General features: G+C 35.4%; 3 protein-coding genes and 1 long non-coding RNA gene across 5 annotated transcripts in view; 1 reads left to right on the forward strand and 3 right to left on the reverse strand.

The window, feature by feature from the left end:
• The window catches only part of LOC133803875 (uncharacterized), a 5,314-nt gene extending 3,071 nt beyond the window's left edge, over nucleotides 1–2,243 (forward strand). The window contains exons 2-6 of the mRNA XM_062242018.1: nucleotides 1–314; nucleotides 399–474; nucleotides 962–1,353; nucleotides 1,666–1,764; nucleotides 1,876–2,243. The exon at nucleotides 1–314 is cut by the window's left edge and continues 1,665 nt beyond it. Of these exons, the coding sequence (XP_062098002.1) occupies nucleotides 1–314; nucleotides 399–474; nucleotides 962–1,353; nucleotides 1,666–1,764; nucleotides 1,876–2,043 (1,049 nt within the window). The 3' untranslated portion in view covers nucleotides 2,044–2,243. The remainder of the gene's footprint in view (nucleotides 315–398; nucleotides 475–961; nucleotides 1,354–1,665; nucleotides 1,765–1,875) is intronic.
• A 1,741-nt stretch (nucleotides 2,244–3,984) lies between these two features.
• LOC133804923 (transcription repressor OFP7-like) lies at nucleotides 3,985–5,049 on the reverse strand. The gene has a single exon (XM_062243025.1). It carries the CDS (start codon nucleotides 4,996–4,998, stop codon nucleotides 4,081–4,083), a length of 918 nt encoding a protein of 305 aa, XP_062099009.1. The 5' UTR covers nucleotides 4,999–5,049; the 3' UTR covers nucleotides 3,985–4,080.
• A 9,098-nt stretch (nucleotides 5,050–14,147) lies between these two features.
• On the reverse strand, nucleotides 14,148–20,965 carry LOC133804472 (uncharacterized). The gene is made up of 2 exons (XR_009878501.1): nucleotides 19,884–20,965; nucleotides 14,148–15,251 (listed from the first exon to the last, which is right to left on the reverse strand). It is a non-coding gene; the product is annotated as an uncharacterized LOC133804472 (long non-coding RNA).
• A 29,465-nt stretch (nucleotides 20,966–50,430) lies between these two features.
• On the reverse strand, nucleotides 50,431–53,407 carry LOC133804728 (uncharacterized). Of its 2 annotated transcripts, XM_062242866.1 has the most exons (3): nucleotides 53,051–53,407; nucleotides 50,726–51,565; nucleotides 50,431–50,618 (listed from the first exon to the last, which is right to left on the reverse strand). In XM_062242866.1, the coding sequence occupies exons 1-3, from the start codon at nucleotides 53,073–53,075 to the stop codon at nucleotides 50,590–50,592; spliced, it is 894 nt and encodes a 297-aa protein (XP_062098850.1). In that variant the 5' UTR covers nucleotides 53,076–53,407; the 3' UTR covers nucleotides 50,431–50,589. The 2 variants fall into 2 exon arrangements, with proteins under 2 accessions (XP_062098850.1, XP_062098849.1); XM_062242865.1 differs by lacking the exon at nucleotides 53,051–53,407 and having other exon boundaries at nucleotides 50,726–51,729.
• Nucleotides 53,408–60,948: the final 7,541 nt, after the last annotated feature.

Below are 60,948 nucleotides of genomic sequence, written 5' to 3' on the forward strand. Positions count from 1 at the left end.
GTGAAGCTAATGTACAAAATGAAGACAACATAGATGATTCAATTCATAATCTTCAAACCAGTCCTGATAGCTGGGTTGCTCCGTCTGTTGATGATTCACCTACAAATGACGACAAGCAATCTGAGGACACCATAGATGATTCAATTCATAATCTTAAAACAAGTCCTGATAGCTGGGTTGCTCCATCTATTGATGATTCACCTACAAATGACGAAAAGCAATCTGAGGAGCTTGTGATTTCAGAAGGTGGTGAGCCCTACTACCAAGATTCAAAGTTGAATTGCCCTCCTCAAAGGCTCCTGTCAACAAGAAAGGTAAGTCATCTATACTGGATGGTTGTTTGGCTTAATTCATGCTGTGGAGGTTGTTCTCACATACATTCTTTTTATTTGTTTTAGGTTATTTCTCCTGATTCTCAAGAAAAATTGTGTCAGGCTGTGGAGTCAATTGAGTTGCGTGTGGAAGAACATTACAGTAAGTGAACAGTCTTAATTGGACTTGTGGACCTTCATGTTGAACTTACATTGGTATATTATTTGAACTATTATTTTTGTTTTAACCAGCCAAACTTGCTCTAACTGTAGAGTACATCTTTTAAAAAAAAGGTGTAATAATGTACTGTACACTATATGCTTATGGAGTTTGAATTTATTTTGATTACTATTTTCTTCTGTCACCGAAATCTTGCTTACACATGGAATGCTGTTTTGTGCCCATCAGAATCCAGTAGGGAGCTGGTACATGGTAATAGACCATTCTTTTAAATCTATACTTTATAGAAACTTTTGATCCATAAAGTGCTTGGGAATTTTTTTGATCTAGTGGAAAAGAGTTTTTATTGATTTGAAACCATATGTTATGATTTCTTTTTCTCCTGTGCATCCAATTGAGAGGTTTAAAAGAGTTTTGAATTGTTGGTCTTCTGTTTCATTGATTTCTGTTGCTTCCTTCGTAATTTCAGGACCTAAGAAGAAACTGTGCTTTACACAACAGACTGAGAAGAAAACCAAAATCTCTAAAGCTGAAAGGTCTGGTCAGGTTGCTAGAGTTAGATTTTCAGCGAACCATAAGCAAAGCGCTGTGAAACCAAAGAACGAGGGGAGACTCACCCAACCTGAAGGTGACCATAAGGGTCCTCATCATTCTAATGTATCCCCACGCTTTAGTACTGGGTGCACTTCCATAGAAACTTGTTCACAAAATGCAATTGCTTTTTCACAACGCCAGATGCAAGACATGGAATGTCTTGCAACTAAGCTCACAAATGAGTTAAAGACCATGAAGAATTTTGTAGAAGATAGATTGCTTCCTGAAGCCTGTCCAGCTACGTCCTTGAAGTATAAGCCCAGTGAGGTATGTTTATTATTCGTTACAGCTATACAAACTTTGCAGAGAAATACCGTTCTCTTTTTCTTTTTTTAATGAATTTTTAAGTAGATTTACATTCGCTTATTATTGTCTCTTTCTCAAACAAGTTATAAGCTATGAGCATAGAACTTATTCTTCTAGGATTTCAACTTTCTTAAATTTGAGTTTTATATGTTTTTCTTAATCAGAATTTATGTTCCAGCGTTTTGTTAGCTTTATTGTTATTATTTCTATACCCGTATCCAATTCCATGTGATTGCTTCCTGATCAAGTGTTTTTTATTATCTATGATTACAGTTGAGAATGGCCATAAAGAATGCAAATAGAGCTGAACAATTAGCTCAAAGATGGCTATCTATAATGGCTAGGGACTGCAACCGTTTCTGTAAAATCATGGTAGCTTACTTTTATTATTATTAAAAAAGGAAAAAAAAAAAGAAATAGCCGTTACTCAGATATAATGTGTTATGCCTTTGTTCTTGTCTCACTCTTGTTCATATTCTACAGAGATTGACTGAAAATGAATCTGGTGCTCCTGAACGTGAAACTGTTGTAAACAAAGAGAAGAAAAAGATAACGTTTGCTGATGAAGCTGGCGAAGAGCTTTGTCATATCAGGCATTTTGAGAATGAGTCATCGTTGGAACCGAATACCCACGATTTGGTAAATAAATGAAACGTTAATACCCATTCTTGTTGTACATTTGCCCTGGAGCAAATAAGTTCCATTTTTCTTCTGATGCTACTTTTCATATGAACTATTCACTATCCTTGTCCATCTAATGCTTTGATTTGTTATCTCTACTGTTTTTCATCGAGATAGGAAAAACCTGTAACGCTGTACCAAAGAAAAATAATACACTGAAGCTTCTTAACCGTTGTGCTGTCAATATTTATTTATCTGCTTATTTTTAACATTTATTACTATAGGCATGTCCTTGTGCATTTTGAATCCATCTCTCTGGCCTTATTTTAAAAGGGAAATTTGAGTTGTTCCGCTTACTAATATCCCATATTTATTTAACTTTAATATATTAATATAATAGTTATCACAAAAATATTCCTTCCAACTAATTTGTCATTTTTGCCCTTCACAATTTTTATCATTTTCCCCCTCTTCTCACTCTTACTAAAACCCCATAAATTCATCTTTAAACATTCATTTCATCTAAAACAACACCGAAAATAAATGTACTACCACTATTAAGGAACTCATCAAGGTAATCTAATCCGAAACTTAAACCATGGAAATATTTAATTAAAATACTAATTTATGAATTTTGTATAAGAATTTTGTTTCTCTAGATCTACACTTTGAAAATTGCAGATTTTCTAATTAAATTGATGTATTTGGGTGGTGTCATGAAAACTTGATTTTTTTTTAACAAAAATTGATGTTTAATGATGCTTTTGTAATGCATTTGCGATGATGTCATGAAAACTTATTTTTTGACGTAAAAATGTTGTTTAACGATGCATTTGCAATGATTTACGATAAAATTTGGTGAGAATAATTTTTCAATCGGACGTGAATTTGAGGTGATTTTTAAATTTGGCATAAAACACAATTTTAATTATTTAGTGTATAGAACCATAATTATGCTTGAGACTTGAATAATTAAAAGCACACTTCAAATTTGGACCAAATGTGTAGATCTCGAAATATACCAAAATTGAAAAATTAAAAAACTTCTGACATTTGAAAAGTTATGCATCGTTAAATTTTTAATTAAATTTCATCACAAATGCATCATTAAGCATTTATTTTGCGTCAAAATTTAAATTTTCATGGCACCATCGTCAATGTATCGTTAAACATCATTTCTGCATCAAAAATTAAGATTTTATGATACCATCGTATATGTATCATTAAGCATCGCAAATGTGTTGATTTTAATTGAAATCTGCAATTTTCAGAGTCTAAATTTAGACAAAAAAAAAAAATGCAAATATTTTTGTGGATTTTTATTGGATTTTAAATCATTAAAACATTTTAAAAAAAATTGATAAGTGCTTCAATAGTAATGGCCTGAGTGCTTTCATGGTGATAGGACATTTATTGTATGTATTATTTTATATGAAAAGTATAAAAAAGTAATGAAATAAGTATTTAAAGACAATTTATGGTCTGGGTATTTTTATTTTAGTGAGAGAGAAAGAGAAGAGAGGGAAAATGGTTGAAATTGTGTGTGACGCAAAATTGGCAAAAAAAAAATTGGTTGGTTAGCATATTTTTGTGATAAATTATTAAAGTTGGTATAGAAAATAAATATGGGTATTATTTCCCCTTCAAATAACAAAATTTGAATCGTTCCATCTTCAATTAATATGTGCACTTATTTATTTGTCTCTCACTCTCTCTCATCGCCTACACCCCACAAGACTGTCAAAGACTCAAGTGATGTCGTTTTTTTTAAAGCTCTACTGAATTGCACTTTTTCGGCCACACTTCAAACAATTGGGCCTACGAGCCAGAAGCCAGTATTAAATCAAAACAAAATTCGAATTTGTAAAGTTTGAGAAGCCACAATTAGGGTATTTTGCAATACAGACTATTAATCAAAGAATAATTTCTTAAATTTTTTTTAAACAAATTAAATTAAAAAATAGAAAGAAAAAAGACGAATTGACTTAATCTATTAATATATATGCAATAGACACAACACCCCCAACAAGAAAGAAAAAGAAAAAAACAGAGAGCTCAACCGTGAATTTAAAAGGAGAGTCGGTGTTGTTTGACAGGAGAATCACAGAACAAGATGTCCCAAATCTCAGAGAAGGCTTCGACTATAACACCATGATACTGGCGCGAGTTCAGAGTCAAGAAGCATTGGAGAAGCTCCTCCAAATCACTGGCCTCGAACATCTGCTTCTCCATTATCATCTCCAACATCGACCTCTTGAAATCTTCGTATGGATCATCCGATTTCTTCACCACTGCTACGCTTTCCCTCACCTTGGTCCCCTCCGCCTCGCACCCGTCTGTTTCCTGCCACGCCACCGTTTTCACCGATGATCCTTTCCGATTCTTAGAACTGCTACTACAACCGTTACTCTGGCGCTTCAGTCTCCGAATTCTCGAATCTTCGACGACCTTCTCCTTTGATCGAACTCTCGGAATATCGTTCGGTATATCCATTACAATCGGCTCATCAGCAAGCTCATTCGAGAAGCTTCTTGAAGAATCGAGAAGGACTACGCTGTCCTCGTCTTCATCATAATCGTTGCTGCTAAACAAAACATTTCTACGGTAATCACTCGCAGCTTTCGATCTCTTCTTCTTCTTAGCGAAGTGCTTTTCCGCCACCGCGAACGACGACGTCTTGACCTTGCAACAAGGCAATCCGGTGCTGCAGTCAGAGAAAAAGTATTGAGCGCACGTCGACCCGCATCCGTCCGATTTAATCCTCGATGAAGCGGGGGCGCGTCGCATCACGAACGAGTACTCCGGCGTTGAAGGGGGAGGAGCCGGCAGTGTGGACGGGTAGCCGATGTCAAAGACCTTCGGATTTACCGGTGATGGCCGGTAAATTGCCGGTTTAGGATTTTCCGGTAAAGAAGAAGGGTCTTTGGAACGGCAGAATTGGAAAGAAGTAACATTAGGAAATTTAAGTTTAAAGCGCTTAGACATTTTACTCTTTTGGAAAAACGATAGACACACGAGAGAGAAAGGGTTTGGTAATTGGCAGGAGCGTGGTGAATATTTTTAGTTAACGTATATATATACTAAGATAAGATACCAAGCCGGCCGTATTGTGTGGAGTGGGACCCGAAATTTGATGTAATATACTAGCTGAGCTGACGAGGACTGAATCCAAGTCACTTTGGATGTATATCTGTGTATTTTGTTTTGGAGACTTGACCAAAAAGGTTTGCTAGATGGAATTCTTTAGCGATTGTAAGGTTCGAAAATGTGCATTATGAAGGTCCCAAAATTTATCAGCTACGTAATTGGAAACTACTTACTTAATTACATGAAAGGATTTAATTTAAGAGAACTGGTCGTGGTTATTAATTGTGTTGTGCGTCTCTTATCGAAAACTTCAGCAAATTATCGAAAGCTGTATGCATAGTTAATCAGCGCCATGGGGAAAAAAAGAAGATGAAAAGAAAAAAACTCGTTTGATACAGAGTGAGTGGTGCTGAAAAGCTGTTAGAGCAAAGAAAAATTAGTACCTTAAGCTATAGCTAATATTAAATGTTTAGTCGACACTATATTCTATTAAATGATCCGGCACCCTTTGAAAAAAGACATATAAATTCAAATGATAGTGCCATTTTTCCAGGTGGGAGTTTGACAAATTCTATTCCATTCCACTGTAGCCGTAGTAATCGGTCCTGGCCCCCAATCTGTGTTCTTTCTTAATTTGTCCTTTGCTACATTACTTTACTTCTTTAAAACACAGTTGTCTTTCATATTCGATTGTAGCTTCGTGAGTGGCACAAGACGAATAATTAGTTTTTTAAAAAATAAATAAAAATTCGGCTACTGCTAGTTACTACTATGCACACGCGTTTTCATGATGATTTTTTTTTTTAAAACGTTTTTTTTTTCATACTATAAAAGATTCGAGCTGTAGTAGTTGAAATAAACTAAAATTACTTTAAAAGATGTATATGTTAACTTCTTGATTAATTGAGGTGTGGTGCGAATAAGGAATCTAATATTTTCTGTGCTTAACCAATATATATATATCCCATTATTTAAAATATTCAAATAGAAATATTAAAGTCAGTGTTGTAACTTAATTTGCGCATGACAACTTATGGGAAGAATGGCACCAGTAATGGAAGATTGGATTATTACTGTTATAAAAGTACACCACAAGTAATTCAATTATTTTATAAAATATAAATAACAGAGAATTACTTCGCCGAATATAAAACTTTTAACTAAAATCATAATATAAATATAATTAATATATTTATAATACCTTAAAATAAATGATTTTGATGTAGAATATACTAAGCTAAGAGGCTTTCGTATATAGGCTAAGAAGGAGGACAAAATCCTCTCATTACCCAATGTGGGACTAATTCCCATTATGTTTTTCAATTAAAAAAATTATAATAATCCCTCGCATAAATGAAAAACTGACTCAAGAAAAAAACAACAAAAGAATTAGACCTAGGTGATAGAGTTTAACGTTAGAAACCCGTATAGGATAGGTAGGTGTTACTCTTTGAACTTTCCATTATGTAAGTACATTTACTTTACTCGTTGATCAGTAGACGCGGTGTCTTTGAGCTGTTCTGCCATTCGTGTAAATGATGATATACCACACAAGAATCTTTCCTGACATATTTTGGTTCTCAATATTATGTTCGTTTTGGCCCTGAATATTTCCCTAGTTCTGCAAGCGATATTACAGGAATTGAGGCCTATTCAATTCCTATAGAAGTGGCCCATCTTCTCTCTCACATAGGTGATTTTCTTAATTAAGAGTAACCCGTATTACTCTGTTCGGCATTTCGACGCATAAGAATCATTGAAAGCATAACTTAACATTTTCCTTACCGTTATCACTATTACATCATAGGAATGGACAATGAGGATAACCCCCATAGTGATCCAACATATTCTTTACAGTTTTAGTTATCTCTTTGAACCTAGATCTTGGGATCTCCAATCAACTAGGTTGGGTGTCTACTATATTGACTTTTCATTCATGGGCTTTAGTACTATTCCCCTTGATGATTTTTCAACAAACTCTCTATTTAGCCATTTGGTTAGCGGATCCGCAATATTTTCCTTTGACTTCACATAGTCAACAAAGATAACTCCAGTTGAGAGTAGTTGTCTAATGGTATTGTGTCTATGACGTATATGTCTAGACTTACCATTATACAAATTATTATGTGCCCTACCAATTGCAGATTGACTATCGCAATGTATACCATTAGTTGGCACTGGTTTAGGCCATTTTAGAATATCTTCTAATAATTGACGAAGCCATTTAGCTTCTTCGCCACACTTGTCTAAGACAATATACTCAGATTCCATTGTGGATCTAGCTATTATCGTTAGTTTAGAAGATTTCCATGATACAGCTGCACCACCGAGTGTGAACATATATCCACTCGTAGACTTTGAGTCTTTCATATCAGATATCCAATTGGCATCACAATACCCTTCAAGTGTTGCTGGATATTTAGTATAGTGCAGCCCATAGCTACGAGTAAATTGCAAGTACCTAAGTACTCTTGTTATTCCTTTCCAATGGTCAGACCCTGGATTACTCGTGTATCTACTCAGTTTACTAACTGCGTAGGCTATATCAAGTCTTATACAACTCATTAAGTACATTAGACTTCCAATAAATCTAGAGTACTCTATGTAATGCCCTACTACCCAGGGACCGTTACGCTGTGCATTTTAAACAGTGCTAAACTAGCTAACCGAGTCATTTGGCCATAATTGTGTAACTAAGTGTGATTAACAGTTTAGGGTTAAAAATTTTGGTCAAAGGTACAACGTTTCACTAAAAGATTTACTATATACATTGGGATCCCAAAATACATTTTAAAGGTTAATTACAATAAAAGATTTATAACCAGCCGACCTAACTGACAAAATAGGGTTTAACCCTAGTTCCTCTTTAAACCCTCGACCGTGGTGGTCGAGCAGCCGCATATGTACACATTGTCACCTAGACTCTCCAACTCAAGGATGATCCAGCTTTCTTTTGCCTTTACCTCCACCACATAGTACCCATGAGCTGAGACTCAGCAAGAAAACTTGTTCCTGCATGTATATAGGATAAATAAATCATTCTGGGGCTTGCAGCCCTAATCAAATGGTGACTAATGAGTCACTTTCTGGATAGGTGACTAATGAGTCATACTCTGGATATGTGACTAATGAGTCACTCTCGGGGGCTTTGCACTCTAAGCCATGTGACGTTTCAGTCACCTGAGCCTGTTGACCCTAGCTCTAATTAACTAGCCTTTAGACTAGACTAGCGCTTTTAGTTTTCTTTGACCTTAGGGCAGGTCAAGCATTTAATGCTCATGTTGATTAGATCTAATCATTTTGCCCTGCATTAAACATGCTAATACCACTCTTGATCATAAGCCAATACCATACGACCAGTGCTCAGTACTACTGCCGATCTTGACTGATAAGTCACAGCTTCACAACTAATACTAAACACCAATGTCGTTCCCTGACTAATAAGTCAGTGCCATTCACAAGCTGCCAGACATATGTAATGAAATCAATGTCTATATATAGAGCACTTAACATGCCTCATTAACATTCACCAGCATAATTATAATCATGCACATTCAAACATCCTGATATAAGGCATTAAGGATGCTTAACCAATAATCATAAGCATAATCATAATCATGCACAATTATAGAGACTCAAGCTCTGATCAATTCCATATTCAATATTTATGCCATGCCATAATCACATGTATCATATGCATCACATGCATTACGTACTAGGTGCAGTTTTCTTACCTTAGACTTGAGCGTAAAATAAATGAAGAACGACCCTTGAGAACAATCCTGTCCTTAGGTCCCTTAGCGGTCACCTAATCATAACCAAATATAAAATCCCATCAATAAAATGAGTAATAAAAGGTTCATGGCTTAAAACCTAGCTCCCGGGACCTCGAATCCTACTAAAATGGTTAGTAGATTTGATCACGAGCCTTGAGAATTGGAAAGCCGTGCTTAAAACCCATTAAAACCCAACCTGACAAAAGGAAGACAGGCGGGCCGCGACTTGCCCCCAAGGGCCGCGGCGCGCCCCCAAGTCAAAGAGGTCCCCTGCCTGGGTGCCAGGGGCGGGCTGCGACTTGACCTTATAGGTCGCGGCGCGCCTGCTTAATAGAGCCCAGGGGAGGCTCTGGAATACCTTCAAGTCGCGACTTGCATGAACTCGGTCGCAACTTGACCCCATGAACCCAGCTCCCTTGCATTTTTCTCAATCTAAATCTCAACCAAAACTCATTAAACCAATCCCAATATCATAATTATTCATCACCACAACCTCACCACCATTCAAACAATAAAACCCAAGCTTTAAAACACTCAAATCATCATCAAACACCCAAACCTAAGATCAAAATCTCAAGCTTATAAACTATCTTCAAAAACAGAGTAAAACCTCATAAATTTCAAGCTAAAAACCTTACCTCAATTACGAATTGAACCCCCTTCAGCTGCTGATCACTAGCCTAAACTCTCAAGCTTTAATCCTTAAGCCTCAAATCTCTTGCTTGCTTCAAAATCCCAACCGAGAGAGAAGAGGAAATAATCGAGAGAGGGAGGAAGAGAACCCTCTGTTTTTCAGCCTTAAACCCTCTACATCCTTCTAACGTTAAGCATATCCATTGGTCAAAATGGCCAAAATGCCCCTAGGGCCAAATTAAAACCTTCAAAGTCACTAAGGGCAAAACAGTCATTTCCCACCTATCCTATTAATCATAATTAACATCCTCCAATTCCCATTATTCCCAATATCCTCAAATTATTATAAATCATATCCCATTACCCGCTCATTCCCGGTAATGTACTAAACACAAATTTACCCCTAGGCTCACCCCGAGCTCGGTAATTAATCCCATTATGACCAAACCGCTAACTTGCATCCTAGGGTCGTCTCATGCCGAATAGGTCAAACATATACACATAATAATGTGGTCTCATCCATATATCACATACATGCACATAAATATACAATTACGCTCTCAATGGCCAAAATTACAAAAATGCCCTTTTAATAAGAAGTGGGCCCACATGCATGCAATTATCATCATATAATAAGATAACTCACATAATCATGCATGCAATTATATAAAATCACATAATTCCATAATTTGCCATCCTGGCCCCCTCCCCCCCTAATCAAGGCCCTAAGCCTTATTAGAAAATTTGGGACGTTACACTCTTCCTGAGAGACACTCTCCCCTTTGTTCTTGAACAAATGTAGACTCGAATCTACAGGGGTTCTAGATACACCAGAATCTTCTTTGTTGAATTTCTCAAGAATGTTGTCCACATAATGTGACTGGCTTAGAATGATCTTATCAGGTGTCCTTGAGATTTGAATCCCCAAAATGACATCTGCTAGACCCATATCTTTCATGTCAAATTTTGAGTTCAACATACTCTTGATAGATTTGATCATCTTATCACTACTTCCAACAATGAGCATGTCATCTACGTAAAGACACAAAATGACACAGTCATTATCTGTTTCTTTAACATAAATACATTTATCGCATTCATTGTTTTTGAAGTCATTTGCCAATATTGTTTGGTCAAATTTCTTATACCGTTGTTTTGGTGCTTGCTTTAGACCATATAAAGATTTCACCAATTTACAAACTTTTCTTTCTTGTCTTGGGGAGGAAAAACCCTCGGGTTGTTCCGTGTAAATTTCTTCATTTAAATCCCCATTTAGAAAAGCAGTTTTCACATCCATTTGATGTACTTCAAGATTGCGCAACACAACAATAGCAAGTATCATCCTAATGGAATTTATTCTCGTCACATGAGACTAAGTGTCAAAGTAATCAAGGCCTTCACATTGCTTATAACCTTTAATTACAAGTCGTGCCTTATACTTATCAATTGAACCATCAGCTTTCATTTTCCTCTTAAAAATCCATTTGGCCCCTAAAGGCTTACATCTTGGAGGAAGATCTACTAATTCCCTGGTGTGATTTTGAAGTATGGATTCAATCTCACTATCAATAGCTTATTTCCATAAAGAGCCTTCAGTGGAGTTCACAGCTTCATCAAAGCTTTGAGGTTCACCTTCTAGCAAATAGGTCAGAAAATCTGGACCAAAAGACTTTTCTGTTCTAATTCTTTTGCTACGTCTAGGTTCATCCTCAGACTCTTAATTTTGATCCTAACTATTTTCAGCAATAGTCTCATGTGTACGTTTTAACGAACTTGAATCCTCTTTTGATCTACATGGAAATACGTGTTCAAAGAACGGCGCATTTCTGGATTCCATTATCGTGTTTTTGTGTATGTCAGATATTTTAGACTCATGCACCAGAAACCGATACACGCTACTATTATGTGCATAACCAATAAAAATGCAATCAATAGTTTAAGATGCCACATTGAAAAACCTATTGCATGTAATCATAACATTGTAAGTTACACAAAAACCTACATTGCATGCAATCATACCACCTTTTACCACTATTTTCATGGTTGAAAAACCTATATGAGATAGTCTAAGATGCCACAAAAATAAAGAATCACACTCAACAATATAGGCTGAATTAACATCTTTATTGATAACATATTGAAATTTACATCATTGGTGCACAACTTAACCATACCCTCACAAGAGTATCCATTTTCCAAAAATACATTGGACTTGGTAAGAATAAGTTTATCAGACTCAAAAACAGCCTTAATGCCGGGCTTGCCAAGAAAATCATCACTTACCAAGTTTTTACTCATTTCGGGAACATAAAGCACATTAACTAATGTGACTTTCTTGCCGGAGGTGAAAAAGAATTCAATGGCACATTTTCCAAGTACCTTGGATTTGCCCTCATTGCCCATTTGAATCTCATGGTTGCCCTTTGACTCTTCAAAGGTCTCAAAAAATGATTTTTCATAGGTGACATGGACGGTGGCACATGTGTCATACCACCATCCCTTCATCTTGCCTTGGACCGCATTCACCTCACGCAGGGTAGCAGCTATATTCTCCTCTTAAGTTGCATTCACCTTAGGTCCTTGTTGGTATTTCTATGCCTACACTCTCTAGCATAGTGATCATTTTTCCCACACACAAAGCAAGGGACTTTATCACCCTTAAACTTGTTTGTGTTGGTTTTGGACCCAAGGGTCTCTCATTACCCTTCTTGCATTTCCCGTTGTTTTTGGGATGTTTTGGTTGTGACACCGCATTTGCTTTGAAAGTCTCAACATTAGACCCCTCCACAAGTTTGTCTCTACATATTGATTCCTCCTCGATTTGAATATGCTTTTGGATTTCCTCCAAAGAATAATCCTCATTTTTATGAAAGATTATTTTCCTATAGCTCCTCCAAGTTGGTGGTAATTTTGCCACTATAGCACCAACTTGAAAGGCCCCGAGAAGCTCAATCTTTAAAACTTTCAATTTGTTAACAATTATTTGTAGCTCATGTATTGAGGAAGAATAGGTTTATCACCAAAAAATATGAAATCAATATATTGAGAAATCAAAACTTTTTGGTACCTTCCTCTTCCTCCTTGAACTTTGTCTCAAGTGCAGCCCAAACCTCCTTTGTCGACTTGGCCTCGGTGTAGAGGTCATAGGGCCTATCAGATAGGGCATTGAGGATATGACCCCTACTGTAACGTCCTGAATTCGCTATTAAAGCTGAGTGCCTTGATTACTTTGCTAGGAGGGCATAATCAGATTTATATATGGATTTAATTGAATATATGTGAGATTATGTGAAATATATGAGTTATATTAAGATATGACTATTTATGCATGTTTATGTGTATTAAATATGCATGTGGGCCCACTTTTGTGAAAAAGGGCATTTTTGTAATTTTAACCCGTTAAGGGTATAATTGTAATCACATGTGTTATGTGATTAAAACCATGTTATTATGTGGATATATTTATGATAATTGGCTTAAGTCGATCCTTTAGAGCGATTTGGCAGAAAAGTCACAACAATGATTTATACCCGGCTCGGGGTGAGCCAAGGAGTATTTTGGTAATTTTGTGTATTTATGAAATCTATGGAATATGAGATATTTTTGGGGGAAAATAACTATGAGTGGAAGATTAGTGAACTGACTTGAGGTACAATTGATGTTTAGTGGGATTAATGGCAAAATGACCATTTTGCCCTTGAGGTTTACTAAGGATAGGCATGAGGAGGGGTAAATGGGTCATTTGGCCCTAAAAATAGAAAAAAATGGCTAAGGCAATTGGAAGCCAACACTCCCACATTTGGCCTGCTCTTCTCTTGCGTTGCCTTGCACTTCAAGGCCAAGAAGTATTCAAGCTTGGGACCATTGCTTTGGGAGTTTTGTGAGGAATTCAGGCTGCCAAAAGGATTAGCAGCTATTGGAGACTCCAAAACCAATCAAGGATTTCAAATTCAGTAAGTTAACTCTCATTTTCCTAAGTTTTATGTCTTTTTGAGTGTGTGTTGCGATTTTGAAGCTTTGGTTTTGAATTCTGATTTAGAGTAACTTTGGAATGAATAGCATGATTTTTTGAGGATTATAAATCATTTATAATCTGGTCGTGGGTTCAATTGTCGTTGGTATTTTGGAGTTAATTGTGGGTTTTAGATTTTTGGGGTCTAAGTTGATATTGAAGTGCAATAATGGCAATATAGGAATCTTGGTGTTTTAGTGCGTTTTTGAGGTCTTTTATTGTTGTTTGAGGTGATTTGTGCTCAAAATTTGCTAGAAGTGCATGGTTGGGGTTGATTTTGGGTTTGGTTATACTGGGGAAATTGTAACTGTAACGTCCCTAAGGTAGGGTACGTCTGCCACATACTCGTAATTCTAGGGTTTACGAGTATGTAAGGCACTTGACCAAAAGAATTAAATAAAATGATACGAAGAAATACAGAAAAATTTAAAACTTTTATATAAACTTATTAGTAGAAATTATTACACGCATGAATACTTTAAATTTAAGGCAGCCATATGAAAACTCTAAACCATTATTGCATTGCTACTGAGTCCGTGCTCCACAAGTTGCTCAACAGCTAAAGCCACACCTGGAAAAATGTTGGAAAATAACATAATGAGCTAACGCTCAGTAAGCAAATCTCATGCATACACATACACATGAATGTCGTGAGTTTGTAGTGCACATATACTAATATGCTGACTTATATACTTATGAATTTCATTTATTGCTCATGCACTTTCAAACTTTACTTTTATGCTCTTTCTTTTAGTTTCACATTTTTATGGGCCCAATATCACTTGTGCACACTGTTTGATTCAGCCAATGCCTGCAGGGCTTGTTACACATATCATATAGAATCCCATGGGTTCTCCTCCGGCTAGCCATCATCTCAGCTAGGCTCATCATAACACTCATTTCATCGTTGCCATAGCTGCCATACTTATTACACATATGGAGGAGAAAGACGGAAACATGGCAAACATATCTGAATGGTCAACTCTGACCTAGCCCACACTAGTGGGCAGCCACTATAAGTCTTATAGACTTCCGTCTTCTTTACTGAACTTACTTGATTGCTTCATCGAAACAGTGGCACCCTTTTTAACATCTTATTATCACTTTGCTTAAGCCTTGTGTCATTAAAATGTTTAACTTTACATAAAACTTTTCAAGGCATTTCATAACTTTTTTCATATTCATATGCATGGTCTTATATCACATAATAATGTATCACATAACTGTACATGCCATGCATACATGCTGATGCTGAAATGCCAATGTTCATGTTCATGATTCATGTTGATGGTATTCAATCAAGGCATTGTATCACATCTCATATAACTCAAAACATCTTTAGTCATAATACATGAAGCTTTGGGTTGGTGGCGTTGTTATACCTTAACGTAGAGCTATGGCTCAGGTCTAAGGTTTCCAGCCTAAAAACTTAAACGCTTCATATATCATAACATATAACAAATCATGAACATAGAGTAATCCACATATCCATCAACATAAGAACACATACTTGCACATAATTCATATCATTCTTAACCAAGTAAGACATCTTTCACATATCACAGAATTCATCAATTACATATCACACAACACCCTTATGGTGTTCATATAACCATTCTTCACATACTTATCATATGCATCATCATCATACCATACTTAACTCATCAGATGTACACAATCAATGTAGTCATGCATCTTACACTTAAGCACAAAAGGTGAGATTTACTTACCTTAGGTCCTTAGCTTATTTTAAAATTCCTCACCAAGAGTCAATCAATCAAATCCATACAAATCCTATTCAAGGCACATCATTTATTAAATTCTATCAAAATCATAAATATACACTATTGATAGTGTATATTAATAATACCAGAAACTATATAAATGATAATAATAAATTATTATCAACGTAATGCAAATAACTCTTCATATAAAACCATGCTTTAAACCTTGCTCATAAGATAATGTACCCTTATGATAATAATAATAATAATCCCAACAAAAATAATAATTATCGTCTATAATTAAACTTATTTCGATATTAATAACAAAATACTTCAATAGCAATACGTATATGGATGTATATATTCAAATAGTCATTTTATAAAAGAAATCATATTTTTAACATAAAGTTGTAATAATCAATATAATGATAATAATATAAATATAAATATTTATATTATTATTAATTAGTCATAATATCAATTCCAGTGATATAATAAATATACTTTCTCCAAACTTCACTGGTCTTACAAATATCAATAACTGTAAGAAACTAATATTTGATATTATTTTAATATTCAAATATTAATATACAATAATAATGGTTAGATAATAGGTTTACTATAAATCATACTTTTCATATATATATATATATATATGAATCTGTATTCTTGATTTACTTAACAAAATAATAACAATAATAATTAAAATTACTTAATCATAATAATTTCCATATTAATATAAAATCAATTAAATATGTATTTTTATACTTTATTTAATATCTAATATTTTCTAGAAAATTAGACAGCACAACGGCTATAAAGTGGACAATTCCAAAATCAAAACCTGTATCAAAAATATATATAATCCCAGACAGCCAGTAAATTACAGAAAATATTCCATATATCAATAATATATAATTATATACTATAAATACACATAATAACAATTACTCTAATCAATCACAATTAAATCACAATATATAGGTTAAAGAAATTATACCAAAATGATCGGGTTCCACAATAAGTCAAACGATGATTTTCTGAGACTCAAAACGTACTTCGGAACCTCGAACACTAAGTTTCGACCGTCGATCTACGGTGGATCGCGGTGGCTCGTGGTGGGCCCACCACCCAACTATGGTAGATGTAGGAACAAGTTATTGGGTTTTGAAGCCCACAACACGAGGAACACGATGGTGGTGACGGATCGGCAAACGGATGCCCGAGGTGGCCGAATCGCAACTTTAAAGTCGCGGGGTGGCCGAACTTAAATCGAGTGGTTGAGGCGTTTAATCGGCGAGTGAGCTCTAGATTCCCGCGTGGGTCGATAGTTCGGAGGCCTCTGAATCCAACGGTCCAGCGCGTGGCTAAAAATGGTGGCCGGAAAGTACTCCTGCGTCGTCGGCAACAGTGATACGTAGAGGAGAGAGAGAGAGAGAGAGAGAGAGAGAGAGAGAGAGAGAGAGAGAGAGAGAGAGAGGGGTTTTCTGAGGAGAGAGAGAGAGGGGCTCGGGTAAAATGAAAGGCTGAAGCCTTTTATTTTATTTTATTTTATTTATTTATTATTATTTTTTTTAAAATTACACTTGGACCCAAAATATTAAAATTCTTTTCAAATAAGTCCTTTAGCAAAACTTTCTTAATTTTATAAAAATCCCCAATTAAAATTATATGACATTCGGGTCCTATACTTGACTACTCAAGTTTCTCTCTCTTTAATCTCATTAAAAACATAAAATGATATTTTAAACACTATTTTTCCATTACTATTTCTTAAATTTGTAAACTTGTACATTTTATGTATTAAAACTCTGATTTATAATAAAAAAATGTATAATGAAAATGTTGGATATTACAATCCTTCCCTCGTTAAAATAATTTCGTCCTCGAAATTTCAAACTAAATTTGATAATCGGAGACAAGAACTACCATTACAAATAAACAGAACAACATTTCACAGCATAAGATTTCATACACAACACTTACTTTCATCCCGAAAACAAAACTTATTCCTGACTTGTAATCCTTATCATATATAAAAAGGCGAGGATGTGTAAACACCTCACATGAGGACTACAATATAGAAAGAAAGGAAATAAGCTATAACAATAGTATAAATTACAATGAATGTATACGAAAATACAAACGAATCCTCCTCATCCATACTTTTGAACACAAACCACATAACGTAAGAAGAGAAGATGACCATCATCATGAAAACATCCTTGATATTCATCTTTTACAGTCAATTTTTTTTTTTTTTTTTGGCATAAAATTAGATAACTAGAAAACAATTATATAGCCGATGAAGATTATTCTTTAAAACCAAGTCTTTATGAAACCCTTTCGTTGTCAAAACCGACCGCTTGCCCTGAATGAGAAATAGTGAGATAGGCCATTCATTAGGTACCATTTCAGAAAAGCCTGACTCTCATTATTTCTCTAAGAAAACATTTAAAAATCAATTTTTTTTTTTTTCCAAATGTATAAAATAATAAAGGGCATATTGATACTATGCTAGAATGCAAATAACCGTGGCCACTCGGAAATTCACACACTTAGCTTAGTATCCCTTCATTGAATAAAACATGGGATAAGTCTTGACTGACCAATCCACCACTTCATCTACGAAAACGAATAATTCTCACATGTCTAATAAGTTAGACATGTCTCATTTCAACACCTATACCAATAATACTCAGTCATCACTTCACACAAGTAATACATTATCTTACTTTCGGGATAAAACAGCTAATATACTATAATTTAATCGCCGAAAGTAATTCACACTACAGAGTAATTCAGTAAATAACATTTATCACCTCGATTCATTCAACAATTTACAAATTGTTTCCATGTTCAAATCAGGATCGCAAAATCAATAGAAGTGATTTCCATGTCGACAACATCTAATAAGTTTGACTTTCATCATCAGAGAGGATAGCGTAACACATTGAACAAGATAAAATCTGTGATATCTATCTTGAAAACAAACAAATTCAAGGATCCAATGACCCAACAGTTCAACAAATTTTTCTATAAATAAAATTCATCACATACACACTAAAACACAATCAATCTCAAGCTTTTGAAAACCAAATCATTATTACTTCCGTCCATTACTCAAGCTAAGCAACCCATGGCATCCTCATCATCTCAGCTGAACTTAGACCTAACTTTAGCTTTACCTGAGCCAAATCTTCCCACTATCGAATCTTCACCACAAATTTCTGCACCCCTACCACAGCTAATGGTGTATCCTCCAGTACACATCCCAGAACGAAATACTCAATTTCCCAGAGTTTGGCTTCCCAAATTTTATTCTGATACTGGCCTTGTCACAGTGGAGGATTCAGCTATGCTCGATAAAAAGGTGGCCATTAGTATAGGTCAAAGCATACTCACCCCTAAAGACCAAATAATTTTATCCCATAGGTCAGACCTACAAGCTGTAAAAGATTCCTTAGTTCTTACCACTCAGGCGGCAGCATCGGTCTCAAACCTAGGCCAACGGGTTCTTGCAAGAGAACAAGAGGTTGACCACTTGAAAAGGTATATAGAAACACAAAAACAAGAGATGATAACCATTAGAAATGCCAACAAGGCATTGACTCGAGAGAAGGAGAAGTTGGTTAAGGAGAATGGGACTTTAACTACACTTCTTGCTAACTACTCAGTCGATATGAAGGAAAAATTTCAGACACTGCAAACTACTGGGGAGACCCTTAGAGTTGAACAACAAAAGTTGATTGACGAGGTAGAACGTGTCCAAAACCCCAATCCTTAATAGATTATGTATTTTTTATTTTTTTTTATCTATATATTACTACTGTTTCACTAAAGTCTCTTATTGTGTGTGCTCTCAGCAACAACCTAAAACTTTGCTCTCCAAAACACTAACCTGACATATTAACCCTTAACACACTAACTGAACTGATAGATCACTTTCAAAGCTTGAGAATATCAATTAATAATCCAAACATCGACATCGATAAATCATCAATTATTTATCACATCAATAATAAAGGCATGCATTCAGATAAATAACAAACTTCAATTTCTCTACCGTGCATGAGAATATTCATTTAATCCAAACTCATACTTATATCATGGAAACTCAAACACACAATGAGTTTCTAATACAATTATACAACATCATTAACATACATTAACTAAAATATGGATAAATTATACTAACCATTAACGTGTGGCTTGTCTTGTGGCGGAACTCAGTAGCATTTCAGATCCCAAAATCTAATAACATAACGAGTACACGACATCTACAAACTCAAAGCTCTGATACCATTTGTAACGTCCCTAAGGTAGGGTACGTCTGCCACATACTCGTAATTCTAGGGTTTACGAGTATGTAAGGCACTTGACCAAAAGAATTAAATAAAATGATACGAAGAAATACAGAAAAATTTAAAACTTTTATATAAACTTATTAGTAGAAATTATTACACGCATGAATACTTTAAATTTAAGGCAGCCATATGAAAACTCTAAACCATTATTGCATTGCTACTGAGTCCGTGCTCCACAAGTTGCTCAACAGCTAAAGCCACACCTGGAAAAATGTTGGAAAATAACATAATGAGCTAACGCTCAGTAAGCAAATCTCATGCATACACATACACATGAATGTCGTGAGTTTGTAGTGCACATATACTAATATGCTGACTTATATACTTATGAATTTCATTTATTGCTCATGCACTTTCAAACTTTACTTTTATGCTCTTTCTTTTAGTTTCACATTTTTATGGGCCCAATATCACTTGTGCACACTGTTTGATTCAGCCAATGCCTGCAGGGCTTGTTACACATATCATATAGAATCCCATGGGTTCTCCTCCGGCTAGCCATCATCTCAGCTAGGCTCATCATAACACTCATTTCATCGTTGCCATAGCTGCCATACTTATTACACATATGGAGGAGAAAGACGGAAACATGGCAAACATATCTGAATGGTCAACTCTGACCTAGCCCACACTAGTGGGCAGCCACTATAAGTCTTATAGACTTCCGTCTTCTTTACTGAACTTACTTGATTGCTTCATCGAAACAGTGGCACCCTTTTTAACATCTTATTATCACTTTGCTTAAGCCTTGTGTCATTAAAATGTTTAACTTTACATAAAACTTTTCAAGGCATTTCATAACTTTTTTCATATTCATATGCATGGTCTTATATCACATAATAATGTATCACATAACTGTACATGCCATGCATACATGCTGATGCTGAAATGCCAATGTTCATGTTCATGATTCATGTTGATGGTATTCAATCAAGGCATTGTATCACATCTCATATAACTCAAAACATCTTTAGTCATAATACATGAAGCTTTGGGTTGGTGGCGTTGTTATACCTTAACGTAGAGCTATGGCTCAGGTCTAAGGTTTCCAGCCTAAAAACTTAAACGCTTCATATATCATAACATATAACAAATCATGAACATAGAGTAATCCACATATCCATCAACATAAGAACACATACTTGCACATAATTCATATCATTCTTAACCAAGTAAGACATCTTTCACATATCACAGAATTCATCAATTACATATCACACAACACCCTTATGGTGTTCATATAACCATTCTTCACATACTTATCATATGCATCATCATCATACCATACTTAACTCATCAGATGTACACAATCAATGTAGTCATGCATCTTACACTTAAGCACAAAAGGTGAGATTTACTTACCTTAGGTCCTTAGCTTATTTTAAAATTCCTCACCAAGAGTCAATCAATCAAATCCATACAAATCCTATTCAAGGCACATCATTTATTAAATTCTATCAAAATCATAAATATACACTATTGATAGTGTATATTAATAATACCAGAAACTATATAAATGATAATAATAAATTATTATCAACGTAATGCAAATAACTCTTCATATAAAACCATGCTTTAAACCTTGCTCATAAGATAATGTACCCTTATGATAATAATAATAATAATCCCAACAAAAATAATAATTATCGTCTATAATTAAACTTATTTCGATATTAATAACAAAATACTTCAATAGCAATACGTATATGGATGTATATATTCAAATAGTCATTTTATAAAAGAAATCATATTTTTAACATAAAGTTGTAATAATCAATATAATGATAATAATATAAATATAAATATTTATATTATTATTAATTAGTCATAATATCAATTCCAGTGATATAATAAATATACTTTCTCCAAACTTCACTGGTCTTACAAATATCAATAACTGTAAGAAACTAATATTTGATATTATTTTAATATTCAAATATTAATATACAATAATAATGGTTAGATAATAGGTTTACTATAAATCATACTTTTCATATATATATATATATATATGAATCTGTATTCTTGCTTTACTTAACAAAATAATAACAATAATAATTAAAATTACTTAATCATAATAATTTCCATATTAATATAAAATCAATTAAATATGTATTTTTATACTTTATTTAATATCTAATATTTTCTAGAAAATTAGACAGCACAACGGCTATAAAGTGGACAATTCCAAAATCAAAACCTGTATCAAAAATATATATAATCCCAGACAGCCAGTAAATTACAGAAAATATTCCATATATCAATAATATATAATTATATACTATAAATACACATAATAACAATTACTCTAATCAATCACAATTAAATCACAATATATAGGTTAAAGAAATTATACCAAAATGATCGGGTTCCACAATAAGTCAAACGATGATTTTCTGAGACTCAAAACGTACTTCGGAACCTCGAACACTAAGTTTCGACCGTCGATCTACGGTGGATCGCGGTGGCTCGTGGTGGGCCCACCACCCAACTATGGTAGATGTAGGAACAAGTTATTGGGTTTTGAAGCCCACAACACGAGGAACACGATGGTGGTGACGGATCGGCAAACGGATGCCCGAGGTGGCCGAATCGCAACTTTAAAGTCGCGGGGTGGCCGAACTTAAATCGAGTGGTTGAGGCGTTTAATCGGCGAGTGAGCTCTAGATTCCCGCGTGGGTCGATAGTTCGGAGGCCTCTGAATCCAACGGTCCGGCGCGTGGCTAAAAATGGTGGCCGGAAAGTACTCCTGCGTCGTCGGCAACAGTGATACGTAGAGGAGAGAGAGAGAGAGAGAGAGAGAGAGAGAGAGAGAGAGAGAGGGGTTTTCTGAGGAGAGAGAGAGAGGGGCTCGGGTAAAATGAAAGGCTGAAGCCTTTTATTTTATTTTATTTTATTTATTTATTATTATTTTTTTAAAAATTACACTTGGACCCAAAATATTAAAATTCTTTTCAAATAAGTCCTTTAGCAAAACTTTCTTAATTTTATAAAAATCCCCAATTAAAATTATATGACATTCGGGTCCTATACTTGACTACTCAAGTTTCTCTCTCTTTAATCTCATTAAAAACATAAAATGATATTTTAAACACTATTTTTCCATTACTATTTCTTAAATTTGTAAACTTGTACATTTTATGTATTAAAACTCTGATTTATAATAAAAAAATGTATAATGAAAATGTTGGATATTACAGTAACTCTCAAATTGGGGAAGAACAAGAACTTTCTAGGATCGTTTTGTGTTTCTGGCGACCTAGTGCGACTGTGCTAGTGTCCCAGAAACCAAAGAATTTTGGTTGGGATTAAGGTACCGAGCCTACGGGTGCGACCGCGCCAGTACCCCATAAAGTCCAAACTTTATGCAGACGCGACCGTGCCAGGGGTAGGCATGACCGCGCTAGGTGTGGCGTGCTGCCCCTTTGGCACACCCACATGGGGCCATTTTTTAATGAGCATGCCTTGGTGCTTGATCATTAGTCAAGTCTTGCACCAAGCAACCTCATGGGATAGGGTAGTGGCAGTTTTGTAATATTGCATATGTCTCCCAGACAAAAATCATATATGTTCCTGGGAAGCCTTTATTTCCCTAGAAGGCTCCTTAGGGGGAGGTGACCTGGTGACTTAGGGAAGCACCATGGCCATCAGCAGATAGGGGCCAAAGCTGTGTACTCCCTTGCCCTATCAAGGCTATATATTAATGAAATAACATTTATCCATACTTGTCCCTGTGTGCGTCCCTGTTGCTTATGTGTTACTTGTTTGTTACCTTCGTTGGGCCATTGTGTGCCACTTGCCTTGTTGTGTGCTTTGTGTTGTGTGGACGTTCCTAGGAATGACTTGCTTTGTGCTTGCTCATACTTCGTTATCGCCCGTTGCATGTCTGAGATGTGTATGTGGCTAACCGCTGAGTTTGTTTGCCTGTAGGTGTGTGTTGTAGGCTGACTTGCTAGCTTGAAGAGTCTGCAAGTGCCGCACGTTCCGTCTAGTTGGAATACCCAAATAGCCGGCCCGTGACAGTTGGTATCAGAGCCAAGTTAGAAAGCGCTTGGCAAAAACACACTATGGTGAGCAACACTCAGAGGATCGAAGCTCTTGAGAAGCGAGTAGGGGAACTAGATGGCCTGGACGAGAGGGTCAGGGATCTTTCCTCTGCAAGTCAGGACTCGGGTTCGTCTGATGCAAATAATCGCATAGCTGCGTTGGAGAAGGAGAATGATGTTCTTCTATCCAGAATTATCGCGTTGGAGAGAAGAAACACTCCAACAAGTACTTCTGTTTCCCCTCGGTGGGAAGAGCGCATCGCGACAGTGGAGCGCATGCTAAAGGAACAAGAAGTTTCAATAAATGACACGACGGAAGATTGCAGGGAGGCAGTCGGTGTGCTCAGAGAAGAAATGGCTGAGCTATCTGCCAAGGTAAACCTGACCATGCGAGCGGTTGGGAATGCCCCTGCAACAGGGCCGATAGGTATGGAATATGGCCGAGCCAAAGTACCCGAGCCGAGGCCCTATAATGGGGCCAGAGATGCAAAGGATTTGGAGAATTTCCTCTTTGACATGGAACATTACTTTAGAGTCGTGCGGGCCGATTCGGAAGATGGAAAGGTCGCCATGGCTACCATGTATTTGTCGGGGGATGCCAAGGTGTGGTGGAGGACCAAGTATGATGATATAGAGAATGGCAGGTGTACTATCACATCTTGGGCGGACCTAAAGAGGGAATTAAAGACGCAGTTTCTGCCAGAAAATGTAGCTTACATAGCTCGTCGCCAGTTGCGAGAGCTTAAACAAGTCAGGACAGTCCGAGAGTATGTAAAGAGATTTTCGGGACTGATGCTCGATATTAAAGACATGTCCGAAGTGGACAGGTTCTTCTGCTTCCTCGAGGGATTGAAACCGTGGGCCAAGCAAGAACTTCAAAGACAGCGGGTGACCGATCTGGCCACCGCTCAAGCTGCTGCCGAACGCTTAACAGACTACACTCCGGAGAGTAGCCTGCCGAAAAGGGCTACCCCTCCAGCCAGCTCAAGTAGCGCCGGGAGTAAGAAGTCTGGGAAGTCCTGACAGGGTAAGAGTGGGGGAGAGAAGAGGACAGCTGAGTCCAATTCTTCCAGTGGGACAGATGCTGCTGTAGGGAAGAAGCCGCTAGCTTGTTGGATTTGCAAAGGCCCACACAAGTCGGCAGTTTGCCAATTCCGGGGCAAGCTGAATGCCCTCATCGGCCAAGAACAACAGGGTGAAGGAGAAGAGGAAGAAGAAGAGTACGCGCACATGGGCGCTGTCCGCCTGTTGAATGCTCTCAAGAAGCATGGCGAGAAAGGGAAGAAGACCCTGGGGAAAGGGCTAATGTTCGTGGATGCCGCTATCAATGGCAAGCCTGCCAAAAGCGTGATGATTGATACTAGCGCCACCCACAACTTCATCTCTGAACTCGAAGCAAAGCGACTGGGACTAAAGTTGGAGAAAGATGCAGGCCGCATGAAGGCGGTCAACTCCAAAGCCTTGGCCACAACTGGTGTGGCTAAAGGGGTAAAAGTGAAAATCGACACGTGGGAAGGGCAGACTGATTTGGTGGTCGTCCATATGGATGACTTCGATGTAGTTTTGGGAATGGACTTTCTAACCGAGAAAGGTGCCATTCCAATTCCTGCCACTGGAAGCTTACTCATAATGGGAGAGACTCCTTCAATGGTACCTGCAAAGGTGAAACCACCCCCTGCTGTGAAGCTTCTATCAGCTTTACAGTTCAAGAAGGGTGTGAGGAAGCAGGAGCCCACTTATGTAGCTATACCCACCGTGTTCGAAGAAGTAATGGAAGAAATTGTTCCACTAGAAATTACGAGGGTCTTAAAGGTGTATGGGGATGTGATGCCAGATAAACTCCCCAAAGCCTTGCCACCAAAGAGGGGGATTGATCACCAGATAGAGCTGGTGCCCGGGGCGAAACCTCCAACAAAAGCGCCATACAGAATGGCACCCCTTGAGCTAGAAGAATTGAGGAAGCAATTAAAAGAGCTATTGGAGGCAGGCTTCATCAGACCGTCGAAGGCGCCATATGGCGCACCGGTGCTATTCCAGAAGAAGCACGATGGGAGCTTGAGACTGTGCATCGACTATAGGGCTCTCAATAAGGTGACAGTTCGCAACACATACCCCATTCCTCTAATCGCTGATTTGTTCGACCAGCTAAGTGGAGCCAAATACTTCACGAAGTTGGACTTGAGATCGGGCTATTATCAGGTGAGGATTGCAGATGGGGATGAACCAAAGACTACGTGTGTTACTCGATACGGAGCATTTGAGTTTCGAGTAATGCCGTTTGGGTTGACAAATGCACCTGCTGTTGGGTTTTATGCCCTTAATAAAACCATATTTCTTATGTAACACGTTATTATTATCAATAAAAGAAGTAGAAATCGTTTTGTTTATTCAATTGCATTGTTCGCTTGTTTTATTACATGTTTATTCAATTAATACAAACATTCCTAAAATCCTGAACATATGGATAGTTACAATTATGATGACTAGGTCACAGTGGATTATAGTTGTAATTATATGTTCAAAAGAACAAGTCCTAGATTAGATCAGTGCATTGGATTTTCACTGATTAGGAAATCTACGATATGATCTACTTACACATTAGGAGTGTGATGTCTTGTCCAAGGCATTGACCAAGTAGATATGATCGGATGTATTTGGTTACATCGGACTAGGACCGATATTGATTATTGATTGATAAATAAGTATCGTTGTTATCGAATCTAATCAATATCACAACGTTGACCATAGGTTAAGTCGATCTTAATTCTGAGTGATAATATTCTGCTAATTATATTATTTAAATCTTTTGACTTGTTCGTTACCAGCTTACCCTACGGTCTAGCCCATACTTACATCTTGGAGATTTAGTAATGAAATTCAGTGGGAGTATTATTCATAGATATGAAATCTATAACTTCTGTATGAGAAGTGAAAAGATGATTTCCTTAATTGCTTTGTTCAAAAGGTTAAATGATTGAGATCTCATTTCTGTGATTAAGTTCACGGAAATATCATTTATAAGGAACTTAGTGGGAGTTAAGGATAAAATACTGATGAGGGGTAAAACGGTAATTTTCACCCAGCTTGTTAGTAAGTCATTGATAGAGGATTGACTAACTGTAATGGTTATAACAATGGATAACATATTTATGCTTTGGAAAATACGTTCTATGAATTCAAGAGTTCAATTCCAAGTCTATAGTGGAGTCACGAGGAATTAATAAGGTAGTGAAATTATTCGTAAATAAATTCACGGTAACTTATTGGAGCTTGATTTCATGGATCCATGGTCCCCGCATCACCTTTGAGTAAATCATCTAGAATGTCTCAATTAATTGATTTAATTATCAATTAGGATTTTTTTTTAAAAGTTGACTAGGTCAATTTTGGAAAATTTATAGAGATATGAGATTTAGAGAATAAAAGAGAATCTTTGGGTAAATTTATTAATATTGATAAATTGGTGTCAATATAAATAAATAAAAATTAAATCAAGTTTCAAATTATAATTAGTTAATTTGAATAAGGATTTAGTTAATTAATTAAAATAAATAAAAGGTTTTGAATTTAGGCCCAATTGAGATTTAAATTCAAAATAAAAGTATTGGGCCCAAGTCCATTTGTGGGAGCCCAAGGCTTTTATCTTTTTGTTTATTAGTTTAATTAATTCAAAATTTAAATTTAAATTTAAATTTAAATAAAGCCCATTAAGTTGTCTATATAAGGAATATGATATCTAGGGTTTTCATAAGTCAGTATCAGTTGATTCATTGGGTAAGTGAAAACCTAGACACTCTAATCCTTTCTTAGCCACTTTCTCTTCTTCTTTTCTAGATCTCTCTCTCATGTGTTGAGAATCAGCCCACACTAGTTCTAGATTGATCAAAGGTTTGGTGAGGAAGACTGTGTTGCTGATCTAGTTCAATCTCTTGATAATACTCTGCTACAGAAAGGAATCAAGAGTTAGAGAGATTGAAGGAAGGAGTTGTTCCAGTTCCGCTGCGTATTCGTAAGTTTCTACATCATTGTGTTTATGTTAATTTACGAATATAATGTTCATATGTATGTCATGTTATTCTATGTTTCTATTATGTGTTTGGAAAAATAATAGGAAGCATGCATCTAGATTTAAATTTTAAGATCCTACACCTGCTACCTTCTGCACACTAATGAACCAAGTATTCCACGAGTATCTAGATAAGTTCGTGGTGGTGTACTTGGATGACATCGTGGTTTATAGCGCCTCGATTGAAGAGCATCAAGAACACTTGGCTCAAGTGTTTCAGAAGTTGAGAGAGAACCAGCTATATGTGAAGCGAGAGAAATGCTCGTTCGCATAGGAGAGCATCAAGTTCTTAGGCCATGTGGTGGAACGTGGCCGTATTCGTATGGATCTGGAGAAGGTGAGGGCAATCCAGGAATGGAAAGCCCCCACAAATGTGAAAGAACTCCGCTCCTTCTTGGGCCTAGCCAACTACTATAGACGATTTGTGGACGGCTACTCAAGAAGGGCGACACCCTTGACCGAGCTTCTGAAAAAGGGTGTGATTTGGGCGTGGACTGACAAGTGTGCTGAAGCGTTCAGGAGTTTGAAAGAAGCCATGATGAAGGATCCTGTTCTTGTCTTGCCAACTATTAGCAAGCCCTTCGAAGTACAGACAGATGCATCAGATTATGCTCTGGGAGGGGTACTAGTACAAGAGGACCACCCGGTTGCATACGAAAGTCGCAAGCTATCTGAAGCTGAGAGGAGGTATACTGCCCAGGAGAAGGAGCTCCTCGCAGTTATACATTGCTTGCGAGTGTGGAGGCATTACTTGCTGGGGTCAAAGTTTGTGGTGAAGACGGATAATGCAGCTGTGAGTCATTTCCTTACTCAGCCGAAGCTGACCCCTAAGCAGGCTCGATGGCAGGAGTTTGTGGCGGAATTCGACTTCCGTTTTGAGCACAGGGCAGGACGCTTGAACCAGGCAGCTGAAGCCTTGAGTCGCAAAGCGGAGTTGGCGACTCTAAAGATCATGGCTAGTTTATCGGCTAGCGTGGTGAACACTCCACTCAAGGAACGCATTAAAGAAAACCTAGAGAAAGACCCAGTTGTCAGGACCATCCTGAAGCTCGTAAAAGAAGGCAAGACTCGCCAGTTCTGGGTGGAGGATGACCTTCTGTGGGCTAAAGGGGGGCGCTTGTATGTTCCAAAAGCTGGAGATTTGCGAAGGACATTACTAAGCGAGTGTCATGACACTCTGTGGGCAGGCCATCCAGGGTGGCAGAGAACCCATGCCCTCTTGAAGCAGGGATACTACTGGCCACAAATGCGGGACGATGTAGTGGAGTACACCAAGACCTGTCTGGTCTGCCAGCAAGACAAGGTCGATAGGAACAAGACACCTGGGTTGTTGGAGCCCTTGCGAGTCCCAAGCCGACCGTGGGAGAGCGTGTCGCTTGAATTTATCACCAGTCTTCCGAAGACAGGAGATTTAAGTGCGATCTTGGTGGTCGTGGATAGATTCTCGAAGTATGCAACATTCATCCCAGTGTCGAAGTACTGTTCGGCAGAAGAGACAGCCAGACAATTTTTCAAACATATTGTCAAATATTGGGGAGTGCCCCATAACATAGTCAGTGACCGAGATGGAAGATTCACGGGGACGTTTTGGTCCGAATTATTCAATCTCTTGGGGTCACAACTGAATATTTCCTCGAGCTACCATCCGCAGACAGATGGGCAGACAGAAAGATTCAACGGGATGTTGGAAGAGTACTTGCGCCACTTTGTCAATGCCAATCAGAAGAATTGGCCGCAACTACTCGATGTAGCTCAATTTTGTTTCAACTCTCAAAAGAGTTCTTCGTCGAATAAGAGCCCTTTTGAAGTTGTTAATGGACAGCAACCACTGTTACCCCACACAGTGGACGAATATCGCGGTCGGAACCCACGAGCCTTTCACTTCACCAAAGACTGGAAGAAGACAACAGAGATTGCCCGAGCTTATCTAGAGAAAGCCTCAAGAAGAATGAAGAAGTGGGCAGATCAGAAGCGCAGACCACTGGAGTTCAAAGCAGGTGACTTAGTGTTAATCAAGCTGCGGCCCGAACAGTTGAGATTCCGAGGGGACAAAGACATCAGACTCGTCCGCAAGTACGAGGGTCCAGTCTCAGTCATCTCAAAAGTTGGCCTAACTTCATACAAAGTCGACCTACTCGCTTGGATGAAGATACACCCGGTCCTTCACGTCAGCAACTTGAAGCCGTATCATGAAGATCCAGCCAATCCAGAACGCAACCAGTCAACCAGAGGAGGAGTCAGTGTTCAGCCAAGGAGCAAGCGTCAACCTGAAGAAATCCTGGTGGAAAGAACGGTCACCACTGACCGTAAAAAGCATAAGGAATATCTGGTAAAATGGAAGGGGCTCGCTGATGACGAAATCAGTTGGGAAAGGGCGGAAGACTTGAAGAAGCTCACGCAGAAGATTGAAGATCTACAAGCTACTTCGTCGAGGGCGTCGAAAGATTAAGTGGGGGAGAGTGTGGCGTGCTGCCCCTTTGGCACACCCACATGGGGCCATTTTGTAATGAGCATGCCTTGGTGCTTGATCATTAGTCAAGTCTTGCACCAAGCAACCTCATGGGATAGGGTAGTGGCAGTTTTGTAATATTGCATATGTCTCCCAGACAAAAATCATATATGTTCCTGGGAAGACTTTATTTCCCTAGAAGGCTCCTTAGGGGGAGGTGACTTGGTGACTTAGGGAAGCACCATGGCCATCAGCAGATAGGGGCCAAAGCTGTGTACTCCCTTGCCCTATCAAGGCTATATATTAATGAAATAACATTTATCCATACTTGTCCCTGTGTGCGTCCCTGTTGCTTATGTGTTACTTGTTTGTTACCTTCGTTGGGCCATTGTGTGCCACTTGCCTTGTTGTGTGCTTTGTGTTGTGTGGACGTTCCTAGGAATGACTTGCTTTGTGCTTGCTCATACTTCGTTATCGCCCGTTGCATGTCCGAGATGTGTATGTGGCTAACCGCTGAGTTTGTTTGCCTGTAGGTGTGTGTTGTAGGCTGACTTGCTAGCTTGAAGAGTCTGCAAGTGCCGCACGTTCCGTCTAGTTGGAATACCCAAATAGCCGGCCCGTGACACTAGGTGCCCCGAAATGTGGCTTCACTAATTTTTTCTAATTAGGGTTCAAGGAGTTCGGGAATCCTTTTTGGTGGCCCACTTGGGGGCTTAGGGGACGTTTCTAACGTCCCGACAACTGGGAAAAGTAATCTTAAGTATAAGATCTAGGGTGAGGCTCGGGATTTGGAGTTAATCCCTAATCAGAGTGTGTTTATGTTGTGACTAGATTATCGCAAGGCTCGGGATCAGGATCGTACTTGAGGCTGTATCGTCTATCGCACGGAACTCAAGGTAAGAAAACTACATCCGGGTTGTGATCAGGGCTTGGACCCCTGTTAATGAATATGATTATAAGTGAGATTACGATTTTAACTGTATTTGAGGATAGTGAATACCCGATAGGGCATGCTTTTATATGCTACATCTGATTGCGTGTTGCGCAATATATATGTGATTATATCTATTCTTAAGGCTGGCCTAAGGGTGCTGGGGCCAATAGCAAGCGTGCAAAACGCAGCCCAGCCTAAGCGTGCCAGGGTCAGTTATAAGACCAGAGGACTCGGCCTAAGGGTGCCGGGCCTAGACGTCATACAAATAAACAAAAGTGGTGATTGCACTTAACTAACTGTATTGATTGTTGAGATTGGTTTATGTGTTTGATTGAGCAGATTATTACTGCTAAGCTTATTGCTTATGTCTTATTGCTTATTGAACTTATTGATCTAAGTTTACTGTTATATATACTGTTTCTCATTTGTATTTGTTGATTTAAGTTTTCTTGTTGAGCCTTGGCTCACAGGTGCTATATGGTGCAGGTAAGGGCAAGGATAAGTTGGACCAGCCATGAGTTGGAGAGCTTCAGGGGCATTGTGTACATATGCAGCCTACTTGACCGCCACGACTGGGATAGCTTGGGAGGAACTAGGGTTGAACCATGTTTTGCCGCTTAGGACGACTAATTTGTATTTATCTGTCTTTTTTAGTCTGTAACCACTTTTTGGGATCCCGTGTATAAACTTAATATTTTTAATGAAGAGTCATTACTTCGTTGACCAAAATTTTCAATACCTAATCTTGATTTAGTCTTAATTACTCATTTAAGTCCAAATGACTTGCTTAGCGAGTTAAGCACTATTTTAAACACACAGTGTAATAGTCTTGGATAACCAGGGCGTTACACCTACAAAGGGGATTGTCTTCCTCCCTCTTCCTTCTTTTCTCCACCACCTTGGGAGTGTCCTTGTCGGATGGCGTTGGGAGAGGTTCAAGTGTGGACTCTAGGATGCAGGCGATCTTGAGAGTGGTCAAGAGAAACCTCACCTTGTCTTGCCACCTAGTGAAACTGGATCAATCAAACCTATCCAACCTCACTAGGTCTTGGTTCATGATTTTGATAGTCTCACCTTCCATTGAAACAAACAAAGGGGTAAGCGTTTGAATGTTAGAAAATAATATGTTGCCTCAATGGAAAATATGTGAATTATTACAACTCTAGACAAAATAGTACAAATAAAGCAAAGATTGATTAAATAAGATTACAACTCTATGACTGAAAATTATAAATAAAATAAGAGAAGAAGTAGTTGAAGAGAATAGAGAAATAAAACGCTAAACAAAATATACAAATAAAGTAATAATGCTGAAACAAAAGAAATAAAAGATTACAACTCTAAACAAAAAATACAAGTAAATAGAAAAAGAAGAATAAGATGAAAAACAACTGTAGAAAAAGAAATAACAAGAACAAGAAAGTAAGTTCACTCTTACTCACACACCAAAGTGAAGAGCATTGGGATCACCAACTTGAACAAGGTTTACAACCTTTGTCCAAAAGCTTATTCCCCCTATCTTAAGCTCTAAGGGAACTCTTACAATTTGGAAATAGCTCTCTGGAATAACCAAACCTCTAGGTGTTTTCTAGCCAAGTGCTATAGTGGATAGAAAATGTTGTGTCTTACAAGTAAGCAATATGCTTCTATTTATAGAGTTTTGAGACACCATTTGAATTTCAAATTCCACCAACCCCCATGGTGTTACCAATGTTTAGTTGCATGTTTATGGAATTAAAAAGGAGTTTTGGGGGGTTACATGAGCTGTTGGAACCATTCAAAAAGGAAATGGAAAAATGCCTTGGTTGCCAGTCTCACTGGCCACGGTCGTGAGCCTCTGTTCCACAGGCTGTAGCCAGGAACACTAGTGGTCGCGGCCACAACCCATTCTCAGCACATATTTTTTGTGCAATTTTCCAAATGTTTCCAAACAACTCCCAATTGATTTTGTAACTCCCAAACACATTATTAGGATTAAAATCAAGTCTCGAACAACCATTTTACTTATGGCTTTGAGAAATTCAAATCAAAATTGTGTAACAACAAATCTACACAATAATGGGAAATATTTGGCCGTTAAAAATTTGTTACTGAAATTGTAACTCTCAAATATATTACACATTTGAATACTACATACTAACCAAATGTTGTAACTCTCATTTGTATGTTACAACATATGACACCATTTGTCATATTTATTTAATCTAAACATTATACTATAAAATAATACAACATTTCATAAGCTAATTATTGACAAAAAATACAATCAATAGTTTGGTGTTTTCACTAGGAGAATTCACAGTCTTCCCATTCTAAACTAGAACCAACCTAACATTAAGATGTTTTCACATAGGGCCAACCACAATGCTTCTGAGAAGTCCGTTGCCCCTATGGCCATAACCGCTGATTCCGAGGTGTCTCGATGAGCAGGGAAGTAGCCTGTCATCGAGAAGGATTGTGCTTCCACATGGTCTATGCCAATGCTGCCATTTGGCATTGAACACGTACAACATACCCTGACCGAGGCCCAAGAACAACAATAGAGAGTGAAGCCCCAATAGGATGAGACTGTGGCCGATCTAAAGGAGGCCCTCCAATGTGCTCTTGCCGACAGAGCAACCCCTAGCAAGAGGAGCTGCCATTCACGTTGATCTATTTCTGTGCTGAAGAAGCAACAAAGCATGACCAGGTGGGGAGAAAGTTCCTTAAAGGATAGTGTTTTAGCGAGCACCTGTAACAGTTCCCCGAAACAAAACTTGGTAAAAGTAGTCGTGATTCCTAAAGTTATTTATAAGTGCAATTGAATCGCCAAAGTGCTCGTGACACTTGTAAGTGCAATTGAAACGCTTAGTACTTATAGTTCATGAAAAGTTGCTTGTAAGTGCGATTGAATTTCCGGGGTGCCATTTGTAAGTATGATTAAAGCTGTGATGCCCCTTCAACCCGAGAAAGACATTTGCACCCAACAAGTTCATGTTGTAAACTAGTTCTTGATTTCACTATTTAAAAAGAGTTATTTGTTTAAACCCCAAAATATTGAAAATCCGACATAGTAAGTGGTTGCTATTTTTTTTTTAATTTTAAAATGATAATTGGAAACTTGTCTGCTACACAACTAAAAAATAAAAGTGCTAGTGCTTAGGTTACATTTTAACTAGTTACCCATAACCACAGTTCAACTAGTAACCAATAACTACTTAGAAATTTAATATATTAGTAACCACTTACTAAAAGAAAAAATGTAAACATGATAGCAACCAAACATAAAATCAATAACATAAGACTAACTAGTTACTAATTTTTTTAGGAATATGACAATAATTGGTTACTAAAAAAATTAAGAAATATAACAATAACCAATTAGAAAACAAAATAATCAATAACCAGATACTAAAATTTCTAAGCAAACCCAAACAATGTATAGTACAACTAATAAAATCACTAACTAGTTACTAAGTTAGACTAAAATAAAAACTAATAATATTAGCAAGCGATGACTAAACTAGAAATAAAACTCATATTTGAAAATCAAATACAAAAACATTAATGAATAAGCTTCAAAGCATGATTGAGTTATAAAAATTACAATGATTAACCACAAAACACAAAAAATTAAAAAGACACATGAAAAAGACTGGTTTAGAATAGAAAAATAACATTAAAAAAATTCATTACACATATTAAGTGCATGAAAATGCACTTTTATTTTTAAGAAATATAAAATTAAATCAAGTTTTAATTATATATTTTCATGAAATTATTATAAATTAATGTAATGTGAAAACATTGAGTTTTAATTAAATTCAATTTGTTTTTAGTTTGGTAAAATTGCAAAAGAAATGACAAAAGAAGAAGCCCAAAAAGGACAGCCCAATCTCGTATGCATTTGTCCAAGCCTTTTCCACGCGCAAAGGTGAGCCGAAATAATAATAATAATAATAATAATAATAATAATAATAATAAGTAAAAAACAACAAACAAAACATATATATATATATTTATATACTAGTTAATAGGTACAAGAAAATATTAAAAATATATAAGTACTTTATACACAAAAATGAAGAAATAACATAAAATATAGATAAAAAACATATATAACGGCTGATATAATTGCAAAAAGCAAGAGGATAATTTTAGTGTTATATACATTCTCAAAGACTATTTGAGACAAAAATAGACTTATCTAGCAACTTGGTTTCAAACTACTGTTGAAGGTCTGAGGACTATTATGAGTTATATACAATCCAAAAACTATTTAACAGTGAAGTGTGAAGTGGTACATAAAGTCAAAAAAGACATATGCAAGTACCAAAGTAGCAAGCTACACTATGAATTGGTAACTTCACTGCATGAAGTTCCTGAAATATTATCCAAAGAAGTAGCTGATGCATCAAAATACTCATTATGCTCTTTAAAAAACTTTCTTTAACAGTTGAGCATTCACTGATTGATTTTGCTTCTTCTTTATCGGTTGTTTTGATTTCTCCTTGAGTAACTGATTTTGTTTCCTCTGTTGATATTGGTAGGAATGTAGTCACAATATACTACACATCTGATTTATTACTAACCACAGATTTCATTGTTCTCAGATATATGCAATACTTTGTGTTGGTTGATACATGATTTATTTTGTGTAAGAGGTTTGTTGTTTCTTGCATGTTAAGAATTACATAGTGTAAAATGTCTTTATATTAATAAAAGAATATAATTGAAGATAATGGTCACTATGTGATACCTGTATGGTGTAATTCATCAAAGTGTTTGCAAAAAAGGACAGGAAGATTTCAGCATTTTTACCAAACATAATGGCTTCTAAAGTTCCTGTTTGATCACGAAGTTCAACCATAATTCGAGCCCTAGAAATATAAAAATAATTTAGAATAACATGTAGGACTAATATTTATAGTATTAGAAAATAGATTATGTAATTGATTGAAGAAGTAGAAAAGTAAAGATAATGAACCTTGGTTCACCCAGGCATTCTTTTTTCAAGCAAATATTACAAGTGAAAGGTTGATTTGCATCAGCACCTGTGAATTTTTTACATTTATTACAAATCATGTACCATAGTGTTTGATTTGACTTTATGATTGTAACTGATGTTGTAACCCAATATGCTCTTTCCTAAAATGTTTTTGATATTTATTAGTATAATATTTTGTATTTATGTATATCAAAAGTAATAAATATGATAGAAAAATTACCTCTGTTGGTATAACAACATGTATTGTTGTCATAAGATTTAGTGGAGGCTCAGTGATAATAGAGGATGATTGTATATGTGATTTTTGATTGATCAAGTCCTCAAGATATGCCTCATTTTTATTGCACCTAAAACAAGTGTAGAAATAATTATTTTTTATTAAATATATTGATAGATAAAATAATAAATACATTAATATTGAAATTGAAATTATAAATTTAGTAGTATATATTTTACCAATCACGCAAAATTTGCACCTTAGGTACATTAGGGTTGATCATGAGGAAAGTACCTATTTTTGTTGATAATGATATTTCTGATATTATAATAAATATTGCATAAGATCAATATTTATTATGTTCAATATTGTAATATCATAGTATAATAAATTTAATAAATACATTTTAGTGATATAAGAGCAATAAATAAAAATAATATGCTATACCTATTTCATCAATAAAACTTTAAATTTAGATTTTTAGTTTGTAATGCAACAATTCTGTAGGAATAACTATGAGAATAGAAAAAATATATCTTCATTAAAGATAAAGCTTGGGAAAAAATATTTGTTTTCTATTTTCAAATATATTAATTCAATTTCTACTAAGCTAAGATGCAGTTTTTAATTTCTATTAAGCTAAGATGTAATTTTTAAAGTAAATAAATATTGTGCTTTTATATATGTGTTAGAAATTGTGCTATTAAAGTAAATAGATATTGTGGTATTATATATACAATTTTTAAAGTAAAAAGACATTGTGATATTGAAGTAAACAGATATGTGCTATTATATATGACAATAAGTTAATGTGAAAATCACTGACCATTGAAGGATGTAACTTTCAAACGCATTGCAAGAATGATAGGTTTGGTGCTGATTATATCTTCAATTGCAACACAGTCAAGTGTGGCAAATTGATCCCAGCATGTCAGTAATATTGGCTTCTCCCTGTTGGTGAATAATTATTAGTTATTTGTAGAATTAAATGAAGGAAAAATTTATATCAGTAATATAATTATAATTCTCGTACTCTTGATTAACAAGTATTATTCTTGTATTTCCTATAAATTGTTCCTGATGTATACTTGTTATTTTGGGATTGAGGATTATTGTAACTGCCAGAAGATTTAGAGCAAAAGAAATTTAAAATAATTAATTGTTGTTTATATTAGGAAAATATAATATGGCGGGGCAAATCACGAAAAGGAGTGAAATTGTAATATGTCATTGTGTGCATTATGTTGTCTTCAACTTCTTCAAGCAAAGTTTGTTTAGTAATCACCCATTCATATTGATTGTCTACGACTCGGTATTGCGCCTTGCTTTCTTTCACTTATACGTTTGATATGTAATATTTGTTGAAGGTGATCAGTCTGTTTTCAAACGTATCGATCTCTCTATCATAGATAGTTACTTGTACTCTCATACCCTAAAGAAATAAAGAAAATAATGAGTTAAAATATTTGAGAATGAGAAAGCAGAAAATTAAAGAAAGAGAAAACAAAATTTTTCATATAATTAAATTGTTTAACTTACCTATGAATCGCAGAAAATTAAATTCATGTATTTTTTGGTAGTATACCGAGCAATTTTTCACATTCCTTTCTCTATAACAATCACTTTAGCTTTTCATTTTGTGTCGGTTGGTAAAATATCTTTGATGAATTTCTCTTGTATTGCTATTGAAACCTAAGAGTGGTGGCTGATATGTTTATTATAATAATACCATTTAAAGATTTAAAGATATGCAAGAGACCAATCAATTTATGTATTTAGTAATGTGAACAAAAAGAGACAGAGAAGAAAACAAAACTATATTGCATCAGAGATGAGAATTTAATCATACAACTGGAATAATAGAACTAACAGAAGAAAAATATATTCTAACAGATGCAGAAGGTTGTGAAATTAAAATGTTTAATGATTGTTTGGAGACAATTTCATATCAGAAATAGTTACAAAATAATAAGCATAATTTATAAATTTTTCTCGGATTTTGTTTTCATTAGAATTCTGATTAAAACAACTAATACAAAATGCACCAAGGGCATGCTTTATAATCAGTATCCAAATGAATTGTAAAGTGTAATGATTTACGAAGATGTAAGGAACTCAAAAATTGGGCCTTTCCTTTTCAATGCAACTATTTTTTTTTTTTTACTGTAAAAGCTCATGGTTTTCATTCATTCATTAAGAACAAAAATCAAAGATCTCTTACAACAGTTCTTGATGAGCTCAAACGATAAATCTATCTCTACAAGAGAAACACTAACAATGGCATCAATAGTCAACAAGACCAGTTTTTTAATGGCATACAAGCCTAAGCCATGGTCAAAAATAATAATCAAACTGTCGAAGATAGTTGATAAAAGAAAAAAACAGGGGTATTTGCTGTCAAAACCCAAACTATAAAGCTATTTTTCAGCAAAAAAATATCCTATACATATCGTATTTTATAGAATAAAATAAATATAAATAAATTAGGATATTACTTAATAGATTGAATAGAAATCTTACAGATTTTTAACTGAAGCCCTAGCTGCTGAAATGCACAGAATCCTACAAAAATATATAGAACAAATACCTATTATTAAAGAGAATAAAGAAACAAAATAAAAATCCTACAAAAATATATAGAACAAATATCTATTAAAGAGAATAAAGAAGCAAAATAAAATAAAGAAGTAAAGAACAAAGCCATTATTTTTTGACTTTGTAATATGAAATAAAATTCACAGAGCCCTAAAATGACCTTTAGAAAAAGTTTTGAAATGCGAAGAAGAAAGAATAAATAAAGATAAAGAGGAAAGATAAAAAAGATATATAAAATGAATAGTTTAAAAAAATTAAATCGTAACAAAATTTGCTATAGTGAAAATAATGATCAGTAAAGTGTACTGTATGCATGTTCGACACGTTTTCTTTAGCTTTTTTTTTTCACCAAACATTTCTATATGCTTCATCACTAAGAAATTAATATTTTAATAATATATAATAGGATATATAAATATATACGTTGTCATTGTCAGTAAGAAACTAATATTTTACTAATTTATAATAAAAAATATATATATACGTTTTCATTTTCTAAACTAATATTTTAATAATTTATAATAGGAAATATATATATATGGGGAATTCTTCCATCCCTCGGTTTGTTTTGAAGGACTTAGTCCTGTATTTATTTTGAGCATTTGGATTTATTGTTTTAGAAAATGGATGGTCAGATTTAGTTGCTGAGTTTATTGGGTGTCAAAGTACTGTTATGCCCTTAGTCACCCCTTAGTAACCGGTCACATTTTTTTGTTTTTTTCGATTTTTCGCCCGTTTAGGCCATTTTTCTCCTTTCAAAAGGAAAAGTCCCTCTGAACCCAAACAATAACTGTTTGGAAGGAAAATTCCCTCCCATTTAGCTATTTAGGCAACAAATTTTGTTTGGCTTCATTTTTTTTGTAATGGTGCACTCGAGTATTCAGTGCCCAATCATATATAATGGTGACCACCTCATGTTTGAATTTTTGTTTGAGAGAAATTATAATAGCAATTCCGTCAAAATGGAAGTCAAAATACATGAAAAAAAAGCGTCAAAATGGAAGTCAATTCCGTCTCCATTCTTATTTTTCTCAGGTACTGTGCTCTCAAAGGTCCTCCCACGTAATACCACTCACAACTCACGTGACCATGACGTGCTAAAACGCAAATTCTAATTCTTCTCACGTAATACGTGACTGCTTCCTTATGTTTCTAATAATAGCATACTTTATGTAATTTTGACTGATATGCAACCCTATTTTTGATAAGTGACAGTGCATTAACAACTCCACCATTTACAGGAAGACCTCACCTTACACTTACTTGATTCACTCCTCCATGCTTGTGTTTTCTATATGTATATATATGTGTGTAGGGATCGTGTTGACCTCAATTCAATCTCCACCACCCTACATGTATACTTGTCTATCCTCTTTTTCTCTCTAAAATGGACTCCACACCTTTCCCATTGAATAACATTGTTAACTTCCCATCGTTTGATGACAATCATCTTGAGCAAATGCAATACATTAACCGAATTGTGCATGACAACGTCAGGCTGGCCACCGAGCGGAACGAATGGGAGAGGAGATACAATGCGTCCAACATCTAGAACACTCTCCTTAAGTCTGACCTACAGTCCATCAAGATGTTTCATTTATTCCCCAACAATCAAGCAAGCAAGCAAGTACTGACTCTCCTAATTAATCAACCATCTAAATAATATTTTTCCATACCTAATTGAGTTAGTGATTCATTCATCCCAATATTGAATAAATGAAACTTCTCCAGGGAAAAAAGTTTAAAAAATCTTATAAAACAACTACAAAATATATATAAGTTTTACTTACGTGGTTATTGTTGCGTCTCACTCAACATAACATATAAATCACTTGGCGGAAGCACAATGCTTATGTTACCAAAATCGTAAATATCTCTCAAATTTATATTAAGTTTACGATCAAGTCCTCAACTGTACATATTTTTGGACTAGGAATTACTTTTTTGCCCCTACTTTTTATACCCACATCACCAGCAACTTTCCAACCGCTTCACACAACCGGTCATTGCAAGTCAAAAGCAAGTGTGAAAAAAGACTTACTCCTATAAAATTTGGACAATTGGCAAAAAATTGGACCCCACACTGAAGGACTGAGTCCTGTGAGGGACTGAAGAATTCGCCTATTTATATATATATTAAAAGAAGAAAAGAAAAGTATACATTTATGATTCAGTTTTAAGTTTTAAAAAATGTAGGTTGAACAATTAAAAATAAATACTAAAAGGGAATAGGAAAAACGTACCATTTATGTTTTTCCTTCATAATTGAATTTTTTTTTATTCTTTGATATGCATTTTAGAGCTCAACTGGAAAATAATCTCTTAATTAAATAATCTTTTAATTTGTAGTTGCTGACAAATTATTAGGAGAATTGTCGTCAATTGTAAGTATTAAATAAATATTAATTTTGTTTATATGTTGTTGTGGACTTAAAGAAATTGATCAATTCAATATAAAACATATTCATTTATGGTAAATGTACTTTATAGTTTGTATGTTTCAATTTATATGCAATAATATTTCTTTATAAACTATGTTTTTTGTGTGTGTGATATTTGTTGAATTCATTGTATCAGGTTTAATGAGAATTTTAAGGCATTCAAATGTTTTTACTCTAGATAATGCAACATATAATTGACTGTGTGAAAACACAGGCTCGGGAAGATATAAACCAACAAAATCTAAAGTTTGTCCCTGGGCTTTATTTACAGTCATTGCGAAACATAATTGAATAGGAAATTGAGTTCTTTTGAAAGGAAATGGATATTTTTTTATTTTCAATTGGTATAAAAGATATTCGTGGTAAAATTACTCTTTTTCCAGTATAATAACCGCTAATGATTTCAGTGTAACGCCCTGGTTACCCCAGAACCGTTACGGTGAACGATGAACCAGAAATTTGACCCGCTACCCGAGTCCTTTGGTTAAAAACGTGTTCTAAGTGTTATTAACAGGCTAAGGTGAAAATCAATAAAAAGGGAAATGATATATTTTATTAAGTATATAAAACTATTCATGAGCTCATCAAAACGTTTACAAGTTATTTACAACTCAAAATGGTCATTACAATTTCAAAATTATAAACCCGCTGACCTAAGCGGCAAAAATAGGGTAAACCCCCTAGTTCCTCTGAGAACTCCTTGGCCGTGGTGGTCAAGCGGCCGCATATGTACACATCACCACCTAAGCTCTCCACTCAAGGCTGGGTGAGCTTTTCTTTCCCTTTACCTGCACCACAATATTGTACATAAACAGAATATTATACACAAACATTATCAAATGATTATCATTATAATCACACAGAGCTTAAAGCTCTTAAACAGATGAGTGAATATCACTTGAGGTTCTGGTAAACCATATTGAGTGACTGATAAGCAAGTCACTAATTTAAACAGAAGAGTGGCTGTTGGGTAAGCCACTAGCCTTAAACAGATGAGAGACTGATGGGTAAGTCTCTAACTTAACAGATGAGTGACTGATAGGTAAGTCATACAAGCGAATATAATATTCATCGAACTTGAGGTCGGTCCGGCATTAATGCTCTTTGAGTCATCCAATGCAGATATCGATTATATCTAATCTTTATTGGCTTGCGTTGAACATGCTAAAACCGTCCTGACTAATGAGTCAACACTATGTGACCAGTGCCCAGTACCACTGCCGAACCTGACTAATGAGTCATAGCTTCACAGTTGACACTGACACCTTTGCCAAATCTGACTAATGAGTCAGTACCATGCATAAGTGAGCAAGATTTGCTAAGCATTCAATAATCAATCTATGTCCACATTTACACAATCAACATGCCTCAGGAATAACCATGCATGTCACATATGGGGTGCAGTTTTCTTACCTCGGGTTCGAACGAAAAATATAATAAGAACGACCCCTGAGAACGATCAACTTTTTGGTTCTTTAGCGGTTACCTAGTCATAACCAATTATGGGATTCCATCAATAAAATGAATAATAAAGGTTCCCAAACCAAAACCTAGCCTCCAAGACATCGAATCCTACTAAACCGGGTAGTAGGATCGATCCCGAGGCCTAAGGCTTGAATCCCCAAGCTAAAAACTCATTTCTGGCCAAAAATGCCCTTATGGGCCGCGGCCCTCCCTAGCCGTGCCGCAGCTCGCCCCTCAGACAGAGGCGGCTCTTCCCCATGAACCAGCGCGGGCCGCGGCTCACCATAGCCATGCCGCGACTCTTTAATGCAAAACAGCAAGAACCAGATTTTCCTTCCCTGCATTTTTCCTTGAAACCAACCCTTCAAACCAATCCCAAACATCACCCTAACACCCAATTCAACCCCTAAACTTCATCTACATCTCACCCTCATCAAAACCCAAGTTAAACACCAACCAAACTTCCATTAATTCCAACTATCCACAAAGAAATCACAAGCTGAAAACTTAAAACCAAAACAGAGTAAAACCAGAGATTTCATGGCTGAAACTTACCTCAAACTCGAGATTAAACCCCCTTCAATGGATGAACCAAATCTATAAACTCAAATCCTTGATTTCCTATCTTGATTCCTCAATTTGGGCTCAAAAACTCCAAAGGAGAAAGGAGAGAAAATGATGTACGGGAAAGAGAAACCTTGCTCTGTTTTTATTCTGTTTTTCTACAGTCAACCAATATCAAATATAACCCAAGCCAAATGACCTTAATGCCCCTAGGTCATTTAAGGTTTCTAAAGCACCCCAAGGGTAAAATTGGTATTTCTCACCTATCTCATTAATCATAATTAATGCTCTCCAATTCCCGCTAATCTCAATATTTCCAAATACCAAATATTCTTATCCTGTTACCCTCTAATTCCCAGTAACGCTCTAATCACCAAAACACCCCGAGACTCACCCCGAGCCCTGAGCTTAAGCCTGTTATGACTAAACTGATAATTTATATTTAAAGATCGTCTCATGCCAAATAACTCGAACCAATCCACATTATAATGTGGCCTCACAATTTAAACACAAGCATGCACCCAAAATATACAAATATGCTCTCAATGAGCCAAGTTACCAAAGTACCCCTCTCATAAAATGTGGACCCACATGCATGCATTTAACATCATGTTATAATATAATTCTCATAAACATGCATATATTCATTTAATGACATAATTAAACAAGTATGGCCCTCCCGGCCTACTATTCCCTCCATTAACACATCGGAGAATTCGGGGCATTACATTCAACATCAATTATATTTGGTTCCAAATGTCGACAAATTAAACGTGTACCATTACATAATCCTTCAGAAGAATTAAGATTACGAATTAAAATAATAGGACAATTTGGTTTTAAAATTAATTCATGAGGAGGAATTCCATATGGTGTTAAACTGTTGAGAAAGTCTTCTTGAAAAAATTGCGTAGTTGTATCTAATGTTTCATCAAAACTATAATATTTAACAGGATCTCCTACAAATTGATTAATTAATAAGTTGTTTATTTCGTCCACATAATCATTTTTCAGAGTTAAAATAACTCTATTAATCATGAAGGGTAAATTATTGTGGTACAAATTTATATTTGGAAATACAATATTTATTAATTTTTGAAGTGACAAGATATCTTCTTCATATGGTATTATCATATTAGATGGGAATTTGATGTCGTCATTTTTATCATGTTGTTCTTTTCCTTCACCAATATTAAAGAGAAACTTCGAAAATATAGGATCATTGCTTGCTCTCATATTGATTGTTAAATGTATTTTAATAAATGATGGCCATAAATAAGATTTTGGTAAACTTGCATTTATTATTTCTTCTTTTTTTCCTCCTGGAATAACAGGAAGAACTTGATGAAAATCTCCACCAAGGACTATTATTTTACCCCCAAAAGGTAAATTGCTATCATTTATATCTTTTAATGCAACATCTAAAGCTTCTATTGCATATTTACTTATCATTGGAGCTTCATCCCATATTATGAGTCTTGTTATTTGTAATAATTTAGTTAAACCTGATTGTTTGCTAATATTGCATGAAATGTTGTTGTCTATTTGAAGAGGAAATTTAAATCTTGAATGAGCAGTTTGTCCACCAGGCAATATTGCTGCAACAACTCCGGAAGAAGCTATTGCCAATGCTATTATATTTTTAGACCTAACATTAGCAAGTATAGCACGATATAAATATGTCTTACCTGTTCCTCCTGGTCCATCAATAAAAAATATTGCTGATTCATTTGTAAATACTTTAGATAAAATTAAATTATATGCATATTTTTGTTCTTCATTTAAATGTGTGGCAGCTAATATATCTTCTTCAGCAACAATAATTGTTGATTCTTCATCTGTTTCTTTATTCAGTCTTTTTTCTTCAGATAAATCTAATTTATAATTTGTTAAATGATAATCATTTATATTTTTTTCCCATAGATTCAAACATATAATTTAGCTGCTTTAATACTTTGTTAGAATTTCAATAGAGTTACTATTTATTTTGTGAAAATCTTCACACATTGCATTTTAAAATTTTTGCCATATTGCTTTGGGATTATTTGGTTCACAATGTATTATTATTATTGCAAATAATCGACGTAAACTATATGGTAATTGATACAATGTAGCTTCTTCAAGACTTAAACATATATAATTATCCCCTTTTAGTAATCCATGTAATAGAGCGACCTCACGAAATGATGTTGTCACAATATTATTAACAATTTTTAAATATTCAAAAGAAGTTGCACCTTTTATATGATTTAAAAGTAATCGTAAATAATATCTTTCTCCTTCAGTTGGATTTACTGTAACAATTCTTTCAATAACTTTCGCTTTTTTTCTTGGGTACCAATATTTATCTCTACTATTCCAAACAAAATACTTAGGGAATTGTCTATATAATAATGTTTTTGCTATTTCATTAGTTTTATTCATAGTAAAATATTCTGTAAGCATAGTGTTTGATGCGAAATCATAGTTAATAATTTTACTAAGATCATCTATTTTTCTAAATGTTATTAATTGTTTATTTTCAAGATGTAATTGTAAAGTAATTACTGCAGGATAAATTTCATTTAATAAAAAACTAAAAATTCTCCATGTTGCTTCAGGTGGAGATACCCATTTAGCAGATTAAAAGTTTTTAATTTCATCAATATTATTTTCACCCTCATTTATATGTTAAATATAAATTATATTATGAGCATAAATTCATAAATCAGATTCAAATCAACATAGCATGCTCATACAATAATCCAGGAACACTTTTTATTTAGAGCATTGAATTGAATATATAGAGATGAAACATACCTGACATTGAGTCTCCAATGTTCATCCTTGAATCTCTCACGATCTACACAAGACAATATTAGAAAACAATACAAGAGAGATCTTATGGAGAGCAACCCTTACCAAACCATATGCCACAGTATTTTTCCCAAATTAATTTGAAGTCACTTCTTATTGTTGCTGTTACGTATATATGTTTATATAAGTATATATTATTGTTCACCGAAGTGACAGGTACAAAAGGAGATGAATGCGCATAGTCTCAAATTAATGTACCACATGCATGTTTGGTTTAATGATTGTTATTGTTTTTTAATGTCCTCAAGACCGAATCATAAATAATATATGTATCCTATCGATATGATATTATATATGATTTATTAGACTGTCTTTTGTGATGGACAACATTATGGTGGTTTGATTATATTGTCCAAGTGGGAGAATGTTAGAATTTTATATGGACTAATATAATTACAAACATAATTCCATTATCACAATCATTTTCTAGAGTGCCTACGAATAGTTAAAGACCATAATGGGATGGTTAATATTAATCTAATTGCAATTGAGGCACATGGTAGCACCCTAAAGACTATAGGTTGGCCCATTAAATCATAGTCCACCATATCTGATAATATAAGCCCAATAGGCCCAATATACCCCTTAGGGTAAGAAGGCATATGAAACAACATATATGTTCAATATATATGTCTCATATGCCTTCTTACCCTAAGGGGTATATTGGGCCTATTGGGCTTATATTATCAGATATGGTGGACTATGATTTAATGGGCCAACCTATAGTCTTTAGGGTGCTACCATGTGCCTCAATTGCAATTAGATTAATATTAACCATCCCATTATGGTCTTTAACTATTCGTAGGCACTCTAGAAAATGATTGTGATAATGGAATTATGTTTGTAATTATATTAGTCCATATAAAATTCTAACATTCTCCCACTTGGACAATATAATCAAACCACCATAATGTTGTCCATCACAAAAGACAGTCTAATAAATCATATATAATATCATATCGATAGGATACATATATTATTTATGATTCGGTCTTGAGGACATTAAAAAACAATAACAATCATTAAACCAAACATGCATGTGGTACATTAATTTGAGACTATGCGCATTCATCTCCTTTTGTACCTGTCACTTCGGTGAACAATAATATATACTTATATAAACATATATACGTAACAGCAACAATAAGAAGTGACTTCAATTATCATTATGCATGTTCATAACAAAACGCAAGCTATAAGCAATCCATACAAAATACTAGCATGTTTGATACATAATAACAAAACTCCCACTGAGCTCAACAAGCTAGGCTCCTAACAATCCCATCCGAGCAACATGCTCCAGAAATACACATATGGGTAAGCCTTTCGTTAGTGGGTCTGCCAACATGCTAGTGGTAGGCGTGTACTCAATAGAAATGAGAGACTCAGCGACTTTCTCTTTAACAAAATAGTACTTTATATCAATATGCTTTGAGCGAGAAGTACTCCTAGTGTTCTTAGAGAAAGCTACTGCTGCGGAGTTGTCACAATACAATTTCAGCGGCCTCGAAATAGAGTCTACAACATTCAAAGCTGAAATGAAATTCCGCAGCCATATTGCTTGACAAGTAGCCTCATAACACGCCATATATTCTGCCTCCATCGTAGAAGAAGCTATGAGTGTCTGCTTGACACTTTTCCATGAAACAGCTCCTCCTGCCATCATATAAATGTAGCCTGAAGTGGACTTTTTATCATCCACGCATCCTGCATAATCGGCGTCACTGAACCCAACTATATCAAGAGTGTCAGCTCGCCGATAAGTCAACATATGATCCTTTGTACCCTGAAGATACCTCATGACTTTCTTAGCCGCTTTCCAATGGCTAAGACCAGGATCACTCAAGTATCTACCCAACACGCTGACAACAAAAGCAATATCAGGGCGTGTGCATACTTGAGCATACATCAAGCTACCAACCAATGACGCATAAGGAATGACTTTCATTTCATCTCTCTCTTTATCATTTTGTGGACATTGGGCCTTTGAGAACTTATCACCCTTCACTATCGGTGCCTTCCCAGGAGAACATGTATGCATATTGAATCTTTTCAAGATCCGATCAATGTAAGTCTTCTGAGACAAACGAAGAATACCATTAGCCTTATCTCGAAGAATCTGAATCCCAAGCACATAGGAAGCCTCGCCAAGATCCTTCATATCAAAATGGCTAGACAAAAGTTGTTTTGTCTTAGACAACAGATCAGAATTATTAGATGCAAGCAGGATGTCATCAACATACAATACCAGAAAAATATAGCTGCTCCCACTAACCTTCATGTATATACATTGATCTACTACATTCTCCTTGAAGCCATTTGCAGAGACAATCATATCGAACTTGAGATACCACTGCCTTGATGCTTGTTTAAGCCCATAGATAGACTTTTTGAGCTTGCAAACCATGTGTTCTTTGCCAGACTTCTCAAAACCAATAGGTTGAGTCATATAAACATCTTCAAATAAATCTCCATTCAAGAAGGCAGTCCTCACATCCATTTGATTGAGTTCTAGATCAAAATAAGCAACTATAGCCATAATGATTCGCAACGAATCTTTGGTGGAAACAGGTGAAAAGGTTTCTTTGAAATCAATACCTTCTCTCTGGCTATAGCCCTTAGCCACAAGTCTAGCCTTATACCTTTCCACTTGCCCATTGGAGTCACGTTTGATCTTATACACCCATTTGCATCCAATAGGTCTGCAACCTTTGGGTAATTCAACCAACTCCCAAACTTCATTTTGTGACATAGAATTCAACTCATCTTTCATTGCATCCATCCACAACACAGATTGAGGACTATTCATAGCTTCTTGATAGGTGACTGGCTCAAAAGTGTCTCCGACATCAAACTCATGTTCCTGTAAATAGACAAGGTAGTCATTAGGAATAGCAGACCTGCGGGTTCTCTGTGATCTTCTCATCATAGCTTCATCATCCCCAATATCAAGATTTTCACCTTGTTCTTGATTTTGAGGTTCATCATGAGTTTCTGCCGGAATCTGTTCAATCACAGGGTCATCAATAGGAGCGGAAGCGACAGGTACAGGGACAAAAATACGTTCTTCCCTGAAAACAATTTCTCTTGACCCTTGACTTGAACCAAATTCATCATCAAAATAGACAGCCCTATCTGATTCTATAACCCTGGTGGTGTGAGATGGGCAATAAAATCTGGAACCCCTTGATCCAATGGTGTAGCCCACAAAATATCCACTAATGGTCTTCGGATCAAGTTTCTTAGATTGTGGATTATAGGGCCTCACTTCTGCTTTGCAACCCCAAACATGAAAATGACGCAAGCTTGGTTTCTTACTTGACCATAGCTCATAAGGCGTCTTTGGGACAGACTTGCTAGGCACTTGATTCAAGATATAAGCTGCAGTTTTTAATGCCTCACCCCATAAAAAATCTGGCAAGCTAGAATGAATCAACATACATCGCACCATGTCAAGAAGAGTGCGATTTCTCCTTTTAGCAATTCCATTCTGTTGGGGTGTCCCTGGCATTGTATATCTTGCATTAATACCACATTCCTGCAAGTATTTGGCAAAAGGCCCGGGGTTCCGTCCAGTTTCATCATAACGTCCATAATACTCTCCACCTCTATCAGAGTTGACAATTTTAATCTTCTTTCCCTTTTGAAGCTCAACATTCGTCTTGAAAATCTTAAAAGCATCAAAAGATTCAGATTTTTCACGAATGAGCTCAACATGACCATACCGGGAAAAATCATCAATGAAGGTGATAAAGTATCTATAACCACCCATAGCAGGTGGAACAAAAGGCCCACAAATATCAGTATGAATAGTGTCCAATACATCTGTGCACCTGTCTGACTTGCTCTTTCTAACCTTGGCAGTCAACTTTCCTTTTATACAATCAACACAGGCAGTGAAATAAGAGAAATCAAGATCCTGAAGTACACCATCCTTCACCAATCTCTCCATTCTATCTCTAGAAATATGGCCTAAACGTTTATGCCAAAGCATAGAAGATTTCAAATCTGATCTTGCACGTTTTGACCCAACAATAGCATTAAGAGAAGAAGAACAAGAAGAAGTAGAAGTAACGGGAACAACATCATGTAAATCAAGCTTATATAAGTTTCCACATAAAGTTCCATTTCCAACCAACATAGAGTCACAATACAAAGTCAATTTTCCAAATCCAAAATGAAGACTATAACCTAGTCTATCCAAAATAGATACAGAAATCAAATTCCTCCTAATAGAGGGTAAATAAGCAACATCATGCAACTCCAAAAAATGCCCAGTATTTAGCTGCAGTCTGACAGTCCCAAAAAATTCAACTCTGACTTTAGTATCGTCTCCCATGTATACATGCTCCTCCAACCTACTCGGTCTTCTTCGGTTTGTCACTGCCTGCAAGGAATTAGTAACATGAATTGTAGCTCCAGTATCTAACCACCAAGTGTTTGAGGGCACATCAATAATATTGGACTCTAAACAAACCATCACAAGACAATTACCTTTCTTCTCTAAGTGAGCTTTGAGCTTTCGACAATCAGCTTTCTTATGCCCAAAGCATTGACAAAAGTTGCACTTCCCTTTGAAAAACTCATTCTTATGACCAGTTGAAGATGAGCTAGCTTGCCCATTTCCCTTAGGATGGTTGGCTTTCTTCTTAGGATGCTTTTGGTCACTAGAGTTGTTGGAAGTGAACTTTCTCTTGTGAGGATTGTTTGGGTTCGTCACCATGGAGATACTTCTTGCCCTACCTTTTCTCATGTCCTCCTCTTCCTTGGCAAGAATAGCAGACATCTCCCCAACAGTCCATTGCTCCTTCTGAGCATTGTAGCTTGATCTGATTGAATCAAACTGAGATGGAATATTCTCCATCACTAACCACACCATGTAATCCTCACCAAGGTCCATATCCATGGCCTTAAGTTTATGATAGTGGCCCATGAGCTTGTCAATGTGAGCCCTGATGTCACCTGAACCATCGTAAACAGTGTGATGCAGCATGTTCAAGTGTTCATTCTTCTCATTCTTTGAGAATTTCTTATACTTTTCCTTAATGGCAGCAAGAAAATCCTTTGCATTCTCAGACTTGGGAATACTATCACGAATAGATTCGTCCATGTGATATCTCATAAGCATCAAGCAACAACGATTGGAGTGTTCCCAGTCCTCGTAAGATTTCTTATCCTTCTCAGTAGCATCGTCAGCAGGCTTAGATGGTGCATCAATTCTCAAGGCCAAGTCCACTTTCATGAAGGTCAAGTTCATCGTGATATTTTCAATCCACTGCTTGTGGTTGGTTGCATTCAGCGTCAAGACGGCAGGAGATCTAGGAATGCTTACAGCTGAATGAGAAACAAGAGCAATAACTATTAAATACATGTTATGATAAACCATGTCATTTGTGCTCTTTTCTCATCAATATATGATCGCAAAATAACAAATGATCATTATGTATGCTAGAGTTCTTAGACAAACACACAAAATAGAACTCATACACAGGTAAGAACAATCTATTAAACATTATAATCAAATACATTAATTTACTATCGAAAGGATAGATAAATTGTGATTCATAATATTTAATAAATTTTCTTCACCATATTAAGCATCCTTAGCAAGCAATTATTATCGATAGGATAAGTAATTACTTGTATGGATCTTAATGCAAATTTGGAGGATGGTACAAAATTTAAATAAATTAATATTTAAATGTTCCTCATTACCAAACAATTCACATGCTTATTCTTATGACAGGCAAGAAAATAAACAATAATTGTTGACAATATATAATAAGATTTATGCCACAAAAGATTAAATACAAATACAATTATGAATAGAATTCATGGGTTAATCTTGTGCATAAACATAAATAAAATAGGGTGTAAGAATAGGAGTGAAATGGTAAAAATTTGGCCAAAAAAGGACACCTCACGCGCCCCCACGCGCCCCAAATTTTTTTTAAAAAAAAAAAAAAAAAAGTTTCAAAAACGACATGTAGTTTACCAAAAAACAACATGTAGTTTAACAAAAACGACATGTAGTTCACCAAAAACGACATGTAGTTTAACAAAAACGACATGAAGTTTAACAAAAAATGACATGTCGTTTGTCACTATAAAAATCGACCTTCACACCTCAAAACGACGTGTCGTTTTCAAAACACGACGTGTCGTTTTTAAATAAAAATTCGACCCCTCAGACGTCAAACGATGCGTCGTTTCCGTACGAACGACATGTCGTTTTTTCCTGACAGAGGCAAAACGACATGTCGTTTTTATCGTCCCTGTCACCCAGTTTTGACCCGTGGGTCTGCATCTCGGGTCTACGCGACCCGGTTCGTGACCCGGTCGTATAGACCATCTCCGGCCTCCAAAACCGACTCTTTTTTAGGGGTTTTGCTCCACATCTCATCCTCTATCAATTTCCGGCCTCCATTTGGGTTAAAAAACTCTCAAAATCAACAATTATATATACTTTTATCTATGAAAATTTTTGGAAAAAATTGGTATCCATGGCCGAAAACACTCAAAAAATTTCCCCAAAATTTTGTAAAAAAATGGTCTGAACCCATTGATGATTAATATACTAATTTTCTTCATAGTCCAATTCAAAATTTCATTGTAAAAAAAAATGACAAAAAATTGGGGTATTTGACAATAAGCTCTAAAATCAAAAGACCTGGCTCTTGATACCAATTGTTAAATATAAATTATATTATGAGCATAAATTCATAAATCAGATTCAAATCAACATAGCATGCTCATACAATAATCCATGAACACTTTTTATTTAGAGCATTGAATTGAATATATAGAGATGAAACATACCTGACATTGAGTCTCCAATGTTCATCCTTGAATCTCTCACGATCTACACAAGACAATATTAGAAAACAATACAAGAGAGATCTTATGGAGAGCAACCCTTACCAAACCATATGCCACAGTATTTTTCCCAACAACATATATGTTCAATATATATGTCTCATATGCCTTCTTACCCTAAGGGGTATATTGGGCCTATTGGGCTTATATTATCAGATATGGTGGACTATGATTTAATGGGCCAACCTATAGTCTTTAGGGTGCTACCATGTGCCTCAATTGCAATTAGATTAATATTAACCATCCCATTATGGTCTTTAACTATTCGTAGGCACTCTAGAAAATGATTGTGATAATGGAATTATGTTTGTAATTATATTAGTCCATATAAAATTCTAACATTATATTGATATGAATTGCAATTTTATCATGACCTTTATATATACATTTATATGACAATCAAATTTTGCAAGTAAATAAGGATTGTATGGAACAACCCATTGATTATTTAATTGATGACCTCTAACTTTAACAGTTTGATTATTATTTCTTCTTATATATTTTGGATATTCATTTAGCCCAAGATAAGTTTTTGATGAATATGCTTTTGGAAAATGATTTTTACATTGGCTGTTTTTCATACAAATATTAGTTGGATTTAAATTGCCACATGGCCCATGCATCATATGTTTAACAACCATTGAATATAGATGTACATTTGTATTCATATCTGGTAATTCAATAGATACAATTTTATCAAAACTTAATGAATTAACCAGTTTTGAATTAGATTTTAAAATAATTAAAAAATGAGCATGTGGACGACCTCTTTTTTGAAATTCAATAACATAAACATATGCTGCTACACTACCGAATATTTTTTTTCAAAATTTCATATTTTAATTCCTCTAATTTTGCTCAAAATATACGTGTTGTTATATCAGGTCTATTTTGAGCAATCTCATATGTTTGCAATTCTTCTTTTATTTCACACCAATTAGGATTGCATGTTATTGTTAAAAATATATCTGGTTTGCCAAATCGTTGTACCAGTGTCATTGCATCCATATATTTTTTTCTCATTTTTCTTGGACCACCAATAAAAGAAGTTGGTAAAACAATTCTTCTTCCAATTTTCAAACCATGTTTTTCTCCAATTTCAATACTATCAATAATTCCCTGATATAAATCAGCACAAATGTCATCTTGTTTGTGTCTAATAAAATCTAATCTTTGAGTTTCAAGCTTTACATACATGTCAACAACATATTGTTGAAAAAGTTGGCCAGATTGTAATAATAAAGATTTATCTGTCGATCTTATTTGTAATTTATAACAATAATATTCACGACAAGAAACTATATTTTTTTCTTAGTTTTCGAAACTGCAGGACAAAAGAAAGAGAGAGAAAAACATCATCATGATATATTACAATATTTATGGAAAATATAATTAACAAACAATAAAGTAGAAAGAGCTCAATTACACTTACCTTTAGTTTCATTTTCTATTAATGCATCAACACCTTCAATATTTTCTAAATTAGATAATAGTTTGTTTATTAAATTGTCTGATTCTTTTATTTTATTTATTCTCAAAATTTGTCGATGCCAACCACTATCTCCATATGGAAATAATAAAGGGTATTGTAGTGGATCATAACAACCAAAATAATACTGTATTCTGTAACTATATCCTGAATGAGAGTAAACAAGTATCTCACGATTTTGATATTCTCTTGCAGAGTTGTCATCTAATCAAATTGCAGCAACTTGAGAAACTGAAGGAGAATTATACACTCTTTGATCTAAACAAGGGTCACATTTAATACGTATTTGATAGTTTTGTATATCTTTAAGAGATCGTAAGAAAGAACAATATGGGTTGACTTCTAATATATCAATTAATGCTTCTAAAATATTTTTATTAAGTTTTGAAAAATTATGCAAGCGATTTTCTATCTCATTTTCTGTATCATAAAAATATAAATATAAATTAGATGATTTTTGATCTATTGACATAAATTCATTTATATAATGATAGATTTGTCCTTGAACTCGAAATGTATAGACCCCTTTATTATTTTTACATAAATTTTTATCATATTTAACACCAAATGAAGTAAAAGCAAAAGTATTATTGTAAGTCTGAACATACTTTTGAAATTCTAATGCATCATTTGAAGATGATGTATATAAGTTATGTAAAATTGTAGGAGCAATATTGGTGGTTATGAAGATCTCTCCATTAGAACAACAAAAATATTGACTTTCATGAGGAAATTTCTTTGCATTGCACTGCTTACAAAAAGTTGGTGCTTTCAATTTCATAGAGGTTTGAGGAATATTTTCGATTGTACAATTATTTGTCTTCTTTCTCCCTTGCTTTCTCGGTCGACTGTAATCTAAAGAAGAAAGAAACCAATGAAATTGAATTAAAAATAATAGTTAAATATTAAAATATATAACGTTTTTCGATTATTACAAATTACTAAATTTATATAATAGGCACATTAGGAATTTAAACATCATTAAGAAAGGTTTTTTATTGTTTTTAACAAAAAATTAAAATAGCTTTATACATATAAATTATTTGACCTGGAAGTCGAATACCATTGATAAACCAATTTATTAATTATTTATAATTAATTTGAAAATAGCTTTATACACAAAAAGAAGTAAATTATCTAACCTGTTTGAGAAATATTCTCTTGATCCAAAGAAAGAGAACAATTCAATAATGGTGAACCTGCATGATTAACTGCTGCAATATTTACTCTTTCAATAAATTAACAATAAATGTACACACAAAGAGGAAATTTTTTATAAGATATAGTACAAGAATAAAAAAATAAATGACTTATATACCTTTTGAATATACATTTTCATCAGATGGTATATTACTCATTTGATCTATTGAAGAATTATCAATATTTTGTATATCAGCATCGTAAAAGTTTTTTTTTATTTTGAGAAATACTTGCAATTATGTTTCTTTCTGTAGTATTTCCTTTTTCCATGATTTATTTTTTCGCAGCATAATATTGTCTTTGTTTATTACGTACAAGTTCTTTTTCTGCCTCACTCATTTTTTGTCTTTTTTTTTTATATGCTTCGCTATTATATTTTTTCTTATCAGTTTTTGAATGTAATATAATAGCTTCGTTTTGCAAGTCTACATCAGATTGAGAAAAGCAAGTGGTGTACATATGAGATTTTTTTTTCTCAGAATAATATTGTCTTTGTCTTTTTCGGACAAATTCTTTTTCTACCTCACTCATATTTTCCCTTTTTCTTTGATATGCCTCTTTATTATATTTTTTTTTATCATTTTTTGAATGTGGTGTATTTTTATTATGAGTCTCTTCTTTTGGCATATATAAATCAAGTTGATGTGGACAATTGTTATAAATATGTGCATTGTCATGTTGATCACTACAAGAGAGCATAGAATTAAGATGCTATACTATATTTAGAAAGATTATTATATCAAATCCACTGAAATTGGGAATTATTTCTGTCAAAATTTAAATGAAACACAATTAGTAATGTTGGGAAAAACTTTAATCTGTATTTAGCCCTAATTAATTAATGAGAATCAAACAATAGAATTAAAGATTAGCGGAAGCGTACCGGAATCCATAGAATCGATTTTGAATGGTATGATCTTCCAATTTTTGCATCAATATTTCTCTCTGGAACCTCAGTTTCTTGATGATGGGGATTCAATAATAAATATACTATATATGAAACGATGCAAAAATGGGGACCAACCTGTTTATTAATAACTGAAAAACAGTAATTAATAATTTATTTACTATTTCTAATTTGGCCCCTCATCAAATCAGAAATTGTCTCAATGGTATCCACATATAAAAATCATGACAATCATGCCCTTAAGTCATAAACTTTATTAAAAAATAGACCACATAAATTTGACTCATTTATATAATGACCCAACACACATTTTTATATATACAATTGTGACCCCAAATAAATAAATTTCTAACAATCTCCCACTGGGCCACATATGTATATATATATAAATGTGTTAACCTTATTGAGCTCATAACTTTGTCATCATAACTGTAGGCATGTGCAATCTCGTCCATTAACTATATCAACATAGGATCAAAGCGATTTTCGTTGTATCAATCACAACTAAACCCATCAATGGTCACATATATCAACATAGCCAAATGACATAGATCAATCATGATAATGTGGTATGAAAATTACATGCATAGTGATCTATTCATGTCAATTTTCAATTGGTCCTACTTTACTTTATAGAGATCAAAACTTTAGCTTAATGTACAAAGTGAAATTAACCTAATAACATAAATTCTGTTCAGAAAAATATCTAAATACACTAGTTTCATGAAACAAATAAAACACAAAGGATAATAAAGACAAACTCCCACTGAATCTAGATATCCTCATACTCTAAAACACCCATACGAGCAGTGTGCTCATGAAAGACCTTGGGTGGCAAACCCTTAGTAAGGGGGTCTGCAATCATGGAGTTTGTACCTAAGTGTTCTATACAAATCTGTCCACTCTGTACCCTTTCTTTTACAACAAGGAACTTGATGTCAATATGTTTTGACTCGTCGAGCTCCTGTTGTTGTTGGAATACAATACAGCTGATTTATTGTCACAATACAACTTAAGTGGTCTTTCTATTCCATCCACAATGCGCAGCCCGGTGACAAAATTTCTCAGCCATATACCATGGTTGGATGCCTCATAACATGCAACAAACTCTGCTGCCATAGTAGATGAAGCTATGAGTGTTTGTTTTGCACTCCTCCATGATATAGCTCCACCACCTAACAGATATATGTAGCCCGAAGTGGATCTCCTACTATCTTGGCATCCCGCAAAGTCGGAGTCAGAATACCCAATGATCTCAAAGTGATCTGACCTCCTATATGTGAGCATGTAATCTCTTGTTCTCTTCAAATATCTCATAACCTTTTTGGCTGCTTTCCAGTGATCAATTCCTGGATTGCTTAAGTATCTGCCTATCACTCCAACAATGTACGCTATATCCGGACGCGTACAAACTTGAGCATACATTAGACTCCCAACAGCTGAAGTGTAGGGAATATTTTGCATTTCTTGAATTTCAAGGCTTCCTTTAGGGCATTGCTTAAGACAAAATTTGTCTCCTTTAACGACAGGGGTATCACCTGGTCTACAATCTTGCATGCCAAACCTTTTGAGTACTTTATCGATATAGCTCTTTTGTGATAATCCAAGAATACCCCGAGAACGGTCTCGATGTATTTGAATTCCTAAAACAAAAGAGGCGTCACCAAGATCTTTCATCTCAAAATGCTTAGATAGAAATCTCTTGGTTTCGTGCAATAAGCCTATATCATTAGTGGCAAGCAATATGTCATCGACATATAGAACCAGAAATATGCACTTACTCCCACTAAACTTATGATACACACAATCATCAACAACATTTATCTCAAAACCAAATGAGAGAATCACTTGATGAAATTTGTGGTACCATTGAAGGGAAGCTTGCTTGAGTCCATAGATGGATTTTTTTAATTTGCAAACCATATTCTTTGGGTCACCACACACAAAGTTTTCTGGTTGCTCCATGTAAATTGTCTCATCAATGTCGCCATTGAGAAACGCTGTTTTAACATCCATTTGATGTAACTCAAGATCAAAGTGAGCAACAAGTGCCATTATTATCCTAAAAGAGTCTTTCGATGAAACTGGAGAGAAAGTCTCTTTATAATCAATGCCTTGTTTCTGAGTATAGCCTATTGCTACAAGACATGCCTTAAACCTCACCACATTACCATTTTCATCCCTCTTGGTTTTAAATATCCATTTACAACCAATTGGTTTTACACCTTCTGGTAATGGGACAACTTCCCAAACTTTATTGTCTTGCATAGACTTATTGTCTTCATTCATGGCATCATTCCACTTTTGAGAGTTAGAACGTTCCATGGCCTGATGAAAGTTGATTGGATCATCTTCCATCATTCCAATGTCATCCTCATGTTCTTGAAGATACACTATGTATTCATCTGGATTAATAGCATTTCTTCTTTCTCTAGTGGATCGTCGCAAAGGCACTTGTTCTTGAGGTTGTTGAGTTTGTACCTCTGGGGTTTGATTGACTATGGTTGGTTGCTCTTGATCTAAAACTTGATCAATATCAGGATTGGAATCCTGAACATTGTCAAAAGCAACTAATGGAATAGAAATCAACTCATCTTCAAGAAGAGTGGTTGATTCTAAATCCTCCTAAAAAACAAAGTCCTTAACTGTATTTCTCCCCCCAAACTCAATATCCTCAAAAAACTTTGCAGTTCCCGTTTCAAATATATTCTTTACTTTGGGATCATAAAACTTGAAACCCCTAGATCGTTCAGAATATCCAATAAAGTAGCTGCTCACAGTTTTGGGTTCCAACTTCTTTTCATTTGGCCTTTAAGGCCTAGCTTCAGCTGGACATCCCCAAACGTGAAAGTGATTAAGACTAGGCTTTCGCCCCGTCCAAAGCTCATAAGGTGTTTTTGCAGCTGCTTTAGTTGGTACCCTATTCAAAATGTAGGCTGCTGTCTTAAGTGCCTCTCCCCAGAGTGATTCTGGTAAGGTTGAATGACTGATCATACTCCTTACCATATCTTTAAGAGTACGGTTTCGTCTTTCAGAAACACCATTCATGCTAGGAGATCCCGGCATAGTGTACTGTGGGACAATTCCACACTCCTCTAGATATCTGGCAAAAGGTCCTGGACGTTGTTCACCTGATCCGTCATATCTACCATAGTACTCACCACCACGGTCAGGCCTGACTTGCTTTATTCTTTTGCTAAGTTGATTCTCAACTTCAGCCTTAAAAGATTTGAACACGTCCAAGACTTGAGACTTTTCATGAAGTAGAAATAGGTACGCATATCTCGAGTAATCATCTATGAATGATACAAAATATTGTTGACCATTCCAAGAAGGTGTAGGAAATGGCCCACAAATGTCCGTATGTATCAACTCTAAGACGTCCATAGCTCTTTTCGCACCTAATTTCTTTGTTTTGGTCTGTTTGCCTTTGATGCATTCAATGCAAACATCAAAGTCTGAAAAATCAATTGAATCCAAGATTCCATCAGACACAAGTCGCTCAACTCTATTTCTAGAGATGTGACCTAACCGTTTGTGCCATAAGGAACTTGATTTTTCATTATCTATTTTACGCTTAGTACCACGTGATTCCACATTTAAGGTTTCATTATAAGAAGCAACGGTGTCAAGCAAATATAAGTTGTCATAAACCATAAGAGAACCAGTTCCAACAGTATTTGAATTAATAGATAAACTAAAGCAGTTGTTTCCAAATGAACAACAATAACCTAATTTGTCCAAACAAGAAACAGAAACCAAATTCCGCCTAAATGACGGTACAACAAAAGTATCTATTAAGTCCAAATAGTAACCAGTACTTAACAACAACCTAAAATGCCCTATTGCTTCCACATTCACCGACTTGCCGTCTCCCACATAAATGCTTCTTTCAGCATCACTTGGCTTTCGGTAACTCAGGCAACCCTGCATTGAAACACTGATGTTAGTAGTAGCACCGGAATGTAACCACCAAGTGTTTCTTGGTACTGAAGCTAAATTTACCTCAGAACAGACCAAAGTAAGAAATGTTCCTTTCTTTGCTCGCCATTCAATGTACTTAGCACATTCCTTCTTTGCGTGTCCTTTCATGTTGCAAAAGAAACAACCACCATCGTTGTTGGCTTGAGTTTGTTTCTTATGTGCTGGACCCTTATCCTTAGCAGCCTCATTCTTCCTTTTCTTGCCCTTATCCTTAGAGGTGCTTGCCAAATGAGCACTTTCAGTCTTCTCTTGCTTCAATCT

This window comes from Humulus lupulus, chromosome X (assembly GCF_963169125.1).
Source record: "Humulus lupulus chromosome X, drHumLupu1.1, whole genome shotgun sequence".
Taxonomy (NCBI): Eukaryota; Viridiplantae; Streptophyta; class Magnoliopsida; order Rosales; family Cannabaceae; genus Humulus; species Humulus lupulus.

What these genes read in the sequence shown, in the direction of transcription:
- LOC133804923 (XM_062243025.1), bottom strand. Translation starts at nt 4,998, where the DNA reads ATGTCTAAGCGCTTTAAACTTAAATTTCCTAATGTTACTTCTTTCCAA.
- LOC133804728 (XM_062242865.1), bottom strand. Translation starts at nt 51,617, where the DNA reads ATGGTTTATCATAACATGTATTTAATAGTTATTGCTCTTGTTTCTCAT. An exon ending in AGCTCACTTAGAGAAGAAAG is followed by an intron (nt 50,619 to 50,725) that starts GTAATTGTCTTG and finishes AATTCCTTGCAG; the next exon opens with GCAGTGACAAACCGAAGAAG.